Source organism: Polypterus senegalus, chromosome 8 (assembly GCF_016835505.1).
Source record: "Polypterus senegalus isolate Bchr_013 chromosome 8, ASM1683550v1, whole genome shotgun sequence".
Taxonomy (NCBI): Eukaryota; Metazoa; Chordata; class Cladistia; order Polypteriformes; family Polypteridae; genus Polypterus; species Polypterus senegalus.
Genome location: NC_053161.1, coordinates 160,226,711 through 160,298,799, shown reverse-complemented (window position 1 = coordinate 160,298,799; position 72,089 = coordinate 160,226,711). Strand labels below are relative to the sequence as shown.

The 72,089-nt window shown below is 39.0% G+C and overlaps 3 protein-coding genes across 3 annotated transcripts in view; 2 read left to right on the top strand and 1 right to left on the bottom strand.

The window, feature by feature from the left end:
* LOC120533260 (gastrula zinc finger protein XlCGF57.1-like) overlaps window positions 1-3,211 on the top strand; it is a 14,175-nt gene extending 10,964 nt beyond the window's left edge. The window contains exon 3 of the mRNA XM_039760063.1: window positions 1-3,211. This exon is cut by the window's left edge and continues 731 nt beyond it. Within this exon, the coding sequence (XP_039615997.1) occupies window positions 1-696 (696 nt within the window). The 3' untranslated portion in view covers window positions 697-3,211.
* Window positions 3,212-14,153: 10,942 nt separating this feature from the next.
* On the top strand, window positions 14,154-33,057 carry LOC120533259 (gastrula zinc finger protein XlCGF57.1-like). Its single transcript, XM_039760062.1, has 3 exons — window positions 14,154-14,314; window positions 22,997-23,421; window positions 29,836-33,057. The coding sequence occupies exons 2-3, from the start codon at window positions 23,034-23,036 to the stop codon at window positions 31,266-31,268; spliced, it is 1,821 nt and encodes a 606-aa protein (XP_039615996.1). The 5' UTR covers window positions 14,154-14,314; window positions 22,997-23,033; the 3' UTR covers window positions 31,269-33,057.
* A 37,611-nt stretch (window positions 33,058-70,668) lies between these two features.
* Window positions 70,669-72,089, bottom strand: part of LOC120533283 (gastrula zinc finger protein XlCGF57.1-like) — a 13,349-nt gene continuing 11,928 nt past the window's right edge. Inside the window, exon 3 of the mRNA XM_039760100.1 lies at window positions 70,669-72,089. This exon is cut by the window's right edge and continues 1,655 nt beyond it. The gene's annotated coding sequence lies outside the window, so the exon portion shown is untranslated.

Below are 72,089 nucleotides of genomic sequence, written 5' to 3'. Positions count from 1 at the left end.
CAATTTTCAAACAGGAGTAATTTGCAGGCCCACAGAAAAATTCACACTGGACAAAAGCCGGAGCACTGTGGGGAATGTGGCAAACAATTTTCAAATATGAGCAATCTTCGAAGACACACAAAAATTCACATTGGAGAGAAAAATTACTGCTGTTCTGACTGTGGTAAACTATTCTTATTGTTGGATGATCTTCACAGCCACAAAATAATTCACACTGGAGAAAACCCCTTTCACTGTCATGAATGTGGCAAACAGTTTTCAAATAAGAGCAGTCTTCGAAGACACACAAGAATTCACTTTGGAGAGAGAAAATACTGTTGTTCTGAATGTGGTAAGCTATTTTTAAAAATGGATGAACTCCACATCCACAAAAGAACTCACACTGGAGAAAAGCCCTATCACTGTAATGAATGTGGCAAACGATTTTCAGTTAAATGTAATCTTCAAAGACATATAAGACTTCACAGTGGAGAAAAGCGATATTGCTGTAATGACTGTGGCAAACGGTTCTCTACCAAATGCAGCTCTCAGAGACATTCAAAGCTACATTGGAGTAAAGAAAAAACTGACAAAAAGGAACCTGAAATACTTTGGACAAATCTACACAGCACTACCCAAGAATGTACAAAAGAAGCAGAATGGAGAAGTAATCTATACACAGACACAGAAAATACACAAGTGAAAGAAATGAAATAGTGTGAAGCATTAGCCAAAATAATATAAACTGCATTCCAAGAAGAGCTACTGACTCAGATCCTGACACCATACCCAGCTTGTGTCATACTCAAAACTAACCCCCAATATCAACATATGGCCAAGTATGAAAGAGGTTAATGTGTCAACTGCTGGTGACACCACAGTGGCACATCACAGGACCAACTTTCCTTTGACCAAATTGGAGAAAACCAAATTAGCAAAAAGCTACCACCCCTATCACCTGACTCTCTTAAAACCAGTTGACAACATAAGATTTTACAGTGACCTGGATCAGGATTAGAAAATGTAGCAGTAGAAGAGGAGGAGGATCAAAGAAGGCCACAGAGTACAACATACCAGATATTGCTAAGGTAAACTAAGGACATTACTGAATACTACAAGAAAGGTAGAATCCTAATGCCTTCTGCAGAACCACAAAAGAATTCATTCTAAGAAGAACCCTCATTTCTATTCTGAATATGGCAAACTGTTCACAAGAAAGAGCAATATTCACACTAGAGACAAGCCCTATTAGTGTAATGAATGTGGTAAATGATTTTTGTGAATTAACTGTTTGCAGGATTACAAAAGAATTCACATTGGACACAGATGTGACTTACAATGACCAGATTCTAAGTAATTGGCAATTAAACAGAACAGCAATGAGAAAGTCATAAATCACAACAGAATAGTTATTGTGAACTAAAGTAAGGGTGCTAAAAGAAGGGAAAAAATCCCCAACAACAACAGTGTGGTGTGGATCAAGCATAAAAGGCCTTTGATAGGTTACCCCACAGCTGCTTACTCAAATACATTGAACTGGAGAAAATCTTCTCTGTTCCTGTAATTTTCATTTAAACCACTATACACCAATGGCAAACATCCCTGATGCTCCACCATGACAAAGGCCAAACCACAATTCCAAATAGAAAAATGAAATGGTGGAATATTACAAGGAGAGTTTTTAATTGGCATTCTGTCTGGAGTTAAAGGAATCCCCTGCCCAAAGGCTATTGTTTATTTATATTTTCATGCAGAACACAGACAACAGAATTTCTGTTAGAATGGGTGTCTCTGGTGCCCAACATTGTACAGCAGAAAACAAATATAAAAAAAGTCAATGACAAAAATCTGTTGTTACTTGTGTCACATAATCCACACATCAGGTCATCTAGTCGTATGCTCATGAGGTCTCATACAAGCTTTATTTTGCACTACACTATCATTAAACATTAGATGTGAACAAGCATTTGAATTGTAGACCCACCTCCGATCATTACATTTGCATTCATATCTACAACTAAACAACCTCTGAATTATATTATCATCAGACTCTGAAATTGCATTGGTGAATTGACCTTCTTCTTGTTGAAGCATCTTGGATCTGTACAAAAAGAGGCATATTTTCTTTCTGATAGTGTTTTCAATCTCTTTAACTTTTCATCTTTAATCTCGCTGTGCATGTGTTTTGTTAGGTTTTCTTGTTACAATTCCCAAGCAACATGCATAAATGTTTAGACTCATTAGGAGTATCAAAGTGGCCTCTTTAAAGGAAAACTTAGTAACCATCATCAGAGAACTAAACGTAGAACTTACTTGTAAATAGACATTTTCAATGACTTGAAGCTTGAGATGCTACAGTGCCTGCAACCCAAGTTCTGTTTCCTGTCCTCCTCTTTTTTTTTTTTTTTCCTTCTTCCAGCTGAGGTCTATCCTTAAAACCCACTGTGGTGTTCTGTAATCTCCACTCTTACCCTCTTTTTGATTTCCTTTGCTTATCTGTTTGAAAGCCTAACCACACCCTATATGTTGCTTTGTACAAGACTAGGTACAGCCTTTCAACAATACACTCAGTTTGGAAATGTGACCACCATAGTCTTCTTCTTGATCATCTTTTTCCACTTCTGCATGAGGTTGGTTTGCTTGATCAACCTTCTCCACACAGAGCTTGGTCCTGCACCTCTTCGTCTTTTTCCTTCTGATCTTCTGCCCTCTTGTTTTCTCCTCATGAGCTATTTCTAAAACCATCTCCCTTTCCTCTAAAGATCCTAGTCCTCCACATACATAGTTTATATTTGTTACCATCATTTAACACTTCAACAGCATTATTTTGTAGGTTTCCTCACTAACGTCTAGTTCTGTGTCTGCTCTCTTAATACCAAGTAACTTCTTTTTTTCTGATTGCCACTAATCTCTTGTTTGTGGTCCTTCATCTTTGGCTCTATTTTCTTGATCTTGATTTTCAATTCTCTCCTTGTATCTTTCCATTCCCTGACTTCTCTGTCCTTCCTTTTCTGTCTTTATAGCAGAGACTCTTCTCCTTGGTCACTATTGTGGTTTACTTGGTGCTGGCCTCTCACTGTCTTTTGGTCTGTGGAAGTCTGTGGGGTTATCCAGTTTTGATATTAACGAGTGGCTGTCTGGTTGGGAGTTAAATGGCTGGTGACTGGTGACACAGAGAGCTTTTAATCCTTTTAGTTTTATTGAATTGCTAAGTATGGTGCCAATAAAAAAACTATTCACCCCATTAGAAGTTTCACATTTTGTTGTTCTACGACACCGAATGACTGAATTTTCTTCAATTTTCTTTAAAGACTCTTTAATGTCAAAGTGAAAACAGATCTCTGTAAATTGATCTAAATTAAAAACAAATCTAAAACATTATTTAATTGATTGCATCACCCCCTTTAATATAGCACACCTAATCATAACCAGTGCACCCAATAGGCTTTAAAAGTCACAGAATTAGTTGAGTGGAGGTCACCTGCCTGAGGTTTCAGCTGATTGTAGTCTAAATGCACCTGTATGTGGAAGGGCCAGTGCTGAGTCAATATGGTGGCCTACCCTACACAATGAATCCAAAAGAACACTCCAAGCAAATTCATGAAAACAGGATTGACTAGCAGAAGACAGAGTTTGGAGACGAGAAAATTTCACAGAGAATATCTAGTTAAATTAATCATATAGAATTGGAAAGAGTATGGCAGAGCTGGAAATCTGCTTAGATTAGAGAGTCCAAAAAAACTAAATAATCGTCCTAGAAGAAGACTAGTGAAGGAGGCCATCCATAGACTTGTAATAGCTCTGAAGACGTCACAGGCTGCAGTGACAGAAATAAGAGAGGCTGTGCACACAGCTGTCACCTGGGTGCTTCAGTAGTTGCAGCTTTACTGCAAGACACGGGGAAATCCTGGAGGAGAAGCTGATGCAGTCTGTAAGAAACCTATGCCAGTTTTGCAGAGATTCGTTTTCTTCTTTTTTTAAATTAGTCTTTTTTTCTGTTGATTAAGCCAAATTAAATGCACTAATTTACAAGGTAAGTAAAGTAAAACTAGTAAACTTCCAAGGTAGTGTGTGTGTGTTTTTTTTATTCATTATCCTTTTTTCACTTTTTATATAAATATATAATTGTCACCTTTTCTCCCGGATGCACTGGTAGGGGAAGGAGGTTTTTTTACTATTATTATTTCACTTCTTTTACCTATTGAAATTAGCAATTTTATCATTATTTTTGAAAAAATAAATAAATAATAATAATCTTTAATTGTGAATGAAGTATGCTCATTACTTTTGTACAATAAACAAAGTCAGCAGCACCAATTCAGCCACAGGGCGAGTGGGTAACAGTAAGATGGGGGTCTAAGAAGCCAAAATTTTGTCCCTCGGCACCCAGGTCACCAATTTGGACCCAGAACAGATTTTCAGCACTCTGCAGCGTGCTTGTAGAAATACAGAATAAGAAAGTGCTCATAATTTGCAATTCCATAGTGCGGAATGTTAGAATTCCAAACTATGTTAAACCAGCAGTTAATGTTAAATGCCTTGCAGGGGCCAAGATTTCTGGCATAAGGCCACATTGGACCGTGTTGCCGACGATGAAGTATCTACTTTATTGCTGCATGTCGGCACTAATGATATTTATTTACAGCAATCTGAGGTATTAATGAGGAACTTCCATCTCTCTATGCACCAAAGCTAAAAGAAAATGTCGGAATTTAGTTGTATCTGGCCCCTTACCAAGGTTATATAGAGGGGATGTGGTTTATAGCAGATTGCATTCCCTTCACTGTTGGCTAGAAACCTGGTGTTTGTGAACAATTGGGATGATTTTTGGGAAAGGCCTGGATTTTTCAAAAGAGATGGTCTTCATCCTAACTGTAGGGGAGCTTATGTATTATCCCAAAATATGGCAGCAAAACTGCCTGGTTGACTAATTTGAGCAGCATCCAGGCCACAGTCATGTGATCTTAAATCACAGGCTGTTGTTTATCCCACCTGTTATTTTCCTGAAGCTGTTACCCATAATCCCTGTTGTGGGGCATCCAGTAAATTTAGTCTTGATGCAAACCATAAATTAATTGATAACCAAAAAATAAGGTGTATAATTAGACCAAGGGATAAAACCAGACCTCCACCAGGGCATCTGTAATAGAAATTTAATTCAAATTAAAACAAAAATATATCAGCAGTTCAGAAAGAACCATGCAGTTTTAAATGCTGTTTATTGAACATTGCTCTCTTGGCACTAAAGCTGTTTTGGTAAATGATATATATTAAGTACAAAATCTGATCTGTGTCTTCTTACTGAAACCTGGCTTAGTAAATGTGACACTGTTCCCTAGCTGAGGCGTCACCAGATGGATACTGTTCCTTCATAAGTCTAGAGATTCTGGTCGAGGAGGAGGCCTTGGAATAATTCATTGTAACAAAATGCAAATCACCTCTAAAAATTTAGGCTACTTTACATCCTTTGAGGCATTCATTTTAAATATTAAAACAGATTCCAACACAATTATAGTGCTAGTCTACAGACCACCAGGGCCATATTCATTGTTCGTGACTGAATTTATCAACCTTCTGTCTGATTTGGCTATAAATTATGATCAGTAGTTCTGATGGGGGATTTTAATGTACACATTGATGTGGAAACTGACACTTTTAGCAAATGTTTTACTTATTTGTTAAATTCAGTAGGATTTTGTCAGATTGTCAAAGGTCCAACTCATAATCATAACCACACATTAGATTTAATTATAACTTACAAAGTTGAAATTCAAAATTTAAATATTACTCCATTAAATGTAGTTATTTCCGATCACTTCTTAAATACATTTGATTTAGTCCTGCCCTTGCCAACGCAGATTAAAACAAAGACAGTGTGACATCTAGATTGTAATTCTGCTTCAAAATTTATAGATACCTTGAGTAAGTCGAGTGTAATTGTGGAAAACCATTTAGATCAGTTAACATCAAATGTAAACGTGGAAAACAATTTAGATCAGCTAACATCACATTATAATGTGACCTTGAGAGATGCTCTGGACACAGTGGCTCCCCTAAAACAAAAGTGATCAAAGCTCATAGAAACTTTCCCTCGTTTAATGAAAATACCCTAGCTATTAAATCAGAGTGTTGAAAACTGGAGCACAGATGGAGAACAACAAAGCTACATGTCTTTCAAATTGCATGGACAGAGAGTGTTAAAAATATAAAAAGCCCTCTTTAAAGCTCGCTCAGAATACTATTCTACATTAATAGATAGCAATAATAAAAATCCTGGGTACTTTTAGAGCAGTGGCTAAATTAACAAATGGAATTCAGATCAACAGTGCAAAATACCAACAGATATTAGCAGTACAGACTTTATGAACTTCTTCAATGAGAAAATTAAAAATATAAGATCCCAGATCTCAGCATCACAGTACAAACCAAATACTAGCTTAGCAGACTCTGCCTCACATTGCATTCAGCACTTTAGTAATTTTAATCCTGTAACTGAGCAGGAAGTCTTTAATTTCAAAAATGAAACCCACTACTTGTTTCCTAGATCCAGTGCCAACAAAACTAGTAAAAGTGCAATGGATGTTCTTGCAGCCTATTCTAAACATTATCAATAGTTCATTATTGCATGGCACAGTACCTGATGCACTAAAAGTGTCAGTCATTAAACCTTTACTTAAAAAGTCAGACCTAGACCCACACATACTAAATAATTATAGGCCTATTTCAAATTTACCTTTCTCTCTAAAATACTAGAAAAAGTAGTCGCCAGTCAGCTTCAGTCACACCTTACACATTACAATTTATTTGAGAAATTCCAGTCTGGCTTTCGCACTGGTCATAGTACAGAAACGGCACTAACACGGGTTGTAAATGACATTCTGATATCCTCTGATGAAGGAAACTCCACTGTAATTATGTTGTTGGACTTAAGTGCAGCATTTGACACCATTGACCATTCTATTTTACTGCACAGGCTAGAAAATGATGTTGGGCTTACAGGCCCGTGCTGCTTGGTTTAGTTCTTATTTATCAAATCGATTCCAATATGTACAGAAATGTGCTGACAGTACTCCATCATTATACACAGAAGTTCAATATGGTGTCAGTGGGCTCAGTACTGGGACCTTTACTGTTTTCACTTTACATGCTTCCACTGGGATCTCTCATTAGGAAACATAATGTTAATTTTCACTCGTATGCAGATGACACCCAGTTATACCTTTCATTTAAATCAAATGAAGTTTCTCCGATGTTGTCTTTAATTAGTTGTGTTAGTGAATTAAAGGAATGGATGATGAGAACTACTTGTCTTTAAATACAGATAAAACAGAGATGTTAATTGTTGGAGGGAATGACGCTGATCACAGCAATATTCTCAGTTGGAATCCCAATTAATTTTACTGAATCAGCCCGCAATCTAGGTGTTATCTTTGACTCTAGCATGTCATTTAAAGCATATTACAAAGTTGTCCAAAACATGTTTTTCCATCTTAAAAATGTTAGGAAATTAAGGCCTTTCTAAATAAACAGGATTGTGAGAAATTAATTCATGCATTTATCTCTAGTAGGATTGACTACTGCAATGCGGTGTTCACTGGCTGTTCAAACTGTTCTCTATACAGCCTCCAGTTAATCCAAAATGCTGCTGCAAGAATTATTACAAGAACAAGAAAATATGAACACATAACTCCAGTTCTTAAATCTTACACTGGCTCCCAGTTAAGTTTAGGGCAGATTTCAAAATCCTCCTTTTAACATATAAAGCATTAAATGGCCAAGGTCCGCTTACTTGTCTGAACTTATCATGACTTACAAACCTGAGTGCACATTAAGATCTCAAGATGCCGGTCTGCTTAGGATTCCAAGGATTAATAAAATAACAGTGGGAGGTCGAGCTTTTAGTTACAGGGCCCCTAAACTGTGGAATGGTCTTCCTGCTTCTATAAGAGATGCCCCTTCAGTCTCAGCCTTTAAATCCCGGCTGAAGACTCACTACTTCAGTTTAGCATATCCTGACTAGAGCTGCTGATTAACTGTACAGACTGCATCTCTGTTGTTAGTCATTAGCACTAAACATAAGTAACATGATAGTTATAATTTGAATACTAACCCTCACCTATTCTGTTTCTCTTCTTGGTACTCAAATGTGGCACTTGGTGGAATGGCCCACCTGCCAAGTTGTTTGCTTCTGCTTATGGTAAAGTCATCCCTGATGGAGGATCACAGGAATCATGGGAAGAAGGGTCCTTTCATCGATTGGCTGGCCCAGCACTGTTTCAGCTGTGGAAATGGAGGAGGCAGCTTGATGGCTGATGTCTCCAGGACTCTAAATAAATCCAAGTCATATTATGTGATATCATCTACTGTTAAATCCTGCTCTTACTTCTAAAATTTTTTTTTATACTGTATTGAGGATTTGTTCTGTGTATTGTATTGACCCCCTTTTTGACACCCACTGCATTCCCAACCTACCTGGAAAGGGGTCTCTCTTTAAACTGCCTTTCCCAATGTTTCTTCCATTTTTTTCCCTACAAGGTTTTTTTTGGAGTTTTTCCTTGTCTTCTTAGAGAGTCAAGGCTGGGGGGCTATCAAGAAGCAGGACCTGTTAAAGCCCATTGCGGCACTTCTTGTGTGATTTTGAGCTGAACAAAAATAAATTGTAATTGATCTAAGTACTCGGAAGGTAACTGAAGAGAATTTAATGATACAAGTATCATTAGAAAGGAAAAAAAAAAGTCTATCATTTAAGAATGAACTGACATGGTAAGACTAAAAACAGTAGCAAGCCATGAAATTAAATAAGATTGGTGAGGATTGACTTCAAATAAGCAGCTAAGTTGGAAAAAAGCCTGCAGCTACTGTGGCTCACCAGGATCAGAGTTGGCCACCCTTGCTCTATGGCTTGTCATTTTATCTCCTCAGTTCTGTTATACCATTTTCTTGGGCTGAATACTTTCTAATCCAAGTAAATCCACAGTTATTCTGTTTTTGGCTAACCTCTTCATATAATTGATCCGTGTTTTACTGGAAAAAAAGCTGCATAGAACAGCTGAAGCTCTGTCATGCAACTGAATGTTACCAGACCAGTGATTGTGGTAGATGAACTTTTAGTCTTTGATGTGACCACAGATCTATCTTATAATGATTTTGGTGCTACTTTATGTACAGGGTCATTGTGATGTTGAGAAAATAGTTACTCGTATATTTACATTGCACACAGTGTCAGACTGTGAAAGGTAGCAGTCAACAGGTGAAAAGTCCTTGTGGCCTACCTACCACACCACTGTACATGAGTAGAGCTACACAAAGTAAGTATAAACCTAGAGTTGTAGCTGAGTGACGTATTACTTAAGCTGTTGTGACAAGTTTATTAAGTGGCAGTGATGCAGAGATATGAGATAAGGGAGGTTAGGTACAGCAAGAGGGAGTACACTAAAGTTCAAAAGATCATGAGGGTTTCCTAAATTCAAAGTTAAAAAGATAGTTATTGTAGCAATAATCAGTTGTTCTAGGCAGGAAGACTGCAGCTCCTTCCTTTATAATACATCCAGAGCCACACAGACAGCCTTTTACAACCAGTGATGTATAAAGCCACACTTGAGTGAAAACTGAAATACATTGCTAAAAAGTTAATTTTAAAGTAACTGATATTGGGTATATTAAAATATCAAAAGTACACATAATTGTGGTATCTCTTCCTGTTTTATTTCAATTCATCCATTTTTGAAACCTAAATATCCACGTCAGGATTTCAGGTAAACTGGAGCCCTTCTCAGCAATCATTAGGTGCTAAGCAGGAGCAAATCCTTGATGGAATGAACACACACACACACCAGGCCAATGTAATAGTGCCAGTCCTGATCTTTGGACTGTAAAAGGAAAATGGAGCACCCAGATGATGTCCACATGAACATGGAGACTCCACACCAAGGACTTGAACACGATTTTCCTTGTTGTGAGGCAGTAGCACTATCACTAGGCTGCCTTGCTGGGAACTGTTTTATATATATAAACTGCTCAAAAATATTAAAGAAACGCTTAGAAAACACATCAGATCTCAATGGGGAAAAAGAAATCCTCCTGGATATCTATACTGATATAGACTGGGTAATGTGTTAGGAATGAAAGGATGCCACATCGTTTGATGGAAATGAAAATGATCAACCTACAGAGCCCTGAATTCAAAGACGCCCCAAAAATCAGAGTGAAAAAATTATGTGGCAGGCTAGTCCATTTTGCCAAAATTTAATTGCAGCAACTCAAAATTGTATGCAGCACTTTGTATGGCCCTGTGTTCTTGTATACATGCCTGACAACATCAGTGCATGCTTCTAATGAGATAACAGATGGTGTTGTGGGGGATCTCCTCCCAGATCTGGACCAGGGCATCACTGAGCTCCTGGACAGTCTGAGGTGCAACCTGGTGGCATTGGATGGACCAAAACATAATGTCCCAGAGGTGTTCTATTGGATTTAGGTCAGGAAAGTGTGGTGGCCAGTCAATGGTATCAATTCCTTCATCCTCCAGGAATTGCCTTCATACTCTCACCACATGAGGCCAGGAATTGTCGTGCACCAGGAGCCACTGTACCAGCATAGGGTCTGACAATGGGTCCAAGGATTTCATCCTGATACCTAATGGCAGCCAAGGTGCCTTTGTCAAGCCTGTAGCGGTCTGTGTGACCCTCCATGGATATGCCTCCCCAGACAATCATTAACCCACCACCAAACTGCTCATGCTGAATGATGTTACAGGCAGCATAATGTTCTCCATGGCTTCTCCAGACCCTTTCACTTCTGTCACGTGCTCAGGGCGAACCTGCTCTCATCTGTAAAAAGCACAGGGCACCAGTGGTGCATCTGCCAATTCTGGTATTCTATGGCGAATGCCAATCGAGCTGCATGCTGCTGGGCAGTGAGCTCAGGGCCCATTAGAGGACATGGGGCCCTTGGGTCACCCTCATGAAGTCTTTCTGGTTGTTTGGTCAGAGACATTCACACCAGTGGCCTGCTGGAGGTCATTTTGTAGGGCTCTGGCAGTGCTCATCCTGTTCCTCCTTGCCCAAAGGAGCAGATACTGGTCCTGCTGATGGGTTATGGACCTTCTATGGCCCTCTCCATCTCTCCTAGAGTAACTGCTTGTCTCCTAGAATCTCCTCCATGCCCTTGAGACTGTGCAGGGAGACACAGCAAACCTTCTGGCAATGACACGTATTGATGTGCCATCCTGGAGAAGTTGGACTACCTGTGCAACCTCTGTAGGGTCCAGGTATCGCCTCATGGTACCAGTAGTGACACTGACTGTAGCCAAATGCAAAACTAGTGAAGAAACAGTCAGAAAAGATGAGGAGGGAAAAATGTCAGTGGCCTCCACCTGTTAAACCATTCCTGTTTTGGGGGTCATCTCATTGTTGCCCCTCTAGTGCATCTGTTGTTAATTTCATTAACACCACAGCAGCTGAAACTGATTAACAACCCCTCTGCTACTTAACTGACCAGATTAATATCCCATAAGTTTCATTGACTTTATGCTATACTCTGATTAAAAAGTGTTCCTTTAATTCTTTTGAGTAGTATATAGTATATGTATGTATATATATATATATATGTGTGTGTGTGTGTGTGTGTGTGTGTGTCGTATTACAATCACTAAAGTATAAGCAAGTAATATTGTATCCTAATTAAGTGAGGAGGGCACTAATAAAGGGGTTGTACCCCCATTTAAGGATGAGCTTATATAAACCTGCAAACACCTTGTAAAAAAAACATTTTCATAAATCTGATTGCAATTTAAATGTAAAATATTTTTAAGCATTCCCTTGCCCCTAAAATAACCCCCATTTTTGTTCAAATTAAACTGAACTACATACAAATTGGCAGAATTAGTTTAATAATATTATTGGTCATTAAAACAAACCCTAGTAATATTTAATATTTAGAATTTATAACTAAATATATACATATATATACGTATATACATACTGTATACATATACACTATATATATATATATATATATATATATATATATATATATATATATATATATACTCAGCATAAAAAGAAACGTTCCTTTTTCAGGACTTTGTCTTTCAACAATAATGTTTTAAAAATCCAAATAACTTTCCAGATCTTCATTGTAAAGGGTTTAAACAATGTTTTCCATGCATGTTCAATTAACCATAATCAATCAATTAACATGCACCTGTGGAATGGTCGTTAAGACCTTAACAGCTTACAGAAAGTAGGCATTTAAGGTCACAGTTCTAAAAACGCAGGACACTAAAGAGACTTGTCTACCGACTGTGAAAGATGCCCAGGGTCCCTGCTCATCTGCGTGAACGTGCATTAGGCATGCTGCAGGGAGGCATGAGGACTGCTGATGTGGCTAGGGCAATAAATTGCCATGTCCGCACTGTGAGACGCCTAAGACAGTGCTACAGGGAGACAGGAAGGACAGCTGATCATCCTCGCAGTGGAAGAGCCCGGATCTCAATCCTATTGAGCACGTCTGGGACCTGTTGGATCGCAGGGGTGAGGGCTAGGGCCATTCCCCCCAGAAATGTCCAGGAACTTGCAGGTCCCTTGGTGGAAGAGTGGGGTAACATCTCACAGCAAGAACTGACAAATCTGGTCCAGTCCATGAGGAGGAGATGCACTGCAGTACTTCAAGCAGTTGGTGGCCACACCAGATACTGACTGGTACTTTTGATTTTGAGCCTCCCTTCATTCAGGGACACATTGTGAAACATTTTTAGTTTATGTCTTATGGTGTTGACTCTTTTAGTGTTCATACAAATATTTACACATTAAGTTTACTGAACAACAACAACATTTATTTATATAGCACATTTTCATACAAACAGTAGCTCAAAGTGCTTTACATAATAAAGAATAGAAAAATGAAAGACAATTATAAAACAAAATGAATCAACATTAATTAACATCGAATAAGAGTAAGGTTCAATGGCCAGGGGGGACAGAAAAAACAAAAAAAATCTGTAGGGATTCCAGACCATGAGACCGCCCAGTCCCCTCTGGGCATTCTACCTAACATAAATGAAACAGTCCTCTTTGGATTTAGGGTTCTCACGGACGGGCTTGATGATTATGAAATTTTACAGAAAGTAAAAACAGTTGAAAGTCAGAGGGCGTTTCTTTTTTTGCTGAGTATATATATATATATATATATATATATATATATATATATATATATATATATATATATATATATATATATATATATATATATATATATATATATATATATATATATATATATATATATATATATATATATATATATATATATATATATATATACTGTAGGTATGCTAATTCTTAGGCCGTTATTGCAGGAAAACAATTACTGACAAAGCATTAATGTGTAGGGCTTGAACGCTTCTGCAAACAAAAACTTTTGGGATTTTCTTCTTCAGTCAGATTTCTACAGAAAATGGTTTATTTTGACTTTGGAAATGTATTGTTAGAGCGTAAGCGTTCATATTAAAAATTTTGAATGGCTAAATATGTGTGCAAATCTTTTGTCATGCAGAAAATTATCATGACTTTCTAGGGGATTTAATACTTTTGCACAACACTGTATTTATATTTATTGGTCAAATTAAAGCAGTTATAAGAAACACTAAAGTAGTAGATTTGGGATAAAAAGATTCCGCATAAGGCTCCAGTTTGGCTACGGTCGGCAGTCTTTCTGGTTTCGCGACCCACCACGCGAGGCGGTCTACCTTGGTAAATAAAGCGCGGACATCAGAGCCGAGGGTGAGGACCGTAAACAACTCGCCGCACTTTACCACCATAAACAATAACAACTCGCGACCCAAAGGTTTAGTCGTCTTTTCACAACAATTACACCTAGCAAAGCGGATTTCTTTAAGTGATTTTGTGCGTTAAAACGGTTAGTTTTACGCCGATTTAAAATGCATTTAACTGTCTTGTCATTTTTCCTTTCCTGCCCCGTGTACTTCTCCATGACTGAAGTGAATTTTTTCTCAAAGTCCAAATCATATACACAACCCGTAACTCTGCTTTGGATTGGGTTATCTGAATCATGTGACATAAAGACACAATCTGATTGACTGTTCCGTGGGCGCCGCTAGCCCAATCATATGACAAAAACACGCAATCTGTTTGGCTGTTTAGTGGCGTCGTTGACTCGCGGAAGCGAGTGAAGATGACGTGAATGGAGTCTATCTGCAGCAAAACTCCTCAGTCATAAAGTTTTAGTAAATGTTTGCTGTATGAAAGTTGGATGTGTGTTTGAGTTAACGGGACAAAGCGATTTAAAAGGGATCCCGACACCCAGAGACATAACGGTAAGCGATTAGAGCTGCTTATAGATAAAGGATTGTGCCTGCTTTTGAATTTGTTTGTACACCATTCGGTTTAAAACCAAAGTGCACAGATATGTCCAATACCCGCTCTGTTTATATCTTTCGCCTGTGTTTGAAATTCGATCTAACCATTCCGTGTGTTCGCGTGTCCACGGCTCACTTCGTTTCACATTTTTCAATCTCATCTTTACTCCATAGCGCCCAGAAAAGACGCCCATTGATGGCGGAAAGCATCTGCAGCAGGGGGTCCCGGGGGAGTTCACTGAGATTGGTGCGGTTTTTCCTCAGTATTTTTTTCGTGTCCTGCCGGTGTGACACAACCGTTAAGTGCCGTAGGATTAGACATATAATTAACAGCATAGCCGACTCCGCCACCTAGTGATCTAAATACAGTGAGCGCTAGCACTCAGTTAATCTCAGTTTTTGAAGTTCTTCATCTTTTTATGAAGGAGGTTCTTTTTCTCAGGCTCCAACCAATGAAACAATGAACCTTAAATATGCGCAAAATCTCCAAAATATATATGTAAAAAGACTGGCAAAATTCTCCGTTAATTCAAGAAGTAGACTCCGGTGCAATGAAGGAGTAAGAGATAAACATAACACTGAAGAAATTCTGCATTACTACCAGTAATTTAATCTGGATTAAGTCTTGTCTCATGTGGATTCTCCCTACAGTCTTTCTCCTTAGCGTTGTATCCAAACTCGGGCTTTTGTGCTGCTTCTACACAAGGATCTAACTTCTGCACTTCACAGTACCAGTCCATCTTTTTTTCTCAGTTACCATAAATTAAAAGCAAAATTTCAATTTTGTGCAAGTTTCAAATTAAAATAAAGTCTTGAACGTCACTAAAATTACAAACCTACAAAAAATATCAAAGCAATACTGCATGTAACGTTTATACGTTACTTACCCCAGGTAGGTTGAAGTGAATATCGAGAAAACATTTTCATCTCATCTATCCATGAAGACTGCAGACAAGGTTTCTGATACAATATCAGTCAACGGTGATCACAAAGACTGTTTTATAAGGAATTTTAAAATAATGGGGTAATGTACAACTAAACAGTTTGAGTTTACACAGGAACCTTTAAAGTTGGCAGAGATCTGGAAAATTAAAGCATGAGACATTTGTGACATTTGAAATTTTCATCCCTTTCACTCATCCATTAAACGTAACTCTTTAGATATTTTTTTTTTAAAAAACAGCAGTTAATTTTATTATAGCAAGTCTTTAAAATCCTAACCAGAGTGATTCTCAGATAGACCAAAATTCAAAGTGTATTGTTATAAAAAGAGCTTTAAAGAGTTTGTGTAAATGAAAATATCTAGAATTATCTCAGTATTCACTAATTTAACAGTTTGGATTTAATAATGCTTTAATTTTTATTTTCAGTATATTGTAAACAGTTAAAGGATAAAAAAGTGAAAATTTACAACGTGCACAGGATACGATACATCAAACTGGCTTGAGGATATCATTCTTTATAAATTTTACACTGAAATACCCCAAAGATTATAATATCCCCCATTTGTTTTTAGAGTATTCAAGGCCTGCATTGTATTTTGATTTTTATGAATGCCAATACAAGTTTATTAAATTAATAGTTTAGTCACTACTTGTATATTTTTGAAATTTAGAATATTTGCATAATGAGATATCTAGGGAGCACCCTTGATCAAGTAGGGAAATGCAGCCAAACCAAGCTAAAATGATTATTCACACGTGTAATAATTCATACCACCCAGCCATTGTTATAATACGGATTGACATGGGGTTCAGAGTGGTAGGTAGGTGGGCCATTTTTGTACTCTTTATGTTTTATTTGGTAACAAAGACCCATGGAGAAGGCCGTCTGGGATATTATAAGTGAAGACAACAAACGCATATTGTAATGCGGCAATTATGACAGCGTTTGCAAAAGCAGTGTATGTGTCATAGTCCATCTGGACTTGTGAATGAAAAGCAGACTGGTGGCTTGCTACCCTGTCTCGGCATGCATTGCCTCACATTTTTCTGTACTTGTGAAAGACAGCATCTTCTGCTGAGATTTCAAAAATATATTCCCATCAGAAGCCAGCATTATGGTAAATCGCCACTGGTGCTGGCGGTAACATCTTTTTAATTCTCTTTGGAATTAGCGAACCATCAGTGAACTTGTGCATTTGGGAATTGGGTTTTGTTCTCCAAACAGCTCTGCAGGAGACTTGCATCAGCCTTTCAAAAGGGAAGCTACACATGTCCACATGGATGGAGTATGTGCAAATGACTATGTTAGCTTATCTTTTATAACAATCTTTCTGCTTTTTTGCTCAACAAATAACTTTGGTTAAATGATTTAGCTCACCATGCTCTTTTACTTTAAAGCTAAAGTGTTGCCAGACTGGTGAGGTTGATCTCTTCTTCGCCACCAATCTATTCCTTTGTGATTTTTCAATAGTAAAGGAGGTATTTCAATACGTTGTTACAGTGCACAGCTATTACCAATAAGGACACCCTGTGGTCAAATTTAAAGTTACAGGAATTTCAGAAAAACAATGTTAACTTACCCAGTTAAAATAGTGATGCTCTGCTCCAGTGATAACATCTTCAGTCCGTGATGTTTAAAGGGGACGATTAATCCAGCTGAAAATTTTAGAAATAGCGCAACTCCTGCTTGTTGTGTATAGTGCCTAGTGAGAGTGTGCACTGTTAATGAGTCTGTATCAAAGGTTCTGCAGAAGTCCTAAGAAACAATAGTCAAGCAGGAAGACTTTTCAAAAAAATGAGTAGATTATTATTCCTTGTAAAAGATTAAATGAAAAAATGATTTGAGGGCTGCCCTTTGTCACCGATTCTGTTCATAACTTTTATGGATAGAATTTCTAGGCGCAACCAGGGTATTGAAGAGGTCCGGTTTGGTGGACTCAGGATTGGGTCACTGCTTTTTGCAGATGATGTTGTCCTGTTTGCTTCATCAGGCCGTGATCTTCAGCTCTCTCTGGATCGGTTCGCAGCTGAGTGTGAAGCGGCTGGGATGAGAATCAGCACCTTAATTTCCGAGACCATGGTCCTCAGCCGGAAAAGGGTGGAGTGCCCTCTCAGGGTTGGAGGAGAGATCCTGCCCCAAGTGGAGGAGTTCAAGTATCTCGAGGTCTTGTTCACGAGTGAGGGAAGAATGGAGCTTGAGATCGACAGGCGGATCGGTGCGGCATCCGCAGTGATGCGGGCTCTGCATCGGTCTGTCGTGGTGAAAAAAGAGCTGAGCCGTAAGGCAAAGCTCTCAATTTACCAGTCGATCTACCTTCCTACCCTCACCTATGGTCATGAGCTATGGGTAGTGACCGAAAGAACGAGATTATGAATACAAGCGGCTGAAATGAGTTTCCTCCGCAGGGTGTCTGGGCTTTCCGTTAAAGATAGGGTGAGGAGCTCAATCATCCGGGAGGGGCTCAGAGTAGAGCCGCTGCTCCTCCACATCGAGAGGAGTCAGATGAGGTGGCTTGGGCATCGGATCAGGATGCCTCCTGGACGCCTCCCTGGTGAGGTGCTCCCTGGGGCCTCCTTCCGGTTGGACGTGCCCGGAAGACCCAGGACATGCTGGAGGGACTATGTCTCCTGGCTGGCCTGGGAACGCCTTGGGATTCTCCCGGAAGAGCTGGAAGAAGTGGCCGGGAGAGGAAGTCTGGGCCTCTCTGCTTAAGCTGCTGCCCCCGCGACCCGGCCTTGGATAAGCGGAAGAGGATGGATGGATGATCTGATAGAAATACAGTGTTATAAGTGACCAAAATAACAAATAGTAAGACTGAGCAAAGATCTGGTATATTCACTGGCCTCATATATAGCACTTGAATTATGACAACTTATTCTGAATTGCAACAGTAAACGGCATGACTGTGGACAAGCAAGTGCTGACACAAAATGCATTTGACATACATACCGTGTAGTATATATTCATGTATAAGTCGGGTCTTGAAACCCAAAAAATCGATCATAAAATCAAATCTCGACTTATACGCCTGTTCAAAAATACGATACGATAATTACGATTATTTAAATACGATAATTTTTTTTTAACATCTTCTTGCTTCCTCTAATCTTGCATTAGGTTCTCAGATGCATCGAATTTTGTTGCAGCAGCGTAGTTGCCAATTTCTTTCGCTACTTCAATGACGTTTAATTTAAAACCAGTTTCATATTTTCTTCTGATCGAACGCTCCATCATAGATAAAGGATGCTTTTACGATAAAGGTGTATGAGGATGTGAGATACAAAAAACACAAATCAGTGCAAACGTCGCTTTGGAATAGTTTGGGTATTACCGTGTGATCACGTAGGCACAATGCAAAACAAAAAAAAAGGTTGTGTGCTCTGTAGTTACTCTCTCAGGTGGGTGTTAGCATATTGTAATCCCTTGTACCAATTGCATGAGTTTTCCTCATTCCTCATACTTATTATATTTTTTTTTGTTGTTGTTGTTATTTTTATAATTTTATTGATTTTTATTGTAATCACACAACATTCCATACAAATAGATACATTTTTAATTTTTAAACCCCCACCCCCAAGAAAGAGAGCATGGCCAGCAGAGTAAAGCGTAAAGCTAATAAAAATAAGTAAATAGATGAATTAATAAGTGAATAAAGATAAATGGAGAAGAAACTGAAATTGGAAAAAAATCTAATCCTCACTCAGAGAATTTCTAACCGTATATGACATCAGTTACCCACTGACTTAAATTTGGAGAGTTAGGATTCTTCCAGTTAAGCAAGATAAGTCTACGTGCCAATAGTGTAGTGAAGGCAATCACAGTTTGTTTGTCTTTCTCCACTTTAAGCCCATCTGGAAGTCAACCAAACACAGCTGTTAGTGGATTAGGAGGGATTGTGACACCAAGGCTGTCAGATGGGCATTTAAAGATTTTGGTTCAGAATGATGTTCATTTGGTGCAGGCCCAGAACATGTGGCCCAGTGAGGCTGGAACTCGATTGCAACATCCACAAGTTGGATCTTGCCCTGGAAACATTTTGGACAGTTTTAAGTGAGACAGATGTGCTCGATATATAATTTTAAGATGAATGATTGAATGCTTTGCACATATGGAGCTCGAGTGGATTCTCTGCATTGCAACCTTCCACTCCTTTTCTGATATATTGAGTGAGAGATCTTTTTCCCACTGTCCTCTTGGATCTTTGAAATGCAGGGACTGTAAAATGGTTTTATACTGTATATTGCAGAAATGCTGTCCGAGTCCTCAAGATTGATCAGTATTTTTTCTGATATAGAGGTTGGTGGGAGGTGAGGAAAATTGGGCAGGTTTTGTTTAATAAAGTTTCTAATTTGAAGATAGTGAAAGAAATATGTTGCTGGAAAGTTAAATTTGGAATGTAATCATTCATTGGATGCAAAGACGTTGTCTATGTACAGATCTCTAAGTGATTTAATCACAAATGTTTTCCAAACATTAAAAACTGCATATATTTGAGAGGGTGGAAAAAGGTGGTTCTTGTGCAGAGGTGCCACAGATAAAAGCTTCTCTATCTTAAAATACTTCCTACATTGGTTCCATATTCTGTGTGAGTGAAGAACAATTGGGTTGTCAGTATATTGGCAATAACTTGCATTTATTGGGGCACAAAGCAAGGAATATAAAAAAGTACTGCAGGATTTTATTTCTATTGTGGACCAAGCCTGTGTATGTTCATCTATTTGTGTCTAGGTTTTTATTGTTTGTATATTTGCAGCCCAGTAATAAAATTGAAAGTTAGGTAAAGCCATGCTGCCTTCCGCCTTAGGTGTTTGTAGGGTCGCCTTTGGATACGTGGATGTTTTGAATTCCAAATAAATGAGGTTATGGTTGTATCTAATTTTTTTTAAAAATGATTTATTGGTGTGTATTGGAATGTTTTGAAATAAAAAGAGAAGCTTAGGAAGGATATTCATTTTAATGTTGATTTTTCCAGCTAAAGTGAGATGAAGGGTTGACCATCTATGCAAGTCTTGCTTAATTTTTTCCATACAGATGGCAAAATTTTGTTGATAAAGAGCTTTATGTTTACTTGTGATGTTTACCCCTAGGTATTTAAGCTGATCTGTGATGATAAAAGGGATGGTGTCCAATCTAATGTTGTGTGCTTGAGAATTCATTGGAAAGTGCACTCTTTTTTTATTCAAATTAATTCTGAGACCAGAAATCTGTTGAAATTCTGTAAGTGCTGTTAGGACTGCAGGCACAGTATTTTGTGGGTCTGATATATACAGTACCATATCATCTGCATACAGAGAACTGTTCTGTTCAAGTCCTTCTCTGATAATCCCCTTTATCTCATATGAATTTGTACAGTGAACTGCCAGTGGCTCAATGGCGATTGCAAAAAGCAGTGGTGACAGGGGGCATCCCTGCCTGGTACCACATTTTAGTTTAAAGTTGTCTGAATTAATGTAGTTAATACAAACTGAAGCTTCTGGATTGGAATACAGTAGTTTGATCCATACACAAATGTTCGGGACAAACCCAAAATTCTCCAATGTAGTGAAAAGGTAGTTCCATTCAATCATATCAAATGCTTTTTCTGCATCCAATGATAATAATATCTCTGGGGTGTTTGACTTTGCGGGTGAATATATTACATTAAACAGGCATCAAAGATTGGAAACTAAGTGTTAGCTTTTAATAGATCCAGTTTGATCTTGTGATATTACCGAAGGCAGCACTTTTTCCATCCTTCTAGCAAGGACTTTGGAGAGCTTCTTAACATCATTATTCAGAAGTGAAATTGGTCTGTGTAATGCACATTGTAATAAGTCCTTATTTTGTTTAGGAATGACAGTGATTAATGCTTGGCGTTAAGTTTGAGGTAGAATTTTATTGTCTCTAGCTTCTGTAAATGTTGCTAATTTGACTTATACGTGCAACACAGTGCATCACAGTGCATCCTACCTAGTTGATGTAGGTGTAAATGAGGACTCTCATTTCCAGCGCTGCGCGAGTGGCAGCCATTCCAGCAGCTCCGTGTATGACTTTATCTTTTTACCTTTTTTTTCTATTTTTCTCTATTTCACTGATCACTTCTACCACTTTCTTATATGTGGAATCGCTCCCTGGACCCTTTTTACTATTTTTACTACTTGACATGGATTTCTACACTCCGAGACTCACCTATTCAAGTAGTCAACTTAAAGCACTGAGAATATTAATTTTCCCTTGGGATTAATAAATTATCTATCTATCTATCTATCTATCTATCTATCTATCTATCTATCTATCTATCTATCTATCTATCTATCTATCTATCTATCTATCTATCTACCATTATAAAATACCAAAAAATTATACTGTAAAATCAAGTCTCGATTTATCCATTAGTATATACTGTAATACCATTAATAATATCCATCCATTCCATTATCCAACCCACCATATCCTAACTACAGGGTCACTGGGGTCTGCTGGAGCCAATCCCAGCCACCACAGGGTGAAAGGCAGGAAACAAACCCTGGGCAGGACGCCAGCCCACCACAATTAATAATATGAATAAAGTAAATAATCAGATCACTGCAAGTGCATCTTGCATTAAATTTGCACCTGAAACTATTTTGCTGGCCTGCCACATTACATTTTTCCTACCTACATTATGTGTCAACTATTGGCGGTCTCTCACAGTTCTGCCCCAAAAATATGCCTCTTCTAATCTGTTGTGCCTGAACACTATACTTATTTTATTCCTCATAATTTGACATGAAACTTTATGAATTACTGAGAACAAGATGTGGTAGGGCATGGGTGTCAAACTCCAGACCTATAGGGCTGCAGGTTTTCATTCTAACCCTATTCCTAATCAGCGAGCAGTTTTCACTGCTAACTAACTCTTTTTCACTTCATTCTAATAGCCCTGTTTTTAAAGATTCAGTCCTGTGAATTGATCTATTTCTTTATTAAATGGCAGTCAAACAGAAATGAGACGTGAAATGAGCCAAAAGATGACCAGCTAAATTGGGGCTACAAACTCCAAACTGTTTCTTAATGAGAAGCTGATTCTTGCTGTTAATTAAGCCCGTTATTGAATATCATGACTTGTTGCTGCTCTCATTCTGCCACAGCAGACATTTTCAAATCTTTTCTGTTTTTTCTAAGAACACTGTCAAAATGATTTGGTTACCTGAGAGATCAACCTTACTGAGACCTTCACCTTTTCTTATTTTCAGATATTGTGTGATGGGCACAGGTGAGCTGGTTTTGTGGTGGCTTGTTTTGTGTCTCATTATTGTTTGGCTGCTAATTAAGAAAAAAGACACAACTAAGGGGGCCTGAGTCAAGTTAATTAAAACAAAAGAAGTTAATTAGCAGCAAAAACTGATCACTAATGATGAAGATGGTTCGAATGAAAACCTGCAGCCACTGCGGCCCTCCAGTACTGGAGTTCGACACCCCTGTGGTAGGGTGTTTGTAAAAAAGGCATTTTGTTAAATTATTTCTATAGATTATCTTGTTTGTTAATTTATTCTTATTTTGTAGCACTTTGAGATTGTTAAATATAAAGCGCAATATAAATGAAATGTATTATTATTAAAGTGTCTGGCGTGACCTAAAGCTTGCTGAAGGAGGTATTGGAGCGCTCTGTTTCAACTATTCTCATCCTGAAGGTACTGTTCAGGTTGAATTAAATGTTTTTGATTTTTTATGCAGGGATCAAGAGGCAGCTGACATTTCCCATAACTCTTTGATGGATACAACAGAGATGTGCCATGCTGACATGTATACCGTAGAGAAAATTGCTGTTAATATTAAAAGGGAGGAGGAGGACTGTGAGTGGGGATCTGATCACCCTAAACCGGAGAGGCTCTGCATTAAGGATGAGGATTGTGACTCTGAGACAATAGGCATTAAAGAAGAGGGTGTCAAGTCCTTCCTGATTGACACACAGAAACATGTAATTACTGACAACGTCAAAGGAGAAGACGTCCATTCAGAGTCTACTCATTGGTACGAATGTCAAGAGAGATGCTGTTCATTTGAGGTGTATTCAGTCAAAGTGAAATCTGACTCCGATGAGGAAATGTCATCAAGTAGGGCCTTGGAAGATCAACCATCATCAAATGAATCTGGAGAAAGTAAGTGGGGGGGAAAAAATAATAAAAGTTTGGGGGAGTTACTAGTGAGATCCACGCAGTAAGGAAGTTGAGAGTTTGCTTCCCAGGTCCTCCCTGTGTGGAGAGCACTTTGAGTAGTGAGAAAAGCGCTTTATAAATGTAAAGAATTATTATTATTATTTACTTAAAGTGGGGCTGTTGTGTATTTTATATTATTCTTGGAAACATAGTGATGTTTATTTTATTGTAAAAGGTTAAAAAAAAAATCAAAAAAGAGATGTGCACATGATACTTAAGCTCACTGTTCAAGGACCAAAAGGCTCCACTTTGATCTTATCATTTTGTATGCATAGAGAGCTCTGGTTTTGTAAATCCGTGTTTGCAAGTATCATTTCAAGGCTGCACTTTTTTTGTTTTGCATCTTTTAAACAACAGTGCACAAGTCTTAAGCATTTTGTGCTTTGCAGATGCACCTCTTTCAAAAAAAAAAAAAAATACAAATTATCACTAATATTATAAAATGCACTAAAGTACATGTAGTACCCAGAATATTTAACGTATATTTGAATTTTTGCTCTTTTTAAACTGAATATTCAAACTAGGACTGTCAGATTGAATGTTACTATTCCAATATAATTCAAATATATTAGAAAAAAAAACTTCTTACTGGAAAACACAAACTTTCATATGATTTTTAAAAGAGAAGTTGATAATGTTACCTGCCAAATTATTTCACCATTGTGTTCCTCCAGTATTTGCAGATCACTTTCATAGCTAGGCTTTTCCTGATTTTGAATTATAAGCTTGTATCGTTACTAGTAAAATTGACTTCTTTTTACTTTTTTAAACTGTGAAAAAGCCAAACCGAGACACAGATAAAAGGTTTGGGATGTGTTGGTGGTTCAAAAAATCACTTGGCTGTGATACAGAAAATACCGGTCAAGTTCTGAAAACAGTTGACAAAACCTGGCAGATAGACGGACCAATTTATGTAATGTGGAGAGGACGTAAACAGAGCAGGAATGAGGTGGCGTAGATTGATCTTGATGGAAGTGACGTCATCAGAAGGCGACTGGCGGTGAAGTCATCAAGGAGGACGGTGGGAATGTGGGAAATTTCTTCAGATGTTGGGATAATGTCTTTGTGAAGAATCCACTCTGTGGCACTCTTTTGTTCTTCATATTTTCTGATAAAATAAAGAGAGAAGCATCAACTAGCTGCCTTAACTCCCCATTCAGCGTTTTTTCGTACTCTGTCCTTTAGCTGCCCCCTAATGGCGTATGTGTGACAAAACATACCCCCAAAATTATCCTTCTGTTTCACTCCTGAAGTTTAATCCCCCGAGTTGTATTTGCTTTCTTATTGAACTCTCAAGTACAGCAAGTTTGCTTCTGAAAATAGTAAATAATTGCCATATTTCTGATTTTGCTTTAATTCTTATAACAGTTACAAAATTACCATTTTAAAGAGGCTTTTCTTTGTCAGCAGTGCTTATGTAACTAGCTCAATTAACACACTGTTTCATGCACATGGTTGACGGCTTGACACAAGTTGCTTAAAACAGTGAGGCTTAATTTAAAAATATACATTCTTGTCACATGAATTATATATTTGCTGTAACTGTAAAGGGTGAGGGTTATGACAAGCTCAGCTTAGTTTAGTTGTGTATGCTAGTCCTTGACTGCCTACTCCCACCCATAGCACTGGATTGGCTTCTCACAATGTTATGTGCCAAGCCATGTCCAGCACAACTGATCTACCGCCTACACTTCTTGTGTTTTACTTTAATGTTTTGCTCTGTTTTGTTTGTTAGCAAAGTAGTTATAAACATTCAATCTTTTTACAGAATGTTCTCCTGCAAATAAAGTGATCTTCTAAATAAATAATTATAATGTGGATGAAATACCTACACCATTCTAATCCTGCTCAGGTTCAAATCCGGTAGACAATTCCTCCCAGTCACACCCTTACTGGTTTCACTCTCCTTGCCTACATGAGTATTGAAGTTTCCTAGCAGAATGATCAAGTCCTGAAAACTTTGACCCAGTTATCAGCATATAAGCACAGACAGAGAGTCTGAGCCAAGTTTCAGGGAGGTGACCTTCTGTTTCATCAAGGTTAACACCACAGTACACGCACTGAGCTGGAGGGCTATAAGTAAACGCACACCTGCCCGACACCTTTTACCCCGTAGTGGAAACGAGTGCAGGCACTCTCCAGGAGTTTGGTTTTAGAGCCTGCACTGAGGTGAGCCTGACTATATTTAAACATCACCTCTCTATCTCCCACACTTGCTCATGTTCTTTCCCCACCAGAGTTGTCGCATTCCACGTCCCTAGAGCCAGTTTTTGTAGCTGGGGATTGTTTCGCCAAGGCAACTGCCTTCAATCACCACCACCCAAGCCACAAACCACTAGACCCTTATGATTCCTCCTGCAGGTGGTGAGCCCACAAGAAGACTAATCCATGTTGCTGCTTTGGGCTGTACCCAGACAGGTCGCCTAATTAAAGGCCCAATCAACAGGTGCTCATTCCATGACTCCATTGCACAGGTGGCTGTGTGGAGTTTTGGAAGTAAAGTTAATGGTGCCTGTCTTGGCAGTAATCCCCAAACCCAGTGGTTGATGCTGGCACTAAAGGAAGCTGTCTGACTGAAGAAAAAGGCCTTTTGAGCTTGGTTAGCTTGTGGGACTCCAGAAGCAGTTGAGAAGCAAAGCAGAGTGCAACAATGGTGGCTGTGGAAGTAAAAACTTGGGTATTGGAGGAGTTAGCTGAGGCCATGGAAAGTGACTTTCAGTCAGCTGTGAAACGTTTCTGGCAACCTGTTAGGCGACTAAGGAGGGAGAAGCAGTACTTCAGCCATGTGGTTTAAGGCATGGGTTTATCTGTATAGTCGGGCAGTGGAAGGAACACTTTGAGAATCTCCTAAATTCTGCTGACATGCCTTCCTAATATTAGGCTCTGGTTTAAAAAAAAATATATATAATTACTGTACATAGTAATTTGTTGTTTTCTTCTAGGGGCGCTAGCTCCCAAGTTGGAATAAGTCCTTTTGTAATTGTGGCGTCTTAAGTAACCTGAACCTAGATATATTATAAAGAGGCGATACCCCTCCCTTAGTGATACAGCAGTAAGAAATCGCATAAGAGAAAATAGCTTTCTTTAATGATGATTTACGTGGCATAACACTCGAGGATGCCATAGCAAGACTATTATCGAAATGGGATCTCGATGTATACAGTCTGCCATTTTCGTCGCTGCGCTGGAAGGATTTTCAGGGTCGGATGACGGTATCTCCCATCCGTCTGTCGGCTTCAAAGGTGTGCCGGGCAATGTTCCAAGGCTTTATACTCTTTCTCCATGTGCAGGCCCTTACATAGGTAAATCATGCCATTCCAAACAAGGCAAAGAGAAGATCCAATGTCTCTCTCTGAGTCTTAACACACAGAAATAGTACAATGCACATTTTCGTAGTTGTCCCTTTCTTGTCTTCTATTGTTTGCCTAGCAGTTCTAAATGATGAGCCCCGGTATGCTAAATCTGGTCTTTAGCTGTATATGTGAGAAGAGACAGATTAATAATATTTACACAGAGGACAGTGACATTAAACTTATATTCTGATTACATTCGTATACATTTAAATAACCAATTGCACTATAACTGAGGCTCATTCACCTTTCCCGGACAAAGTCAAGTAACACAGTTAATTGTTTAATATTTTAAGTTCCTCGATGATGATCGTCTGATGGGTCATTTCATACAGTTTTTATTCTGTAGTCTAGATGTTCACATTGGCACGTACATCTAAAATGGTGAGTTGTAATTTAAAGCTGAGAACTTCAGTTAGGGTACAAAATGTAAAGTCCCTAATTAACTTAAGCTCTGTGCTGCAAAGAGCTAATTTGGACTAATACAGATCTATTTGTTCACAAGCACATCCTGTCAGAAGTGGCCAATAAAACTTCTCAAGAGCTAAGCGTTGTGTCAGTATTGTTAAAGCTAACACACAGGGAGTTGATCTGTCATTCATGTGTTTAACTAACTAGTTAGTGACAGAGCACTGGTGACGATTAAGTGCTACAGCATATCGGGTAAGTAGCTGGCAAGCTAAATTGCATTGTTACACCATTAGTCAGTTGGAAATGGAGAGTCAGGAATCAGCAGTACAAGATGAAGAAATGATTAATAAAGCAGGTAGATTGTGTCCTCTCATTGGGTGGTGCTAGTGGAGCTAGTATTCTTACCAAATCCATGTTATTCTGACAAAGACACAAAGTTTAATCAAATAAAGGCACTTTACACCCGAGTTCCACCACAAGTCAGCTATTCATAGAAATTGTTAGGTGAAATGCTGCTAAGGGCAAACATGGTGGTGTCTGTCATAGCACCTCATCAACATGACCACTACTGTGCCTCTGTTGAAATTAGGAAGGCATCTGATAGCAGGTTGATATTCCCAAACTTCTCAAAAAGTGAGGGTGGTGGTGAGTCTTTAAGAAGATCGAGGGGGTTGAGGGACCATAGGAGATCATCAGTAATGTGGACCCCAATGCTCCCTATATCAAGCGCTGACCCCCAGAATGTAAATAGAAGCACAGCAACCACTAAATCTCCTATAGTTGATGATTGGCTTCATTGTTTGACATAAACATTTTTGTATTTACACTAGCCAGTAGGCAGTTGAACCTTCTTGCAATAGATGGCCTCTTGAATTATAGCACTTAGCTCCACTATTATTGTCATCTGTAAACTTGAAAATGGAGTCCAGGTCACAAATGAAAAAGGATAGTAGGAGTGCACTAAAAATACAGCTGCAGGATGCTCAGGTACTCTGAGTTCTATTCCTAGATGTTTGTTCTACAAGTCAAGTAGTCTGAGACCTGCCAAATCTAGTCACACAAGGGCTTTGATTTCCATTGATAACGTCTGGAGATTCATGGTGTTGAATGCCAAACTAAACCCCATATTCTTGTTGTCCAGGTGGGTTATTGCTTCGTTGGTGGCTCTGGAAATATCATGGTTTCTGTGGATTGGTTTATGTGATAGTGAAACCGATCCAAGTTCTCTGCATCAGGTACCCTGGACTTCATATGTGTTCTATAACAAACATTCTCATTCGGACATGTGACTAGAAGGGCATTTTGGAATTAGAAAACAATGTTGGTTGTCTTAAAGCAGCTGGTGATTACAGTTAGAGTTAGGGACATATTGAAGGTGTCACAGAAGATCATGTTGTGAGTATGCAACTGGAGCTGCTGCCTGGACCTGCGCTTTACTGTGCATACTGTCAACAGAGCTGTTGGGTGAGGACGATGTAAATGGTTATTTGACAGGTGACTTTGCTCTTAGTGTTGTTGTGTGGTTTAAAAGGCACCTCATAAAGGAGTAAATTTTAAAGATGAGAGAGTAAAGTGCAGGAGAGAGTTGGAAAAGTAGGCCAAGGTCAAAACTGGAAGACAAAAATTGTCATTCAACTAAAACCTAAATCCACAAGATAAAAAGTCACTGGCGAAACTAGATTTGAAATTATCCACCTGTTTTTTACATTTTGCGTTCAATTTTATTTGTTTTCATCTTATATTAAGGAACAGAAATTTTGTCATGATATGTCATGTGACTAGCAATGGCTCTAGTATCCATAAACAAGATTGCAGTACCCATAAAACTGAAACACAGTGATATCAGTCATTAATATAACAAAACAACATTGTATGAAATAAAATCCCTTTGAAATATCCAGCCACATTCTCACTTGGACTCTGTGACTGCTTGTGTATGTTCATTATAATTCTAAGTTGTTATACTGAAGTAGTTTTCTTTTATATTTGACTAGCTGTATAAAGCCCAGTCTCCTAGAAACCATGGATTCTGGCACTTCATTCAATCAATCGCATCGGTTGTGCATTAGTAGCTAAGCGAAGTTCGCCTTCCTCTGCGGTTTCATTTTTTCTGACATGCTCACCTTGCTTGTCTATCGTCGGCTAAGCAACTTTCGCTTTTCTTGGTGGTTTCACTTTGGCGACAGACAAACACACTTCTGCACGTAGACGTTTATGTATTAGATAATTTGTGTTTTTTTTTTTTTTGTTTTTACTGCATAATTCTTACTGACTCCTTGTTTTCTCTATTTTAAATGCTCACTCTCATAGATTTTTACCAGAGAATAGACTTCACTGTTTCTGATTATGCACTTCTCTTATTTCTGTTAAGACCTCATACATGTATTTTCTGATGTTATCAATCGCTGTTATTTTGTTTTTTTTTCTATTTTAGTGAATCTGTCATTAGTTTAACCAAAGTTAGTATCAGTGTTGGGGCATTGTTATGAGTTTGGTTTATCTGAGTAGAAATTAAAATCTTAAACTAAATAACTGGCTTTTGTCAGATCTTGTTTTAAACATTCTTCTAAAATTGTGAATGTGTGACTTTCTACAGATATACAAGATGGTGGAAGCTCCTCCTTGTCTTCATTTCGGCAGATTTCCTTTCACTGCAGATCGCAACAGACAGCACTTAAAGGAAACGTGAAGAAAGCAATATCTGTATCAGAAATTTCAATACCAACCACCTTGCAGCATCATTCTATGACTGACGTGAACTCTCAACATGAGGTGAACAACACAAATTCAATTGATTTGTATATTGAACATGAGCAAACAAAAAGTTTGAAATGTAGGTCTAAAAAGGAACGTAATCATTGTATTCCTACAAAACGGAAGTCTCACTTCTGCTCTGAATGTGGTAAACAATTCTCAAAAAAGAGCCGTCTTGAAACCCACATGAGAATCCATACTGGAGAAAAGCCCTATCATTGTAATGCATGTGGCAAACGATTCTCTGATAAAAGCTATTTTTTGCTCCACACAAGGAGTCATACTGGAGAGAATCCTTATGGCTGTTCTGAATGTGGCAAACGATTTGCAGTAAAGAGTCATCTTGAAACCCACACAAGAATTCACACAGGAGAAAAACCCTTTCAGTGTAAGGAATGTGGCAAACGGTTTTCGGTAATGAGCAGTCTTCGAAGTCACACGAGGATTCATACTGGAGAGAAGCCGTACCGCTGTCCTGAATGTGGTGAGAGATTCACTCACTGGAGTGTTCTTCAGAACCACACAATTGTTCACACTGGAGCAGCGCCATATTGTTGTTCTGAATGTGGCAAGCAATTTTCAAACAGGAGTAATTTTCAGGCCCACAGAAGAATTCACACTGGAGAAAAGCCGTATCACTGTGGTGAATGTGGCAAACAATTTTCAAATAAGAGCAATCTTCGAAGACACACAAAAATTCACATTGGAGAGAAAAATTACTGCTGTTCTGACTGTGGTAAACTATTCTTATTGTTGGATGATCTTCACAGCCACAAAAGAATTCACACTGGAGAAAACCCCTTTCACTGTCATGAATGTGGCAAACAGTTTTCAAATAAGAGCAATCTTCGAAGACACACAAGAATTCACATTGGAGAGAGAAAATACTGTTGTTCTGAGTGTGGTAAGCGATTTTTACAAATGGATGATCTCCACAGCCACAAAAGAACTCACACTGGAGAAAAGCCCTATCACTGTAATGAATGTGGCAAACGATTTTCAGTTAAAAGTAACCTTCGAAGACACATAAGACTTCACATGGGAGAAAAGCCATATTGCTGTAACGACTGTGGCAAGCGATTCTCTACCAGATGCAGCTTTCAGAGACATTCAAAGCTACATTGGAGTAAAGAAAATGAGAAAACTGATAAAAAGGAAACTGAAACATTTTGGAGGAATCTACACAACACTACCCAAGAATGTACTAAAGAAGCAGAATGGAGAAGTAATCTATACTCGGACACAGAAAACACACAACTGAAAGAAATGAAATAGTCTGAAGCTGCAGCCAAAATAATAGAAACTGCATTCCAAGAAGAGCTACTGACTCAGATCCTGACACCATACCCAGCTTGAGTCTTACTCAAAACTAACCCCCAATATCAACATATGGCCAAGTATGAAAGAGGTTAATGTGTCAACTGCAGGTGCCACCATAGTGGCCCATCACAGGACAAACTTTCCTTTGACCAAATTGGAGAAAACCTAATTAGCAAAAATCTACCACCCCAATAACCTGACTCTCTTAAAATCGGTTCACAACATAAGAATTTACAGTCACTTAGATCAGAATTAGAAAATGTAGCAGTAGAAGAGAAGGGGGATCAAAGACGGTCACAGAGTACAACAGACCAGATATTGTTAAGGTAACTAAGGACATTACTGAATACTAACGGAAAGGCAGAATCTCAATGCCATTTGTAGAACCACAAAAGAATCATGCTAAGAAGAACCCTAATTTGTATTCTTAATATGGCAAACAATTGACAATGGAGAAAAGCCCTATCAGTATAATGAATGTGGTAAATGATTTTCATGAATTAACCATTTGCAGGATTACAAAAGAATTCACATTGGACACGGATGGGACTTACAATGACCAGATTCTAAGTAATTGGCAATTAAACAGAACAACAGCGAGAAGGTCATAAATCGCAAAAGAACAGTTATTGTGAACTAAAGTAAGGGTGCTATAAGAAAGAAAAACAAAAACAACAGTGTGGTGTGGATCAAGCATAAAAAGCCTTTGATAGGTTACCCCACAGCTGTATACTCAAATATCTTGAACTGGAGAAAATCTTCTCTGTTCCTGTAATTTTCATTTAAACCACTAAGCACCAATGGCAAACATCCGTGATGCTCCACCATGACAAAGGCCAAACCACAATTCCAAATAGAAAAATGAAATGGTGGAATATTCCAAGGAGAGTTTTTAATTTGCATTCTGTCTGGGGTTAAAGGAATACCCTACCCAAAGGCTGTTTTGTATGTATGTATGTATGTATGTATAAAACAATGTAAAAAAAGTCAATGACAAAAATCTGTGACTTGTGTCACATAATCCACACATCAGGTCATCTAGTCGTATGCTCATGAGGTCTCATACAAGCTTTATTTTGCACTACACTATCATTAAACATTAGATGTGAGCAAGCGTTTGAATTTTAAACCCATCTCCAATCATTACATTTACATTCATATCTACAACTAAACAATCTCTGAATTATATTAGCATCAGACTCTGAAATTGCATTGGTGAATTGACTTTCTTCTTGTTGAAGCATCTTGGATCTGTACAAAAAGAGGCATATTTTCTTTCTGACAATGTTTTCAATCTCTTTTCTTTAACTTTTCATCTTTAATCTCGCTGTGCTTGTGTTTTGTTAGGATTTCTTGTTACAATTCTCAAACAACATGCACAGATGTTTAGACTCATTTGGAGTATCAAAGTGGCCTTTTTAAAGGAAAACTTAACAACCATTGAAACATCAGCCCTAATGAAGATTGTATCATCAGAGAACTAAACCTAGAACTTACTTGTAAATAGACATTTTCAGTGACTTGAGGCTTGAGATGCTCCAGTGCCTGCAACCCAAGTTCTATTTCCTGTCCTCCTCTTTTATTTTTTATTCCAGCTGAGGTCTATCCTTAAAACCCCCTGTGGTGTTCTGTGATCTCCTCTCTTACCCTCTTTTTGATTTCCATTGCTTATCTGTTTGAAAGCCTAACCACACCCTATATGCTGCTTTGTACAAGACTAGGTACAGCCTTTCAACAGCACACTCAGTTTGGAAATGTGACCATCTTAGTCTTCTTCTTCATCTTTTTCCACTTCTGCATGAGGTTGGTTTGCTTGATCAACCTTCTCCAAACAGAGTTGGTCCTGCACCTCCTCGCTGTTTTTCTTCAGATCTTCTGCCCTCTTGTTTTATCCCGTTTCTAAAACCATTTCCCTTTCCTCTAAAGATCCTAGTCCTCCACATACATATTTGTTACCATCATTTTACACATCAACAGCATTATATTGTAGGTTTTCAAACTAACGCCTAGTTCCATGTCTGCTCTCTTAATACCAAGTAACTTCATTTTAGTTTTTTTTTTTTCTGATTGCCACTAATCTCTTGTTTGTGGTCCTTCATCTTTGGCTCTGTTTTCTTGATTTTGATTTTCAGTTCTCTCCTTGTATCTTTCCACTTCTTGACTTCTCTGTCCTTCCTCTTCCCTCTTTATGCAGAGACTCTTCTCCTTGGTCACTATTGTGGTTTACTTGGTGCTGGCCTCTCACTGTCTTTTGGTCTGTGGAAGTCTGTGGGGTTATCCAGTTTTGATATTAACGAGTGGCTGTCTGGTTGGGAGTTAAATGGCTAGTGACTGGTGACACAGAGAGTTTTTAATCCTTTTAGTTTTATTAAATTTCCATGTATGGTGCCTATAAAAAAAATAAAAAAACTATTCACCCCATTAGAAGTTTCACATTTTGTTGTTCTACGACACCGAATGACTGAATTTTCTTTAATTTTCTTTAAAGACTCTTTAATGTCAAAGTGAAAACAGATCTCTGTAAATTGATCTAAATTAAAAACAAATCTAAAACATTATTAATTTGATTGCATCACCCCCTTTAATATAGCACACCTAATCATAACCAGTGCACCCAATAGGCTTTAAATGTCACAGAATTAGTTGAGTGGAGGTCACCTGCCTGAGGTTTCAGCTGATTGTAGTCTAAATGCACCTGTATGTGGAAGGGCCAGTGCTGAATCAATATGGTGGCCTACCCTACACAATGAATCCAAAAGAACACTCCAAGCAAATTCATGAAAACAGAATTGACTAGCAGAAGATAGAGTTTGGAGACGAGAAAATATCACAGAGATTATCTAGTTAAATTAATCATTTAGAATTGGAAAGAGTATTGCAGACCTCTAAATCTGCTTAGAGTAGGCAGTTCAGAAAATCTAAATATAATCTTCCTAGAAGAAGACTAGTGAAGGAGGCCATCCATAGACTTGTAATAGCTCTGAAGAAGTCACAGGCTACAGTGACAGAAATAGGAGGGAGAGACTGTGCACACAGCTGTCACCTGGGTGCTTCAGTAGTTGCAGCTTTAATGCAAGACACGGGGGAAATCCTGGAGGAGAATCTGATGCAGTCTGTAAGAAACCTGTGCTCTGGGAGAAGATTTCTTTTCCAGCAAGACAACACCAAGCATAAAGCCAAAGCTACATTGCTGGTTTTTAAACCACTCCTATGTTAATGTCCTGGTGTGTGTGAGTCATTGTCCAGATCCCAATCCAATTGAAAATGTGTGGCTGGATTTGAAAAATGCTCTTCATTCACAGTCCCCATGACACCTGACAGAGCTCAAGCAGCTATGGTAGGAACAATGGGGAGAAATAGCAGAGTTCAGATGGTGATGGTGAGAGAGAGTGAAAAACCTTTGCACACACACTCAAGATTGTAATGGCTGCCAAAGGCACATCTACTAAATACTAAATACCTGTTTAATGAACTATTTTGGGTGTTATGTTTGTAACTAACAGGCCAATTTTACAGAGATCTGTCTTCATTTTGACATTAAAGAGTCTTTTTTTGTTTGATTAAGCAAAATGAAATGCACTGTGAAGGAGTGTTATGTGACAATAACTTCCAAGGGAGTTCAAGTAAAATTTGTTAACTTCCAAGGGTGTGTGTAATTTTTTTTATATATTATCCTTTATTTTATTTTATTTTTTATATTAGCTATATATATATATATATATATATATATATATATATACACTGCTCAAAAGAATTAAAGGAACACTTTTTAATCAGAGTATAGCATAAAGTCAATGAAACTTATGGGATATTAATCTGGTCAGTTAAGTAGCAGAGGGGGTTGTTAATCAGTTTCAGCTGCTGTGGTGTTAATGAAATTAACAACAGATGCACTAGAGGGGCAACAATGAGATGACCCCCAAAACAGGAATGGTTTAACAGGTGGAGGCCACTGACATTTTTCCCTCCTCATCTTTTCTGACTGTTTCTTCACTAGTTTTGCATTTGGCTACAGTCAGTGTCACTATTGGTAGCATGAGGCGATACCTGGACCCTACAGAGGTTGCACAGGAAATCCACCTTCTCCAGGATGGCACATCAATGTGTGTCATTGCCAGAAGGTTTGCTGTGTCTCCCAGCACTGTCTCAAGGGCATGGAGGAGATTCCAGGAGACAAGCAGTTAGACTAGGAGAGCTGGACAGGACCATAGAAGGTCCTTAACCCATCAGCAGGACTGGTATCTGCTCCTTTGGACAAGGACAAACAGGATGAGCATTTCCAGAGCTCTACAAAATGACCTCCAGCAGGCCACTGGTGTGAATGTATCTGACCAAACAATCAGAAACAGACTTCTTGAGGGTGGTCTGAGGGCCCAACGTCCTGTAGTGGGCCCTGTGCTCACAACCCAGCACAGTGGAGCTCGATCGGCATTTACCATAGAATACCAGAATTGTCAGGTCCACCAATGGCACCCTGTGTTTTTCACAGATGAGAGCAGGTTCACCCTGAGCACATGTGACAGACGTTGAAGGGTCTGCAGAAGCCATGGAGAATGTTATGCTGTCTGTAACATCATTCGGCATGACCAGTTTGATGGTGGGTCAGTGATGGTCTGGGGAGGCATATCCATGGAGGGACGCACAGACTTCTACAAGCTAGACAAAGACATCTTGACTGCCATTAGGTATCAGGATGAAATCCTTGGACCCATTGTCAGACCCTACGCTGGTGCAGTAGGTCCTGGTTTCCTCCTAATGCATGACAATGCCCGGCCTCATGTGGCAAGAGTATGCAGGCAGTACCTGGAGGATGAAGGAATTGAAACAATTGAATGGCCTTCACTATCCCCTGACTTAAACCCAATAGAACATCTGTGGGACATTATGTTTCGGTCCATTAGGCGCCACCAGGTTGCTCCTCAGACTGTACAACAGCTCAGGGATGCCCTCATACAGATCTGGGAGGAAATGCCACAAAACACCATCCGTCGTCTCATTAGGAGCATGTCCCGACGTTGTCAAGCATGCATACAAGCTCGTGGGGGCCACACAAGATACTGAAAAGCATTTTGAGTAGCAGAAATTAAGTTTTTGAAAAATGGACTAGCCTGCCACATCTTCATTTCACTCTGATTTTTAGGGTGTCTACACAATTGAGCCCTCTGTAGGCAGAAAACTTTTATTTCCATTAAAAGACTTGGCATCCTTTTGTTCCTAAGACATTGCCCTGTCGTTATTTGTATAGATATCCAACTTCATATTGAGATCTGATGTACCTAATGTGTTTCTTTAAAGTGTTCCTTTAATTTTTGTGAGCAGTGTATATATATATATATATATATATATATATATATATATATATATATATATATATACTAATAAAAGGCAAAGCCCTCACTAACTCACTCACTCACTCACTCATCACTAATTCTCCAACTTCCCGTGTAGGTAGAAGGCTTAAATTTGGCAGGCTCATTCCTTACAGCTTACTTACAAAAGTTGGGCAGTTTTCATTTTGAAATTCTACGTCTAATGGTCATAACTGGAAGGTATTTTTCTCCATTAACTGTAATAGAGTTTAGCTGGAAAGACGTGGGGGGCGGGGTTTCGTGTGACATCATCACGCCTCCCACGTAATCACGTGAACTGACTGTCAACGCAGTGCGTAGAAAATCAGGAAGACCTCCAAAAAGCGCTTAAGAAAACTTGCATTATATAATTGAGAAGGCAGCGAAAAACAATAAGAAGCGAGCGAGTGACATATACTACCATATTCATGAGTGCTGCTACCTCGGAAAGAAAGCAAGGTGTAAACCTAAACTTTAAATTAAGTTCATAGACAGGCTACGCTGGCGTTTCACATGCCCACGGGAATGCGGGATACAAGTTTAATGAGAGGACGCAGGATATAAACGAGAGTTTTGATCACTTTGTAACTAAGTTAAAATTGTAGGTGAAGGGGTGTGCTTATGCAAATTCCGAGAGACTGTGTTTGTGGGGATTGACAGTTAAGGCGGGTGGGGGAGTCACGTCATCATCTCCCCTCCCATTCATCTCATTTCGTTCATAGCACAAGCACAGCTGAGAAGCTTCGATGCATCCACCTTAGTTTGAGAAGAAGTATGAAAAAATATGAGGTTAACACAGAAAAACAGATCACCAATTCAAGCTTTATGAATAATCGATTCGCCATCAATAATTGTTTTGGTAAAGCCATCCTCCTTCCATTTTATAAGTTTTCCGCCACTAGCCATGATTAAATGAACGGTAAAAAAGTAAGAGCAAAGTGAGGGTGACTTATTTAGGCAGGCATTTATATGACAGCAACACTCATGACAATGTCAATCATGTTACGTTATTATTAAAAGGTTTCCTTTTCTTTTCATTACTTCTTTAACACACTACTTCTCCGCTGCGAGGCGCGGGTATTTTGCTATATATATAATATATGAATGACCTCCAAAGAACGCTGAGACTTTTGATATCATGAACGTGTGTACAAAAGGGGTCTCCTGCCCAGCAAAAGTCGAGCAGCCAGCGCGTGCATAGCTGTGCCGGCCTTTGAGACGCTGACTGCGCTTCTGCCTTAAGTCAAAGTGAGCACTTTTAATTTTTTTCATCCTCCCCTGCGCTATAGCCCAGACAAGTGCAAACACGGACCCCTTTTCTACACCGGCAAAATAATATTAAGGCGCTTCACACTTTCTTTTGCACGTATACGATTATGAGGTCCTCAGCTCGGATTATGAAGATACGCACAGGAGTGGAAGACTGACAGTGCCATCACAGCCGATTAATGGCGGGGACGTCAAACCAGTCTACACAAGACCCACTGCGACTGTCCACCAGAAGATGCTCATATCGTCAGCGAACACATCTCTCTATACTATATAAAAGGAAAGGCAACTTTCCTTTCTTTACACCTTTTTTCCTTTTATCCCAAAGCAAAGCCTTTCTCTTAACATTGCAAAGGACACAAAAATAATTTTCTTTAATTGCCGGTAAGGCACATTACCAGAGGCACAAATTTGAAAGTTCACATAGAAAATGTAATTTCTATACCACAGCCGCCGTGTAGCTTTCAAAAGGAATCAACTACCGAGAGATGATCCATATACATTTTAGCTGCTGTTAGTTACTTACCTGTTGTGTTACACAGTCTTTAAAATGTAGTTTACCCAAACCACTCCAGTAGTGCTCAATGTACCTGTACTTCTTAAAACGTTAATGTTTTACTGTTTAATAACTTATAGACTACATTTTATTATTTTTCCCTTGCAATCAGTGACCAAAGCTATACACACACATATAGACACATACAAACATACACACAAGTATATATATGTGTATATATATGTATGTATGTGTATATATATATATATATATATATATATATATATATATACACACACACACCCTATCTAGATTATATATATATATATATATATATATATATATATATACACATTCATACATACACACATATATATAATTTGTGTGTGTGTATGTATGTATGTGTGTGTATATATATATATATGTGTATGTATGTATGTGTGCATGTGTGTGTGTATATGTATATATATATATATATATATATATATATATATATATATATATATATATATATGACAGCAGCAATCCAAGCTGTGATAAAACAGTAAAAGGAGGCATGTCAGACGTCGTGGTACATTTTCTGATGCAGCTAGACGAAAATAACTTTTGACGCTGCCACCAAATACACAAAACAATTACATTGACAATCATGTTACGTTATTTTCAAAATGTTGCCTTTTCTTTCTCTTTCCTTCTTTAACACACTACTTCTCCGCTGCTGGGGTATTTTGCTATATATATATATATATATATATATATATATATATATATATATATATATAGATAGATATGAGAACAACACTCATATCAATGACAAAACAATTACATTAACAATCATGTTACGTTATTTTTAAAATTTTTCCTTTTCTTTTTCGTACCTTCTTTAACACACTACTTCTCCGCTGCGAAGCGCAGGTATTCTGCTAGTCTATACTAATAAAAGGCAAAGCCCTCACTCACTCACTCACTCACTCACTCACTCACTCACTCACTCACTCACTGACTCATCACTAATTCTCCAACTTCCCGTGTGGGTGGAAGGCTGAAATTTGGCAGGTTCATTCCTTACAGCTTCCTTACAAAAGTTGGGCAGGTTTTATATCGAAATTCTACGCGTAATGGTCATAACTGGAAGCAGTTTTTCCATTTACTGTAATGGAGATGAGCTTCAACGCCGTGGGGGCGGAGTTTCGTGTGACATCATCACGCCTCCCACGTAATCACGCAGTACATAGAAAACCAGGAAGACATGCATTATATAATTGAGAAGGCAGCGAAACAATAAGAAGCGGCGAAAGTGACATATACAACCATATTCATGAGTTCTGCTACTGAAACAAAGCACGATGTAAACCTACACTTTAAATTAAGTTCATAGACAGGCTGCCGCTGGCGTTTGTAATTTAGTGCCTGCCCATATAAGGCCATCCGTCAGCGGCAATCCAATAGCAAACTGCCACTAAATATTCACGGGTGAAGGACTGTGCTTATGGAGAGGAAGATGAGATGGTCAGGGTGGTGTTTGACACAAACTCAGCGAAACTGCGAGAGAAAGTTTTAAGTGCCAGGACTAAGGTAACATTAAATACAGCCATGGACATAGCACGAGATGGCACCAGCACAGCTGGGAACCTTCGATGCATGTACACCGAGGGGCTCACGTGAACTGGCGAGTGCACAGATAAAAGCAACAGTTCCAAAGAGCTGAACAAAACCGAATTACACAATTGAAAAGGCAGCAAAAATATGAAGCGCCTGATAAGCATATTCATAAATCCAGCTACTGGGAAACAAAGCACACGTGGAAAAAGTCAATGTCCCGCTAAAGGAAGACAGTGTAAAAAACCCGTGCATGCAGTGTGTCAGGTCTCAGATAAAGAAGAAGACGAGCTGTTTATTGATGCAGTAAGAAACGAATCGATGAATGAAACCTGTCATCTTTACAACGATTGACAAACACGGAATGTAACTTGAACACAACACATCCTACAAATACGAACCTGATTGAAAGAAATAATGATAATCAAATCCTTGATGACAGCAACACTCAGTAACACTCACAAAACAAATACTGTATATTGACAGTCATGTTACGTTATTTTTAAAATGTTCCCTTTTCTTTTCTAGCTTTTTAACACACTACTTCTCGCTATGATACGCTGGTATATATATATGTATATATATATCCCGATCTACATACTCGAATAATGGATACTTTATTCGCCATCAATGATTGTTTTGGTAAAGCCATACTCAGTGTATTCATTAGATGAACGGTAAAAAAGTAAGAGCGAGGGGAGGATGACTTATTGAGGCATGCAGGCTGTAGTGCGTCAACTCTATCTGAATTGCGCGATCACATTTGAAAAATATATCTTTTCAAGTTCTATTTAGTCCATATGTGTCAAACTCAAGGGCCGGGCCACATCCGCCCGGCGTAATTATATCCGCCCGAGATCATTTTATATACTGTATTATTGTTATTAAAGCCCGGTATATGAAGCGCTGGTAACACAATAAACTACAGATCCCATAATGCAGCGCTTCAGCTGCCTTGCCTAACACTTACCGCGTAATCAAGTCTACCTTATGATGCTGCAAGTTATTGCGAAGCTAGCTCACACGATGCTGAAGAGAAAAGTTGATTCTGAAAATAGAGCCTTTAAAACCGATGGGAGGCTGAGTATATGTTTACTGAACCCGTGTGTCTCATTTGTGGAGCTAATGTGGCTGTAATTACAGAATTTAATCTAAGACGGCACTATGAGACAAAACATCAGGGTAACCTGAAAGACCTGAATGCAATGCAGAAGATACAGAAAGCAGAAGAATTAAATAAGAATCTGACACTTCAGCGGACGTTTTACCCGTGCACAATCACAAAGTGATTTCAAGTGAAGCTGCTTTTATGGGAGACACAACCACTTGCCCCACTTTCCCTGTTGCCAAGTAATGTTAAACCAAGTCGTCACTACGGTGTTCCCAAATCGCACTTTGCTGATAAACTGAGCGCACTGAGTTTGCACGGCGCTTTGGTGACTTTGAAGAACAAAAAGTCCGTCTACATGCGGCTCGAACCTTGTGCATGTTTGGTAGCACATATCTGTGTGAGAAGCTCTTCTCAGTGATAAAGACTAACAAAACAGCACACAGGAGTCGCCTCACTGATGAGCACCTGCAATCCATCCTGAGAATCTCCACAACACAGAACCTCACACCAAACAGAAACGAACCTGTGCCAAAAAAGATGCCAGGCGTCCAGCTCTAAAATGACATATGAGCAAAGACAACTGAATGATTTGATTTGTTATTGCTGAAAGGAACACATTTTATTTATATTTCCAGGTTTTGTTATGCAGCATGTTCATATTTGAATTTGTATAATTTTGACAGGATATATTTTTATGGAGAGCAAAATCTTTTGGGATATTTAAAATCTAAGTTTATTTTTATATAAAATTACATAAGATTAAAGAAATTTGAATGTTTGTTCTTTTAACGTTTACTTTATTTCTAACTTGTATAATTTAGACAGGATATATTTTTATGGAGAGCAAAATATTATAAGTTGTTTAAGGTTTGAGTTGATTTATTCAGGAATAATATTCCTGTCTGTTTTACCATTCCTACCAAAGATATTTCTGTCGACTAAATAAAAATTCCTTCTATTTAAAATTTAAATAGAACTTGAACAAATACGATAGTTCATAATATCCACGCAGACTTGCACGTAAGAGCGGAGTTATCCGTTTTAACAAGCAGCGTATTGCACTGATACTGAAATAGCTGTGTGTGTATATATGTAGATATGTATGTATATGTATATATATGTTTATATATGTGTATGTATGTATGTGTGTATGTATTTATGTGTGTGTGTATATGTATGTGTATATGTATAGATATGTATATATATATGTTTGGGTGTGTGTGTAAATATATATATATTTATATATATATATATATATATATATGACAACAACACTCATCACTCACAACAGTGACAAAACAATAACATTGACAATCATGTTACGTTATTTTCAAAATGTTTCCTTTTCTTTTTCATTGCTTCTTTAACACACTACTTCTCCGCTACTAGCAAAATACCCGCTCTTCGCAGCGGCAAAGTACTGCATTCAAATTTTTATTAAGAAGAAAATTAAACCTTTTTAAACTGAGGGAAAATATGGCGGGGCGGCACGGTGGCGCAGTGGTAGCGCTGCTACCTCACAGTTAGAAGACCCGGATTCGCTTCCCGGGTCCTCCCTGCGTGGAGTTTGCATGTTCTCCCCGTGTCTGCGTGGGTTTCCTCCGGGCACTCCGGTTTCCTCCCACAATCCAAAGACATGCAGGTTAGGTGGATAGGCAATTCTAAATTGGTCCTAGTGTGTACTTGGTGTGTGTTTGTGTGTGTCCTGCAGTGGGTTGGCACCCTGCCCAGGATTGGTTCCTGCCTTGTGCCCTGTGTTGGCTGGGATTGGCTCCAGCAGACCCCCGTGACCCTGTATTCGGATTCAGCGGGTTAGAAAATGGATGGATGGATGGGAAAATATGGCAATAATTATTTGTTAAGGATCTCTTTGTATACCATGTTGTAAGTTCGGCCCTCCGGTTGTAATATGACCAAGCTGTGCACTGAGATTACTCTTGAGCATGTAACATACAGTTGGCCATGTGAACAGTAATCTTCTTTCAAATCTCACTGCTTTGATTGCTGCTGTCATAATCGGTTTGAGTTTCATGGTTTGTTTCAATTACGACAGTATTTGTAGGACTTGTGTTAAAGTGACATTCGGCATCTGTCAAGCGTTGTAAGGATACAACCAGTTTCATTGATAACTTCACATCCAGCTTTTGAGAGTTTAAACATTCATAATCATCAAAGTGTCCACTACTGAAATCGTCACCTGTGAATCTAAGATGTTGAAGAGGCATTGGCGGTTTCGAAAGGTGTAAAATATTTGGCCATTTCGGTACACTTGAAAGCGACAACCGAACAATTCAGCAGCAGCCATCAACTCACATGCAGATCCATAGGTGAAGGGCTTAAGCATTTCACTCTTCTAGTGCTCCTGTGTAGTATAATTATCTCCTGTACCGTCATCAGTCCACACCTTGAACCTGTCCCAGTCATTCAATACATAAGACAGAATGTTCTTCCGGATATCAAGAGTGAGCCTGATATGGCCGTGCAATATGTAACAAAGAGAATGGAAAAGGTAGGTGCCATTTCCGGGCATGGAAACCACTCGGTAAGTGACAGTTCTTTGATCAATAGTGATCATCTCGATAGACATGGTAATGGGAGTTGGAACGATAAAGGAAATGGGTACCTGAGCAATGTAAAGTAAGTCTAAAATACCTACACAATAACTATAATTGTAATAAACAAACAATAAAACAGCGGAGAAGCCGTGGATTAAACAAAAAGGCTATAGTTATCAGTACGGAGACGTGAATCCCGTGGCGAAGCAAGAAAGGGAATGTAGAGACCGGAGCGACGGACGGCCTTATATAGGCAGGCAGCCAACAATGTGGGAGGCGTTGGGATGGGGGACCCAACGCCACCTTACACGGTGACCGAGGTGCAGGCTTTGGACGTATATATGTATGTAAGTAGGATTCAGTTAGCGTTGGAAACCTGTGTACCAAATTTCTTGGAGATGGGCCCATAAGTAACAAAGATTGTTGAAAAGTTCAATATGGCGGCCGACAGTGGCATCATACCGCCGAAACAAGTACATACATTGGTTTCGGTTAGTTCAGGGAAGCCACCTACCAAATTTCGAGAAGATGGGGTCATAAATAAGAAAGTTCAACATGGCGGACGTTGTTGACCGTTATGACCGTTACGCGTAGAATTTCGAAATGAAATCTGCTTAACTGTTGTAAGTAAGCTGTAAGGAATGAGCCTGCCAAATTTCAGCCTTCTACCTACACGGGAAGTTGGAGAATTAGTGACGTTGGAAAGTTCAATATGGCGGCCGACAGTGGTGTCATACCAACGAAATAAATACGGATATCGGTTTCTGTTAAAAGTTCAATATGGCGGCCGACAGTGGCATCATACACACCGAAATAAGTAAAAAAATTGAGCCTTCTACCTACACGGGAAGTTGGAGAATTAGTGACGTTGGAAAGTTCAATGTGGTGGCTGACAGTGGCGTCATACCACCGAAATAAGTATGTACATTGGTTTCGGTTAGCGCAAGGAAGCCGCCTACCAAATTTCGTGAAAATGGGGCCATGAATAAGAAAGTTCAATATGGCAGACGTTGTTGACCGTTATGCATAGAATTTCGAAATGAAACCTGCTTAACTTTTGTAAGTAAGCTGTAAGGAATGGGCCTGCCAAATTTTAGCCTTCTACCTACATGGGAAGTTGGAGAATTAGTGACGTTTGGAAAACTCAATATGGCGGCCGACGGTGGCATCATACCACCAAAATAAGTACGTACATCGGTTTTGGTTAGCGCTGGGGAGGCCACCTACCAAATTTCGTGAAGATGGGGTCAGCCTTCTACCTACACGGGAAGTTTGAAAATTGGTGATGTTGGAAAGTTCAATATGGCGGCCGACAGTGGCGTCATACCATCGAAATAAGTAAGTACATCGGTTTCGGTTAGCGCAATGAAGCCGCCTACCAAATTTCGTGAAGATGGGGCCATAAATAAGAAAGTTCAACATGGCGGACGTTGTTGACCGTTATGACCGTTACGTGTAGAATTTCGAAATGAAACCTGCCCAACTTTTGTAAGAAAGCTGCCAAATTTCAGCCTTCTACCTACATGGGAAGTTGGAGAATTAGTGATGAGTCAGTCAGTCAGTCAGTCAGTGAGGGCTTTGCCTTTTATTATTATAGATATATAACACAGTGGAACCTTGAGATATGAGTTTAATTCGTTCCAGCACTGAGCTCGTATAGCGAATTTCTCATATCTAGAACAAACTTTCCCATTGAAAATAATGGATATCCAGTTAATTAGTTCCGCACCCCCAAAAATATCAACATAAAAATCAATTTTCCTAACAAATAACACTGATAAATAATATATACAAGTGGAACCTCGTTTTACAAGTAACTTGGTTTAGAAGTGTTTTGCAAGACGAGCTAAATTTTTTAATTAATTTTGACTTGATAAAACGAGCGATGTCTTGCAATACAAGTAGTATGGATACACTTTGTCTGCTGAGTGTCATGTGATCATAACTGAGCTGATGGCTCTTCTCTCTCGTGCACGTCTCTCTCTCCTTATCTCTCTCGCTCGCTCGCGCACGCGCTCTCTCTCTCCTTATCTCTCTCGCTCGCTTCCTATTCACCGTCTGCATGTCCGCGATATTTTTGGATACGCTTATACGGTGAACTGCTACAGCGAAACAATGAAATCACAAGCGCACAGACACATAGATCCTCACGCTACGGGAGAACAAGGAACACTGAGTGAGCTGACGGGCTGGCAGCGTCAGCTTGGGTGAATCCCCAAGTCGAGGCGGATTGGGAAACATGTCACACATACCCACAGCTTGGCTCGTGGCTCTTTACGCGAGCCAATACTCGTATTTAGATCCGAATTTTTCACTCATACTTTCCTCTTATCTTGAATTTCTCGTATACAGAGGTGATCGATTCGAGGTTCTATTAGTGTTGAGAGAATAGGTGATAATTTATATATATAATATATTATAAATTATCACCTATTCTCTCGAAAGCACCGGTGGGGAAGGTGATTTTTTTTTTCGTTATTTCACTTCTTTTACCAACTGAAATGACAATTTTAATTTCATCATTATTTAAAAAACATAATCTTTAATTGTGAGTGAAGTATGCCCATTACTTTTGTACAATAAACTTAAGATACTTTGGAGCATCAAAAACAGCAGAAAGCTCTCGTATTCACCTGCTATGTCCACTTAGAACACACTGGCAGTCCCAAGGCAGCCAAAGTCAGTCCATCAGATTGGTCACACTAATAGCTACCCTGGGACTTTTAACAAACACAAGAGCTGATGAGTGTAATTTGTGGATTAGGATATCCAGTAGGTACATTCTTGCCCCTACTGATACTCTGCTTGACACACTATGCCAGGAGTGGCTAACTCTGAACCCTGAGAGACACAGTGGGCACAGGTTTGCATTCTAACCATTTTCTTAATTAGTGACTAGTTTTTACTAGAAATTACCATTTCAGTTTTTACTAGAAATTAACATTCAATTTATTTGCTATTTAAAACTCAGACCCTTTAAATTAGGGCTGAGCAACGTCTGTCCTGGAGGACCGCAGTGGCTTCAGGTTTTTGTTTCAGCCCAGTTGCTTCAGGAGTAGTCATTCATTATTGCACAAGTTTTTAATTTTCTGCTTCATTTTACTTGTCTCTCTTGTTAAGATTTTGAGCCCTTAATTGCTTATTTTAGTCTTAAACAGCGGTATTCATTATTTTAACTGCTCCTTATTAACAATAAGATACAAATGATAAAGGAAACAGCAGTACTCCATCTAGCTTGTCTCCATTTTCACCGGTGTGTATTCATCATTCACTCTTTGTTCTAAATACTCAGAAGAAAACTGAAGAAAATGTGATGATACACATATCCTTAGAAAGGAAAACAAAAATCTTTGATTTAAGAATGAACTGACATAGTAAGTAAGAGTTAAAATACTAACAAGCCATGAAATTAAATAAAATTGGTGAGGATTGACTTCTAATTAGCAACTAGGTTGGAACAAAATAAACCCTGCAGCCAATGTGGCTCTCCAGGATCAGAGTTGGTCAACCTTGCGCTATGGCTTCCCATTTTATCATTTTATCTCTTCAGTTCTGTTATACCATTTTCTTGGGCTGAATACTTTCTAATCTAAGTTAATTCACAGTTATTCTGGCTAACCTCTTCATATAACTGATGTGCGTTTTACTGGACAAATAAAAAGCTGCACCGAACAGCTGAAGTTCTGTCATGCAACTGAATGTTACCAGACCAGTGATTGCGGTAGACGAACTTTTAGTCTTTGATGTGACCGCAGATCTATCTTATGATGATGTTGGTGCTACTTTTGCACAGGGTCATTGTGATGTTGAGAAAATAGTTATGGTTACATTGCACACAGTGTCAGACTGTGAAAGGTAGCAGTCAACAGGTGAAAAGTCCTTGTGGCCTACCTACCACACCACTGTCCATAAGCAGGGCTACACACAAGAAAGGGTCTTAGGCATGGGATTTATTACATAGCACCATTTATAACAAGTGCAAACCTACTGCTGTAGCTGACTGACACATAAATTAAACTGTTGTGACAAACTGAATTCATGGAGTGGCAGAGATGCAGGGATATTAGATAAGGGAGGTTAGGCATAGCAAGAGTGATTACACTAAAGCTCAAAATGTAATGTTTGTTTCCTATATTCAAAGTTATGGGAAGTTAAGCAAAGTGACACCTTAATTGGCTAACTGAAAAGATTACAATTTGCAAGCTTTTGAGGCAACTCTGGCCCCTTCTTCGAATCTTACCTGAAGAGTGGGCCTGAGTTGTCTGAAAAAAATATTAGAACACTTTAGACGAGAACAGGCCATTCATCCCAACAAAGCTCACCAGTCCTATCCACTTATTTCTCCCAAAAAAACATCAAGTCGAATTTTGAAAGTCCCTAACGTCTTACTGTCTACCACACTACTTGGTCACTTATTCCAAGTGTCTATCGTTCTTTGTGTAAATGAAAACTTCCTAATGTTTGTGCGAAATTTACCCTTAACAAGTTTCCAACTGTGTCCCCGTGTTCTTGATGAACTCATTTTAAAATACAAGTCTCGATCCACTGTACTAATTCCCTTCAGAATTTTAAACACTTCAATCATGTCACCTCTTAATCTTCTTTTGCTTAAACTGTAAAGGCTCAGCTCTTTTAATCTTTCCTCATAATTCAACCCCTGTAGCCCGGGAATCAGCCTAGTCGCTCTTCTCTGGACCTTTTCTAGTGCTGCTGTCCTTTTTGTAGCCTGGTGACCCAAACTCCATTCAGTACTCCAGATGAGGCCTCACCAGTGCATTATAAAGCTCGAGCAGAACCTCCTGTGACTTGTACTCCACACATCAAGGCGCTATATAACCTGACATTCTGTTAGCCTTCTTAATGGCTTCTGAACACTGTCTGGCAGTCGATAGCTTAGAGTCCACTATGACTCCTAAATCCTTCTCATAAGGTGTACTCTCAGATTTTCTGACCACCCATTGTGTATTCAAACCTAATATTTTTACTTCCTATGTGTAATACTTTACATTTACTGACATGAAATTTCATCTGCCATAAATCTGCCCAAGCCTGTATGCTATCCAAGTCCTTCTGTAATCATTTAAAAGATTCTGAATTATTTTCTTATCTATTTATCTTGGTATCACCTGCAAACTTACCTTAAGCCTTAACTTATTGTAATCTTTTTAGTTTTCCAATAAAATGTCATTTTGCTTGACTTTTCATTACATCCATAATGGTTAACACAGTACAACACCCTAATAATATTGGATTTTTTTTTCTCCCCAAATAATAAAAACCATCATTTAAAAACTGCATTTTGTGTTTACTTGTGTTATATTTGACTAATGGTTAAATGTGTTTGATGATCAGAAACATTTTGTGTGACAAACATGCAAAAGAATAAGAAATCAGGAAGGGGGCAAATAGTTTTTCACACCACTGTATGTCACATTTAATAAATCCATTTTTTTTTGGTATATACATTTTCCTACTTTGTTGAAGTGTGGCGTGTTTTACTGTCTGATCCACGCAAAGCTTTATAATTGACAACCCAGATATCTGAATAACCCATTCTTCTTCTTCTTCATCCTCCTCCTTAGCGGTAGACCTTTAGTGAAATGGACAGGATGTGCCCTTGAGTATCCATCATCCATTCCAAGGAACCAAGAGAACCAAGGAGGTAATTTATTGTAAATGAAAAACTATTCATATAAAAAGGTAAATAATTCATAAAACTGAGATGAAAAATTTGAACTTTTCAAAACTACTAAAGAAGCTTGAAAGACTAAGTGAAAAATAAAATAATTTACAAAACGTTTTCCTCACAACTGGACTTATGCACGGGCTAACTTGCAATGTAGTATAGCGAGCCACAGCATCCCTAAAATTAATTAATCTATCTCTCTCCAATATCTGTCTGTCTGTCCAAATTTCACAAGGGAACTACTTAACAGATTTAGTTACCTATATATAATATACAATTCTTGGTATTAAATCCTGCCAGGTTATCAAACAGCCCTGTTGAACTTGCATGACAGATTTCACCAGGAACCGCTCTTCCTCCGTCCTTGCTACTTCTGTGACTACCATGTTGCACCTCTCCTTCATGGATGCCTTTGACCATAGCTTTATTGGTTCTCACCTTGCTGGGGCCTTCCAGTGGGTTCCTGATGTCTCAATCTGGATATGGCTTGGTCAATGGACTCCTCTGCCTTCCAAACCTTGGAATCTTAGCACCGGCATTTTTGAATTTTCACTTGAACATCTCAGATCCACCCTAACCTAAACTAACCTTCTCCTGTTTGCATCCCTTCGAAATGCTCTTTTGTGGTAGATGTAGCACAATTTGATATACAGTACTGTACATATATAATAACTGTAAACAGCCCGGCTCCTAGAAACTATAGAAATCATCAGAAAAAAAATTGAAATGCAGAGTTCGCGGTTTCATTTTGTGGACGTGCTCAGCCCCCTCGTCTGTCGGCAGCTAAGCAAGTTTTTCTCTCCTCTGAGGTTTCGTTTTGCTGATGTGCTTGCCTCCCTTGCCTACCAGCAGCTGAGTTTCTCTCTCATTTGTCTCACCTCGGCGGTTTCACTTTGGTGATGGAGTCGCTTTCTTTCAGCTTCGTGCTCTAGCCTCACACTTCTTTTTTTCGACTTATTAACTTGGGGCTGCCTTGCTGGCTCTTTGAGCTTCATGCTGTAGCCTCGCATTTGCGGGCCAGACAGACACACACACTTCCATGTGTAGACGTATATACAGTGGGTACGGAAAGTATTCAGACCCCCTTCAATTTTTCACTCTTTGTTATATTGCAGCCATTTGCTAAAATAATTTCAATTAATTTTTCCCTCATTAATGTACACACAGCACCCCATATTGACATACAAAAAAAAGAATTTTTGAAATTGTTGCAGATTTATTAAAAAAGAAAAACTGAAATATCACATGGTCCTAAGTATTCAGACCCTTTACTCAGTGTTTAGTAGAAGCCCCCTTTTGAGCTAATACAGCCATGAGTCTTCTTGGGAAAGATGCAACAAGTTTTTCACACCTGGATTTGGGGATCCTCTGCCATTCCTCCTTGCAGATCCTCTCCAGTTCTGTCAGGTTGGATGGTAAACGTTGGTGGACAGCCATTTTTAGGTCTCTCCAAAGATGCTCAATTGGGTTTAAGTGATAAGCAGTGCCTGGCTGGGCCATTCAAGAACAGTCACAGAGTTGTTGTGAAGCCACTCCTTCGTTATTTTAGCTGTGTGCTTAGGGTCATTGTCTTGTTGGAAGGTAAACCTTCGGCCCAGTCTGAGGTCCTTGGCACTCTGGAGAAGGTTTTTGTCCAGGATATCCCTGTACTTGGCCGCATTCATCTTTCCCTCGATTGCAACCAGTCGTCCTGTCCCTGCAGCTGAAAAACACCCCCACAGTATGATGCTGCCACCGCCATGCTTCACTGTGGGGACTGTATTGGACAAGTGATGAGCAGTGCCTGGTTGTCTCCACACATACCGCTTACAATTAAGGCCAAACAGTTCTATCTTGGTCTCATCAGACCAGAGAATCTTCTCACCATCTCAGAGTCCTCCAGGTGTCTTTTAGCAAACTCCATGCGGGCTGTCATGTGTCTTGCCTCTCCTCAGTGTGTGGAGACAACCAGGCACTGCTTATCACTTAAACCCAATTGAGCATCTCTGGAGAGACCTAAAAATGGCTGTCCACCAACGTTTACCATCCAACCTGACAGAACTGGAGAGGATCTGCAAGGAGGAATGGCAGAGGATCCCCAAATCCAGGTGTGAAAAACTTGTTGCATCTTTCCCAAGAAGACTCATGGCTGTATTAGCTCAAAAGGGTGCTTCTACTAAATACTGAGCAAAGGGTCTGAATACTTAGGACCATGTGATATTTCAGTTTTTCTTTTTTAATAAATCTACAACAATTTGAAAAATATTTTTTTTTGTATGTCAATATGGGGTGCTGTGTGTACACTAATGAGGGAAAAAATAATTTAAATGATTTTAGCAAATGGCTGCAATATAACAAAGAGTGAAAATTTGAAGGGGGTCTGAATACTTTCCTTACCCACTGTATATATGACAATATACAATACCATACTATTTCCTAATCATGGGGGGTAATACTAATATATAAATTGTTTGTCCTGTTTCATAAAGTTGATTTTCGAAAAATATAAATGATGACCTTTCAAATTTAATTCAAACTTTGTTTTCTCATTTTTGCATCCGTATTGGCTAAAGGCACAGGTATGAGTAGTCCCAACACCTCAAATATTTGAAATTGTCTTTCATTCCTCTTTTCCTTTACTGCAGGGCTCACTTTTAATCAAAATTCTTGACTTTCATTAAATTCTATGCTGTATCACGACTAACCAGTTTGTCCTTCAATTCATCTGAATTGAATTGATTTCCAGGGCATTCAGTGAACATATGGTTGATTCACAAAGACCGCTTCACTTTCTTCACATTTTGCTATGCTTTAGATTTAATTTTAGATACACAAAGTTGCCCATCTTTGGCCATCACTCTACACTTAACATGTTTTCAGAAAGGTTTGCAAATTTATTAAAAAATAAAACCTAACATCTCTGATTCACAGAAGTATTTCGACCCTTTGCTGTGGCACTCCAAATTGTGGTCAATGTTTCCTGTTTGCTTCAATTCTCCTTGAAACATATGTACTGTAGAACTTGAATGAGGTCCACCAGTGGTAAACTGAATTTGTTTGGATATCATTTAGAAAGACACACACCTGTGTATAGAAGGTCCTACAATTCAACCTATGTGTCAGGGCAAAAACCCACCATGAAGTCCAATGAACTCTCTGTAGATAAAACTCCATGATAAAACTGTGATGAGACATACTTCTGGGTAAGAGCATCAAACCATCTTTAAAGTTTTGAGTGTTTCCATGGGCACAGTGGCTTCAGTAACTGTGAAATGGAAGACGTTTGGAATAATCAGGACTAGAGCTGGTCAGACTGAGTAACTGACCAAGAAGAGCCATGGTCAGGAAGGTGACCAAGAACCCAATGGTCATTCTAACAGAGCTTCAGAAGTCCTCTGCTGAGATGAAAGAGCCTGTCAGAAGGATGGCCATCTCAGCAGCTCTCCATCAATCAGATGGAAGCTACGTTTAAGTAAAAGGCTAATGGTATTTTGAAGGACTTTCGAGAACCTGAGGGAAAAGATTCTCTGGTTTGATGACATAAAAATGAAGCTCTTTAGGCAGAAGTCTGAGCGCTATAGGGACTGCTCATCACCTGCGAAGAATGGTGGTGCCAGCATCATGTGATGGGGGTGTTTCTCAGTGGGTGGGACAGGGAGGCTGGTTTGAATTGAAGAAAGGATGAATACAGCCAAAGACAGCAAGGTCCTTAATAATAATTCTTTACATTTACTCTATGTAACGCTTTTTCTCTCTTCTCAAAATGCTCCATTGAGTGCTGAGCCACGTCATCCACCACTAATGTGTATCACCCACCTAGATGATGTGATGCCATTTTTGCACCAGTATGCATACCACACATTAGCTGTTAGGTGTTGAAGGAGTGAGAGAGGTAGCCAGGGGATGATTATGGGTCCAGAAAGACTAGACTGTGGTGGGCAAAGTAGCCAGGACATCACAATACACCCTACTCTTTACAAAAGGATACCCAGAGATCTTTCATGTCCACAGCGAGTCACACCCTTGTTTCATGTCTCATCTGAAGGATGGTGCCTTTTTTACAGCACAAGATCCCTGTCACTGCACTGGGGCATTGACATTCACATTCATACCATGGGGTAAACACCCCCTGCTTACCTCACCAACACCTCTTCCAACAGCAACCCAACAGCAACTTTTCCTAGGTAGACTCCCATCCAAGTACTGGCCTGGCCTAAACATGCTTACCTTCAGGTGAGTGAGCCCTTCTGAAGTGCATGTGGTATGGCTGCTGGGCCTTCAAGATAACCCACTCTTGAGGACATGCAGCCTCATACTTGGACAACGGTTCATCTTTCAGCACAGCAATGACCTGAAGCATACAGCAAAGCCAGTCCTGGCATGGTTTTGGGACAAGTCTCTGTCTGCTCTGGAGTGGCCCACACTTAAACCCCATAGAACATCTGTGGAGAGCTTTGAAGATGACAGTTTACAGATGCTTCCCATTCAATGTAATGGACATGTGAGAGGATCTGCCAGGAAGAAGGGGACTAAGTGCACAAACCCAGGTGTGTAATGTTTGTGGAGACTTACCCCAAGATAACCTGAGGGTGCAATTGCTGCCAAAGGGGCTTCTACAAAGTAAAAACATTAAGGGTACTTCATACTTCATACTTATATGAATGAGAAATTTAATATTTTAATACATTTGCAAACCTTTCTCCAAATACGTTTTCACTTTTTCATTTTTGGTTATTGAGTGTAGGTTTATGGGCAAAAATGGTAAATATGTTCATTTATACACAATAAAGTGTGCAGAAAGTGAAGGGGTCTGTATTCTTACTGAATCCCCTGTAAATGGCATATCTTTGCCAGTGATGCCTTACTCTTCTGAGCTTGGCTGGCATAGCACCTCCATTGAGGGTCTTACTAATCCTTGTCTCTCCCCGCGCCATGTGATTTGTTCATCCTACATTACGTTTAAATGCAAATGATTACCACCCACTGTAGCATAGGGATGGAGAACAGGCACAGAGATACCTGGAATTCTCTGTCTCATTTTTATCAATAATAATAACAATAATACATTGTACTTGTATAGTGCCTTTCCCATGCTCCAAGTGTTTTCCCAGGTGCTCCTAGCATGTGTGGAACAGGGAGAACTGAGATACAATACACAATTGTCTCTGCTGAGCAGTTTACTCCCGGCAACACCACACACACTCACACACACACACAAGAGCTGCTCGTCCTTCCCGAGACTATTGGATTACAGAGCAAACCTTTCAGCCAACTGAGCTGTTTACCAGGCCACTCCACATTGGTTCCTTTAAGTGTGGGTGCACAAGTGCACCCTGCATCCAGTGGTCCTGAGTGAAGGGAATTTTTTAGAATCATTTGAATACTAGATATGATGAATAGATAGGACAATATACAGTATATTGGGTTGTAATGGTTTTTTAGACATTTTATAGAAATACGTGTATATACCTTTAAAAATGAACTTTTATCAATGGAGCAAGTATACCCATGCATAGGCCTTTGGGCCAATATCCCCTACCCTAAACCTAACCCTTGAATGATGAGAGTTAACTACACATCTGTGTTTGTCTGATAGCAGAGTAACAGTTAGGGCTACACTGTCGCTCTCACATGGTGTCAATCCACATGTCACAATTCTACTGCTGTTTAATCAGCTCTTGTGATTGTTGAAAGCTCCAGCATCTCCATTATTGTGACTGATGTGATGGACAGGCATTGGCTACCCGGGAATGTCAGCTGGTTGTGGGGGACTTGGGAGCTTTCAGCTATTTCCAATGCTCCAAACTATTTCAAGAAAATCGTATCAAAGGCAAGAAGTACATTTATTTTACAATTTTTTTTTTTTTTGGGGGTTTGTTGAGCTTCAATGATAAAATAAGCAAAGTAATTGCAACTGATTTTGATATAAAATAAAGTGACAGCAGCAGTCACAGCACTAGATAAAAACAAACCGGGAGTGGTCTCCCCTCAGCTTTCTCATATACTCCGATATGGGGATGGATGTTTGAGGAGTAAACTGCAAGACAATGAGTATGTCATGTACATTAAAGAACCATCAGTAAGAAATCAAATCGATATATCTCTCTATTATTAAAAAAATAAATCCTGGGAAAGAAAGATTCAGGAGACGAGATGTGATCTTCACGTGAAGATCACGGAAGACACTTAAAAGACCCACGAGACTAAAGAGATTGGCCATGGAGCGCCTCGCGGGGACCTTAAACATGAGGCTTTGTGCCAAGAGATTGACCCAGGACCGTCGCACAGGGACATAAAACATGAGATTCTTGCAAGGCACACCCTACTTACAATCAATATCAAATAAGACCACAGGCAGCAAAACACTCAGTCGTGTAATGGCTTTGAGCACACACAGATCCAGGGCTCTCAGCGCATATAAAGCATATAAGGACAATACGATCTACAGTAGATGAAACGTCGATGACTAAACAAAGAAGAAAGAGCAGTGGGTAAGAAAAGAGACTCAAAAGCGTTGGAGAGAAAAAAAACGCGAAAAACAAAATAATATAGGTGCAAATTCAGAAAATAAGAAAAGTAATAATCAGCCTGGAACAAGTGGAACTGAAAAAAAGCACGTCCAATTGGGCTCAGAATTAAAAGACGGAGTAAAAGACAAAGTAGAACTTCATAAAGATGTTCACAAACGTTGGCGCTATACACATGCAGAGCAGGTTAGAGATTATGAAAGCAGTGGAATTCGAAAGGCTTAAAAAAATGTTGGCGTGATACACATGTGGAGAAAGTTAAAGGATATGAAAGTAGGAAAATTAGAAAGTATAAAAAAAAGAAAGTAAAGATCACAGTAGCGCAAACTAACGGAAATTATTACTCGAAAAAAGGGAAAATAATCACCACAGACCAGGTGTCATTGGGGAAAAAAAAGCAGGACAAAGCGAGCTCAGAAATAAAAGACAGAGTAGAAAACAAAGTAAAACGTCATAAAGAGGTTAAAAAATAAGGGGAACAAACACATGCAGAGCAGGTTAGAGATGATGAAAACTGGAATTCAAAAGACTCAAAAAAAAAATGTAGGTGCAAAACATATGCAAGAGCAAGATACAGAATATGAAAGCAGAAAAAAACAACAGTGTCAAAACAAAAGAAAGTAAACATCGCATTAGTGCAAAGAAAGAAAAATTACTCGGAGAAATAACGAAAAGGTGAATAGAGATCGAATATATGGACACAGGTGATATGTCAGAAGTATGTAAATATTGTAAGGCTTTGAAATTTAAGTCAGAATTTCAAAAACAGGGTTTACTTCACATGCATTTATTGGTTACTTTGCAAAAAAAAATATTAACTGCTAACGATCGTTTTGTCTGTGCTGAAATTCCAAACAGAGAAAGCTATCCTGACTTATGGTACAAAGTTATTGATCATGTCTTACTGACCTCATTAAAAAGATTCAGCACATTGGGACTTGAAAGATTCCAAATATTGTTTTTAACAAAGTTCTGAAACAAAAGCGAAACTAATGAAATAGTAACAATCTTAAAAGTGTGCATCCGGAAGAACAAAAATGGGAGTTGGCGAGCAAAGCGAGCAGGGGGTAAAGCCCCCTAGTGTATATAAAAGGCAAAGCCCTCACTGACTCATCACTAATTCTCTCACTTTCCATATAGATGGGAAGCTGAAATTTTGCATGCTCATTCCTTGCTTACAAAAGTTAGGTATGTTTCATGTCCTATTGCAACACCCAAGGGGGGGAAACGGGTGTACCCCCTAAACTGTATATATAGATAAGGGAAACCCCTCCTCACTATTTCTGTGACTTCCAACATAAGTAGGAAGCCCACATTTCCTATGCTCATCCTTTACACTGTACTTACAAGCGTAAAGTATGTTTCATTTCGCGCCGTGCCGCGTAACGAACTTTCGAAAATAACATCTTCTTTTTGTCGGTTCTCATCATTATGCTGTAAGGAATTTTTGAAACTGACCTCTCATCTTGGTGGCTTCATTCCTTATTTCTGTTAACAGAGGCTTTATTTCACGGCTGGCTCCCTGCCTGTATATATTAACGACATCCCGCGCTCATGTGCCTCCTCACTCACTTCCTTACTTTCCTCAGCTATTCGTCATGCTCACTGCTCCCTTCTTCTTTACTCCACCGCTTCAAGCCTGTTATTGTTCGACTTGCTTCACGTCTTCCTGCTGGTGACTCCTGCCGTTTAATCTTAATTTAACTTAATCCTGATACTCTATATGTTCAATTTCCTCAAAATAACTATTCATGGTGGCTCTTAAATTGGTACTGACCCCTATTCTCTTTTCTGTTTCTTTTTCCAGTTTCTTTGTGGTGGTGGCCTGCGCTTCATGATGCTCCAACAGTGATGGATGGATTAAAAGGCAGAATTCTACGTGACCATCATCATCATCAAGTCCTTCTGTGAGAATCCTAAATCCAAAGAGGACTGTTTCATTTATGTTAGGTAGAATGCCCAGAGGGGACTGGGTGGTCTCATGGTCTGGAATCCCTACAGATTTTATTTTTTCTCCAGCCGTCTGGAGTTTTTTTGTTTTTTCTGTCCCCCCTGGCCATTGAACCTTACTCTTATTCGATGTTAATTAATGTTGATTTATTTTGTTTTATAATTGTGTCTTTCATTTTTCGATTCTTTAATATGTAAAGCACTTTGAGCTACTGTTTGTATGAAAATGTGCTATAGAAATAAATGTTGTTGTTGTTGTTGTTTTCATTTTGTTTCTTCACACTCTTAATCCTCCAGGCATGCCTCCGCACACTCTACTTTTGAAGGTCGGTTACTACGAAACTTACAACCACCAAAACTTTGTAACGGCACCAGGCTTCAGATCAAATCTCTGCACAAGAACCTCATTGAGGCAACTGTCTTCACAGGAACTGGCTCAGGGAAGACTGGATTTATTCCTCGCATCCAATGTTTCCTTTTCTTTTTCATTACTTCTTTAACACACTACTTCTCTGCTGTGAAGCGCAGGAATTTTGCTAGCTAATAATATAATCAAAGAATTATTATAAAAGTAAAGTTGAATAAATCGGACTCTGCAGCTGCATGGATAAAAGGTAAAGTACCACTTCTGGTTAATGGAAATAGTCCAAAAGTTAAGAGAAATCTACGATTTGTACCTAATACTTGAATACAAAATTTGATTGACCTAAGTGAAAGTGTACTCAAGTTATTGTGTTACACACACAGACATAATTTCAAAAATGGCATTTTTTGGACTTGAGGAGGTCTAAGACATCGAGATTCATCAAAATCTCAAAATGGAATTTTTGGAGGATTCCAATACTTTCCCCATACTTTGTATACAAGAAAGCCAGGGAGTTCTAAAACATCGAGATTCATCAAAATCGCGACATCGAATCTTTGGACGATTAAAATACTTACCGTATACTTTGTATATGAGAAAGTAAAAAAAGGGTTTGGAAGTAAAGCTGAAACTAAGTAAAATGTCCCCTCAGTCACTGACCCATACACTAGTCAGACAGCTGCTCGTTAATATTTAAACCTTGCAGACTTCCACCAATCACAGGACAGAAACACAAGAGATTTTCAGGGAGAGGCCGGTGCCAAGTTGGCCACCAAAGAGGAGAGGAAGGACAGAGAGGTCAAACAAGTTAAAAGGACCAGAAGGAACAAAATGAGCAACAGTCCAGAAAACACAAAAGGAAAGAAGGACATGGGATAGTCAGAAATGAGGGTGTTCAGGTTTAGGCCCGAGACCCCCACTGTGGTCACAGGTATTCTCCTTGTAATTGAACTCCTGCCTTAACTACGCACACCGTGATATCTCGGTTTCTTTGTCTTCATTGTGTTACTTCACAGATTGCAAACAGGTAATGCTCGATGATTACTGGATGAAGCAAACATTTGTGTTTATTAGAAAGGGATGCCATTGTTCTGTTTAGATTGCTATTTAATATTTTATTCTTTTTGTAACTTTCAGGGTATTTAATTAAACTCCACCCCTTTCTTTTAGGTTGCTGGTGGTACTGAATAATAATACAGAATTTTAGAAAACTTTCATTTACTCGCTGCTACAATGCACCTCCTTGGTGTAAACAACGACATTCTCTTGGGCTCGGAATTCTGTGTAAAAACAGTTAAGCCCGAGTGTCTATTAGATTAAGCTGTTGTGATCTCATGTACACTGTTAGGCCCGAATAATGCTCAGGACTGTATTCTGTTGCCATCCACTGGATAAAATAACAAAATACCACAAAACAAAACAGAATAAAAAAACAAAAAATGAGTCATGAATATTTCAATGAATTTTGCCACTCTATACCAACTTATTAACATAGGGAGATTCACTCGAAAGAGGCCCCGGATATTCTGTTGTAACTCCCGTTAGGATGAAGCAATCTGAACCAAAAACATATGCCCTATACCTTGACATACATGTAATCGATTGCATTACATGTGATGCTGGAAGTGGTTTCCATTTTCTGCCAGACACATTTTGACATGGTACTCCATGTTCCTGAACGTATCAGCAAGCATCTCTAGTGGGAATAGCAGCAACTTCACATTGGATATTTAACTTCAAATCTTCCACGATGCGAGGCTTGTTCCGATAGACTTTTCCTTTGAGCAGACCCCAAAGGAAGCACTCTGGTGGTGTTGGATCTGGCCACCACGGTGGCCAAAGTCCTTTTGAAATTACCCTGTTACTGAAGAAGGACTCAGTTTCTTCCTTGCTGATGTGTGACACATTGCTCCATTTTTCTGGAAATAAACCTTCCGTTAACTCACAATCATCCAGTTGATTCTGACATCGCTTAAACGAATTTTCGACACCATAGGTTCGCACCATGAAGACGCGCTGCTCAACACCATCCCTATGAGAAGTTGAGTGACTGAGTCAAGGGGTACGGCAGTATGCACACAGAAGTTGGAAATGGAGGTTAAACATCATGAAGGCTGTCCGGCACCTACCTCATCACTCCGATGCAGGGGAACCCCAGCTTGTTCGAAGCTCCATATAATGAGGAGCACATTGCACATTGTTTCGTCCTTGCGAGAGTAATTACAGAATATTCGGGGCCTCTTTCGAGTGAATCTCCCTGTATTACTGATGAGGGGCCAAGCCCTTCAACCAACACACACAATGGCCTGTGAACAACAAGCTGTAAAGCCAGTTTTACAACAAATTGAAACTGAAACGTCAAATCAAGAAATCGAGAAGACAACATGACATCGCTAATCAGATGTTGACACAGATAATGAAAATGATAGATAAGGCTCTGTATGACCGAACCGCCACGATATGCCAAGTGACTTCAGTTGTGTAAAGCTGCAGTGTGGTGCAGTATCTACACAGCAAAAAGGCAAGATGATTGTGATCAATTGGAAGGACAAAAAAAAGATGTTATAACCCTGTGGCGTACCCGGACACAGACAGACGCCGAGGTCAAAAGTTCCAAAACACACATTTATTACACAACACACAATGATACAGCAAACAGTGCACAATTCTGCCCAGAGGGGACTGGGCGGTCTCTTGGTCTGGAACCCCTACAGATTTTATTTTTTTCTCCAGCCTTTGGAGTTTTTTTGTTTTTCTGTCCACCCTGGCCATCGGACCTTACTCTTATTCTATGTTAATTAATGTTGACTTATGTTTATCTTTTATTGTGTGTTCTATTTCTCTATTCATTTTGTAAAGCACTTTGAGCTACATTTTTTTGGTATGAATATGTGCTATATAAATAAATGTTGATTGATTGATTGATTGAATTCACCAACCGAGTTCTCTTTCTCTCACTTCTTCTTCCATCTCCACTCCTTCCTTGCAAGCTCCGTCCTCTTCCACCCGACTCCGGCTCCCCGAGTGGAGTGAGGTGGCTTTTTTTTAATACAGCACTCGAAGTGCTCTAGGTGCTCCACAATTAACATCTGGCAGCATTTCCGGGTGTGGTGGAAGCGCTGCATACTCCAGTTCCGGAGCTGTCTAGGCGACCCCTGGTGCGGGCCACGTCGCTCCCCAGGGTTGGACGCCCCAGGTCCGTGGCTCCCATGCAATCCAGGGAGGCTGCCCTCTTGCGTTCCAGGAGGCGTATTGCCTTTCTCCTGGCATCCCGGTGGGGCAAAGTCACTGGATGTCTATCACACCGCCCAACCCCAACTCCACACAATGCAGCAACTGCCCACGTTTGTGTCAGGGGTAAGTGTAGAAGTAACTAAGCCTGGCACTGTGGTAGCCTACATTAACACAAGGGGCACATCGATTGTATGCATCAGGCACCGACAGCCTACCCTCTCATGTGCAAGCAACAGGAAAAGTGAGCTAAGTAACAGACTTCTATCATTCCATCTGCACCATCAGGCAGTATATTGGTGACTCTTTCAAGACATGTCACATGACAGACGTGTGCTAAATCTGCATCGGTACACAAGGGGACGCTGGACATACTTTTCTTACCGTATTTATGTTGATGTTTTGCCATTTGCATGTTTGCATTACACAAAATAACATTTATTTTTTTCTTGTTGAAAAAAAAAAAAATTCAACATTTTTGGTTTGTTTTTCCAGGGATAAACATAACGCTATGTAGGCCACAGAACAGAGTTTGGCCCCTCTGATTTCGCATTGCATGCTCTGATAACATGTCACAATGCTTATCCTTCTTTCTTCTCTCAAAGATGTCCAAACTGCTGCATCACAACAATACCTCACCACCATTAGGCTTTCTGGAATGCCCTGATTTGACTGCATACAATTTGTTGGACAGACTTTTATCTACTGATAATAATAAAAAAATCTTTTTATTTATATATCACCTTTCAATTAGAGTACATAAGTTGTATTAATCCCATGGGGAAAATTTAGATGCATGCAGCAGCAGAAACATAAAACAACAAAAATGCAGATTCACGGAACAGAACATACAGCAACCAATCACTCAAAACTAAAGAAATAAATAAAAATAAACTTAAGTACATTGAGTGGAAGCACTGAATTGGCCGATAGCAGTGTGTAGCAGTGCTTGAAACTTCAACTCTCAGCAGTCCCTGCAGTGACTCTGATTGGTCATCTGCTGATGGTGCAGGGGATGTTGGGTTCAAAGAGGCCGGCGTGACATTTAAAAGGTGGCTGGTATTACCAAAACAGTGAGGGAGAAGTACTTTTATTTTCGTGTCTAAAGTTCCTGTCTGTCTGTCTACCTACCTTGCGTTGTGATACCTGTCCTTTCTCATTTTTGTCCTGGATCATTTCTGAGTCAGGGTCTGGATTGTCTGCTGTCTGCCTGTTACGTGAGGACTGTATGTGGATTTATGGCCATCTTGTAAATAAAGGAGTGCTCCTGAACCCATCCACCCATCTTCATCATTTCAGGAACTACCGGTAGGACTATCTGTACATTGCCCTTCAACGTGCGGATCTCTGGACTATTTCCCTTCATCTTTACATTTCATCTGTTGCCGTTTTTTTCATGGACTTTTCTGTGTGTGGTTTTTGTTTGTGGTTTGTTGTATTTAATGTATAATCGCCGTAAGGGGAACTGGGTGGAATCATTGTTTCCATTGATTATCGTTAATACATTCTTTATTTGTGGTTTTATTTCCGGTGGCTTTTTGTCTCAGTTTGTGATTGTGTGAGGGTCGGGCCAAGGCTGGGTGTGTCCCTGGAATCTCCACTAAAAAAAAGAAATAAATCACTGTCTCTTCAATGGTGTGAATCTTAGCAGCATCAGACCACTACAAGTGGGCAAAAAAAAAAAAGAGAGGAGCTTCTTATCACAGGGCATCCTGATGGCATCCAATTCTGCCAACATCATCTTTTCCACAACAGCTTCCCGTGTGTCCCAGTTTTGCTGTGTGATGGAGGCTTTCCTGAGAAGCAAGAATTAGAGGGGTATTGCAAATTCCAACTGACACCACATTGCACCTTCTATGTTTACCACTTTCCATATTATATAGAGAAAAGCCAAGCAAAATGACACCTTTTATTGGCTAACTAAAAAGATTATAATATGCAAGCTTTTGAGGCAACTCAGACCCCTTCTTCAGGCAAGATGTCAAGAAGAAGGGGTCTGAGTTGCCTCGAAAGCTTGCATATTGTAATCTTTTTAGTTAGCCAATAAAAGGTGTCATTTTGCTTGGCTTTTCTCTACATTCATAATGGCTAACACGGTACAACAACCTAGTACTACATATTTTATATATATATATATATATATATATATATATATATATATATATATATATAGTCACGCATGCGCGACTAGGAGACCGCGGATGGATCTTAAAACACATCGAAGGACGTTCGCCGGCGGGGAATGGCGGGGTACTAACCTTGTTTCTTTGTTTTCCAGAACTAAAGACGCTCCGCCATAAGACCTTGCCTGCAGTACGTTGACTTCCGCCCTTCCTCCACCATCTTCCCTGACGTCAGCAGTCCCATCATTCATCACGCCTCCTTCCCAGCATACCTGCACTTCCGGCTCCTCCCATATAAAAATGGCCACCGACGCCTAGTATGGCGTCGCGCATGAATGTTGTTTATTTGTGTTTCGACCCTGCATTTATTTTCTGAAAAGTCTGGAGTGTCGACAATATAAGGGGCCGGAAAACCCCAAACCTTTTTGTTGTATCCTGTTACATCTTTTACAATATATATATATATATTTTTGTAGACATTTTTGAATCTTGTACCACAATTGTTATAATTGGTGTTGTACTTTCTTTACCAATGGGCCATGGGTTTTTAATAATGGATATGTAAGTTATGGATGCTTTATTTGAAAACAGCTGTTTTTTGTACTGCTTCAAAAGTAAAACTAGAGATATTATTGTCAGATATTTCGTAACAATTTGTTTGCTGTTGCTTTCGACACATTCGCTGGCACATTTGTAGTGTTTGGAAGGTTGAAAATGTTACTGAATTTTGCAATGTATTCTGCTGTTAACATATGTGAACAACATAATTTATGTTCCAGCTGAAGGAGTAATGTCACACCTTTATTTTGAGGCATGAATATTGAGTGAAAGATGATGAAGTTCTAGCCAGTTAAATCAAAAATGTCCAAAAATGAGATGGAGCTTGATGTTTTTTTTTCCCCTTTTTAAAGTCATCATTTGCTAATAAACTCAGAAGCAGCTTCAGCCCTTTAGCATTTAGTGCCCTTTGTACCAGTATCCACTCCACTCCACTAATCATTTATTGTCAGTGTTCAGATACAATTAAGAGAGCAACTCCACAGCAAAAAGTGAATTAGTACGAAAACAACCAAACACAGCTAAACACTTAAAGCTATGACCTAAATAATGTTTTTGTAATTGTAAACCTCACGACTGCACTTTTCAGATCACAAAATAACAGAAGATAAAAGGTTACCTGTTTAAACAATAAGGTTAATACAAAAGGGTAACATTACTCACAGACTGTGAAAATAGTTGGGACTAAAACCTGCAGCGTATGGTTGGATTGAACTTGAGGACTCCCTGATTTACAGAACAGGCATGGCGAGTGTGCCGATGCCCAAGTTGGGGAGGACATTAATTCTCCATTGATTTGAAACACCTTGTTGTAAAAGTACAGGCAAGTAGGAGTGCCGGCTCGGTTAGGAGCCTTGGTGTCCTTCAATCTAATACCATGTGCTATGATTATAGGAAATTAAAACACTGAGTTTACAGAAGTGTGACTTTAATTGCAAAAAGAAGAAAGGTTAGGGTAGGATACCAAATTATACTCAGCAGGGAATTAAAATGGTGGGTTAACTCCAACTCGTAGGCCCAATGATAGAATTCTAAATCAGGTAAAGCAGACCCTCCATCTGGCTGAATGAAGAGGGTGGGCATTATGGGACTGAAAAAATCAAAATGATAAGCAATATTCATTTTGATAACTTCCAACTGGCACGTGAAAGATTGGGGAGAGATGATCAAGCTGAGAGGGACTTCTTAACATCCTTCAGAACATGGTGGAGTTAGATAACAGTGTCCTCAGTAATAAAATCATTTAACACTAAGATTATTAGTAGAACAGAAGGCAGAAAAGAGGACTGTTCAAGGGTAAGTTTGGTATTGTTCAACATGGCATATATGCATTTGAGATGGAAACGTGTTCTACAGTTAAGTGTTTTCTATAAATTTTAAAATAATACATATCCTCTCCTGGCATTTTACAATGGAAGCTATGGGGCATGAAGTGCCACTGGTAAATAAAAGCCTTAACACTTAAGTTTGATGAAATAAAAAATGCCTTACGCATGTCCAACACATGTTTGCGGCAACAAAGAGGATCTGAAGATAATAATTTTATCACATATTTTTTGTTTGCTCTTTGTAGGAACACTTTTCACATAAATACAGAAGTAAATCAACACAATACTAAGCAAGTGGCAGGAACAGTTTACTGATTTTTGTCTTTAGAGGGGAAACTACACCCCTGGGGGTGAAAGGTTGCTGCCAACGTAGCACACACAGCTGCTCTTCTTTTAAGATAGCTGAGTCTCATAATATTGTCTCTAATAATATTGGTGTGTTTTGCTTAAAAATTACAAGCATAAGCTATTTTACAATGTGTGTATGTATTGTCAAGACATGGATCAGTGCTTGATAACTTTGTTGGCCTGAACAACTGACATATTTGATTTTCAGATTTTTCAATGGCATGCTGTGCCCCATAGCATTCATTTTAAAATGCCAGGACAGAATATGAAATTTTTAAAATGTATAGAAAATGCTTATCTTTAGACCAGATTCTCATGTGGTAAATGCACATTATATATATATATATATATATATATATATACATATATATATATACATATATATATACATACATATATATATACATATATATATACATATACATATATATACATACATATATATACATATACATATATATATATACATATATATACATATACATATATATACATATACATATATATATACATATACACACATACACACACAGTATTAATTTGTGAAGAAGGGAGGAGAACCGATCTATATCACTTAAATCTGTAATCAGACAAGGCGTCATACAAACTAGTCAGATTAAAGCCTTAGGAGAGATCGGATGGGAAAAACAAAGGACATCATCATTTTATAGTGTTGGAAGGGGACACTGTGCAGAGTGATGGGGTAATATGGTATAAGTAGACAGTGAATAAAATGTTAGGTTATATCAGAAAAGCTGTTAAACACAAATAGAGGGACATCACACTCAGACTACATAATGCACCGATGACACTGCATCTGGAGTATTGTGTGTGTTTCTTGTCACCATAATCCAAAAAGGACATAGCAGCACTTTAAGAGCAGAGAAGGATGAATTTCAGCACTGGGTATTTCTGTACATTTTTTGTTAATTAGGAATTATACTGTGTCTTATACTTGCATTATTTTCTGTTACTTTACTGTTTTCTGTCACTTTAAAAATCCTTATATTCTTTGTGTTTTGTGGATGTAGCCCAAAGAGGCGGGGCCACCCTGAGCCCTTACTCTGGCTATTTATAACGAGAGCTGAGGAAGCTTGAGCAGGGAGATGATGAGAAGGCTGAAATATTAGCTAAATCTTTTTGTTATTGTTCATAGCATGGAGAATTTAAGTAATGAGCCCAAAGAATGTAGGAAATTAACTTTGAATTAATTTTGAATATTATAAACTACTGTATATACTCACATATAAGTCGGGTCTTGAAACCCAAAAAAATCGATCATAAAATCAGACCCCGACTTATACGCCCCTTCAAAAATGCGACAAATTTTTTTTTACATCTTCTTGTCTCCTCCAATCTCACATCAGTTTCTCAGACGTATCGAATTTTGTTGCAGTAGCGCAGTTACCAATTTCTTTCGCCACTTCAATGACTTTTAATTTAAAACCAGCTTCATATTTTCTTCAGATCGAACGCTCCATCGTAGATAGGGGATGCTCTTACAATAAAGGTGTATGAGGGTGTGAGATACAAAAAACACAAATCAGTGCAAACATTGCTTCGGAATAGTTTGGGTATTACTGTGTGGTCACGTAGGCACAATACACAGAAAATAAAGGCCGTGTGCTGCATGGTTACTCTCTCAGGTGGGCGTTAGCATATCATAATCTCTTGGACCAATAGCATCAGTTTTGCGCATTCGACTTACGACCAACGTTATAAAATTCCAGAAAGTACACTGTAAAATCAAGTCTCGACTTATTTGCGAGTATATACTGTAGCTATTTTAGTGACAGTGTTATAAATAGTGAATGTTAAAAAGGCAGAAGAAAGTATGGGCCAGAGCTCCCCGGAAAAAGATTAAATATGCTATTGCATGCTCAAAAATATCTCTTGAAGTAGCGGAGTTTTATAATATCATTTGGAGATTAGGTGAACTGCTTTCTACCTGGAAAATAGCAGTATAAATAGTTGTCTGCTTTTATTCCATCGGCGCTAACTTTTACAAGTACCATATATTGACACAGGCTGTTAGACTCAAATCAAATGTTTGTTTTTATTATATAATAATAATAGCAGCTCTGTACTCAAAGCACTAAATTCAGGGAAATGAAAAATAAAAACGCATATCACTTGGCAACTGCCATGGTGATAAGAAGCTGCAATAAAAATTTGCAGGCGTCAGGGATTCTAGTATTAACAGTTAATCACATAGTGGAAATAAAGGGGAAGTGCATTTTGGACTGAAGCTAAGAAGCACTTCTTTATGTAAAGAACTGTGGGAATCCTAAACTACAGAGGGGTGTAGCTGAAGCAGAAACTTTGACGACCTTTAAGTATCTGGCAGAGACTATTGGACAGCTTAGCTATTAGCTAAACAAACAAGCTGGATGGACTGAATGTTCTCATTTGTTAAATTTCTTATGTTACAAATTTGTTGCACAAAAGGGACATTAAGGGGATAATGGACAGCCTTGCCTCACACCTTTCTAAACTCAAAGGTTGGGAACCATCCAAAAGAGTAAATACAACTATTTAGGAAAGGACTAAAGGGTTTTGGCTCATAATAAAACTCTCAGTAAACCCTAATGGATACAATGAGGCTATTAGAAATAAACTAGATACATTAGGATTAAAAGTCAAGACGGAGGTAAAAAACTTAGGGGTAATTGTTGACTGTAATCTGAATTATAAATCGCATATTAATCAGATCACTAGGACAGCATTTTTTCACTTAAGAAACATAGCAAAAGTTAGACCTCTTATATCACTGAAAGATGCTGAGAAATTAATTCACGCTTTTGTTTTCAGTCGACTAGATTACTGTAACGCACTCCTCTCAGGACTACCCAAGAAAGACTTAAATCGTTTGCAACGAGTGCAGAATGCAGCTGCTAGAATCCTAACTAGGAAAAGAAAATACGAACACATTTCTCCAGTTTTGATGTCACTACACTGGTTACCTGTGTCATTCAGGATTGACTTTAAAATTCTGCTTATGGTTTATAAAGCCTTAAATAATCAGCTCCATCTTATATATATCGGAATTGACACGTTATATTCCAAATCGTAACCTCAGATCCTCAAATGAGTGTCTCCTTAGAAGTCCAAGAACAAAACTTAAAAGAAGTGGTGAGGCGGCCTTCTGCTGCTATGCACCCAAAATCTGGAATAGCCTGCCAATAGGAATTCACCAGGCTGATACAGTGGAGCACTTTAAAACACTGCTGAAAACACATTACTTTAACATGGCCTTTTTATAACTTCACTTTAACTTAATCCTGATACTCTGTATGTTCAATTCATCACAATAACTATTCATGGTGGCTCTAAAATCGGTACTGAGCCCTACTCTCTCTTCTGATTCTTTTTCCGGTTTCTTTGTAGTGGCAGATTGCGCCACCACCACCTACTCAAAGCATCATGATGCTCCAACAATGATGGATGGATTAAAAGGCAGAAGTCTACGTGACCATCATCATCATCAAGTCCTTCCGTGAGAACCCTAAATCCAAAGAGGACTGTTTCATTTATGTTAGGTAGAATGCCCAGAGGGGACTGAGTGGTCTCATGGTCTGGAATCCCTGCAGATTTTATTTTTTTCTCCAGCCATCTGGAGTTTTTTTCTGTCCACCCTGGCCATTGGACCTTACTCTTATTCGATGTTAATTAATGTTGACTTATTTTATTTTCTTACTGTGTCTTTTATTTTTCTATTTTTCATTATGTAAAGCACTTTGAGCTACTTTTTGTATGAAAATGTGCTATATAAATAAATGTTGTTGTTGTTGTAATGGATTTACAGTAACACACTTCCAGGGAAAGGTCCAGTTCATAAAGTCAAATGGCTTTTTCTGTACCTTGGAGCTGCAACACTAACACTAAAGGAGGCCCTTGCTATTTTTTTGCAACATGAAGACTATATAGGATATTTGACCAGAATTAATTCATTTATAGATGGCTGATCCCCAAATGATAAGGAAGTAGTGTCACAGTTCATCAAGGAAGTCAGATGAAAATTTGAACATTCAGGGGTGTCCTTCGATCTCACGAGATTGTTCATTATTAAGAATTGTTTGCCCAAGTCAGAACAGTGCTATCTTTTTTTCTGAAGGGTCCACATTGTAGAGAATGATCTACCACATTCAGAACAGCTATACTTCTTTTCTCTTATTCATTACTTTCTTCAAAAATATCTGTTTTGCACACTATCTACAAAGGCTTGAGCTTCACTGGTTTGTCATGGTGCAGGGAAATGGGAAATTTTGGAAATAGGTGTTGGCAATACTGGGGCGTTGGCAGTTTGGGACCAATGCAACCTCATTTAGAATCCCTTGCCATTAGTTATAATGGAGCAGTGGGGTGGAGCGCAACGAGCATCCACTCTGAAAGCAAAGGGAATTTCGACATCACTACCAGTTAGGACATCGTGTTCGTGTCCTGTCTGCCCATGCAATTACAACTTAGGTGTGTAATTTTAAAGAAAAAGGTTCAGCCTTAAAAAAAAAAGAAGTCCCTATGTGGACCCACTTTGCTTGCTGCCCGACAATCGATGGCAGCTATTAGATGATTGTTTGGAAGACGCGTCATTTCACTCCACAGTGATATTCCATGGCCTCCAAGATCCCACTGTTTGCGATTTTTTTTTTTTCTGTGGGGACATCTTAAAACCCAAGTGGTACTGCACACGTCCTTTCCCAAACTAAAAAGGAGGATTGAACAGGAAATCGCTGGCATTCCTCTTTCCACAACAGGCTGTCAGAATGTGTATGGAGAAACAGACAACACCTTCATTGTTTTCTTCAAAACATAAAATGCATATTGAAGGAATATTGATTACCATCACTAATTGCATATCCTGTACAATACATTTCATCATTAAATGTATTTTTCAATGTGTTTATTCGTGCACTGAACGTCAGTTGAAAATTTCCCGTCTCCCCACGCCACCCTGAATGTGCTACAACAGTTCAGTGTGGTTCCTGCATTGTTCTCAGTAATCTCAGTCTCATTTTTAGTGCATACGGAGTGAGGTTTACTGGTAAGATATCAACGATAGCCCACACGTTTATTTTGATGAGTTCTATTAATCCCAACACCACTGATATAATTTTGGCATTTTCCCCCAAAATATTTCATATTTCTGTTTGCCTCTCCATTCTCAGCACTGAGTAGTCCCTTTAGGTGGAAAATTTTCTTAGCCTGGTTTAACCCAACTGTTTTCTTAACAGCTAAGGTTTGTCCAATTTGTTGAGATCAGTTTTTCCTGTTAGTTGCGACTGTTGCGAGTAGCAGCTCCTAGTTTCTTATGACTCTGATTGGGGTCTGGCCTCTCTCTGGTGATGGTATGTTGTACATTAACTGATTGTCAAGTACAGGAGTTGTCAAATTTGTTGCATCTTTGGTGTGCCCATCAACACCTTGCAACGAACAATCAGATCAGTTACGGTCTCCAGCTCTGTCCAACAAAACCACCACTTACTGTTTTTTCCATCTTATTTCAACTCTTTGAAGCAATCAATATGTAAGCGCTCTTAGTCCATGGGAGTTGGAGGAAGGAGGTCAGCATAATTACTGATATACTAGTGGGTCTTGATGGTTTTTCTATTTTCTGCTGCTCCAGTTTTTAAAAATCTTGCTTCTGTTGCCAAATGAAAATGTATGGCCAATATCTGCACACGGGTAATACAAGTAGTGGAGTTTCTGTTGTACTTTTTATTTTATGGAACAGTTGCTCAAAGTTTTTACTTTATGGTGGGTTTCCTTCTGTACATGTTGAGAATATATCAGGTAAACCTGCAGTCTAGCAATTGCTGCTCGGTATGTATCTGTAGTCCATTAGGCCGATTTCACCTTCAGATATAGGTTCTTAGAGTGTGTTGATTCTTAGATGTTTAGTTGATTAACTTAATTTCTCTTATTTTAGTTTCCATTTTATGAAGGTCACTTGGTGGCCACTCTGAAGCTGTTAAATAGACGAGGATGGCATGAAGGTGTTTGGCTTGATTTTTGCGATGTACTGCAAGGGTTATATTCATTACACATTTTGGGCTTTGTGAATCACATGTCTGCACTGTCATTTAACCCCAGGTATTCACTGGCTTAAGATCTCCGATGACATTCTTCATCCAGGTTTATATTTTCGCATGATAGTGATTTTTACTGGATGAAGTTAATATTAGGATGTCAATTTGGATTTGTTTTAGTAAGAGTGATGAGTATTTGAGGTGCCATTTTTTGGAGCTGGACAGTTGCAGGTGATGAACAAGTAAGAGAGACCATCGATTCTAAGTGCTGATGTTAA

Excerpts from the sequence above, each read along its gene's own strand:
- LOC120533259 (XM_039760062.1), top strand. The coding sequence starts at position 23,034 with ATGGATACAACAGAGATGTGCCATGCTGACATGTATACCGTAGAGAAA. Across the intron at positions 23,422-29,835 it reads ATCAAATGAATCTGGAGAAA|ATATACAAGATGGTGGAAGC; the intron begins GTAAGTGGGGGG and ends GACTTTCTACAG.